General features: G+C 42.3%; 2 protein-coding genes across 2 annotated transcripts; both read left to right on the top strand.

Moving 5' to 3' along the window:
• The first annotated feature begins 33,765 nt into the window (after positions 1-33,765).
• cnga1b (cyclic nucleotide gated channel subunit alpha 1b) lies at positions 33,766-46,151 on the top strand. Its single transcript, XM_072459351.1, has 15 exons — positions 33,766-33,902; positions 34,222-34,302; positions 34,387-34,455; positions 34,565-34,666; positions 34,878-34,979; positions 35,074-35,178; positions 36,403-36,509; positions 37,220-37,394; positions 38,457-38,593; positions 40,289-40,461; positions 41,042-41,167; positions 41,738-41,890; positions 42,634-42,865; positions 44,322-44,497; positions 45,914-46,151. The coding sequence occupies exons 2-15, from the start codon at positions 34,229-34,231 to the stop codon at positions 46,139-46,141; spliced, it is 1,959 nt and encodes a 652-aa protein (XP_072315452.1). The 5' UTR covers positions 33,766-33,902; positions 34,222-34,228; the 3' UTR covers positions 46,142-46,151.
• A 1,147-nt stretch (positions 46,152-47,298) lies between these two features.
• On the top strand, positions 47,299-70,403 carry nfxl1 (nuclear transcription factor, X-box binding-like 1). Its single transcript, XM_072459350.1, has 25 exons — positions 47,299-47,360; positions 48,861-49,023; positions 49,176-49,364; positions 49,837-49,946; positions 50,032-50,162; positions 50,740-50,784; positions 50,938-51,071; positions 51,355-51,440; positions 52,212-52,287; positions 52,669-52,766; positions 53,584-53,698; positions 54,958-55,082; positions 55,860-55,982; positions 56,908-56,998; positions 59,410-59,530; positions 60,115-60,271; positions 60,694-60,785; positions 63,854-63,875; positions 64,239-64,361; positions 65,272-65,426; positions 66,293-66,362; positions 68,592-68,696; positions 69,226-69,306; positions 69,800-69,853; positions 70,202-70,403. The coding sequence occupies exons 2-25, from the start codon at positions 48,879-48,881 to the stop codon at positions 70,385-70,387; spliced, it is 2,634 nt and encodes an 877-aa protein (XP_072315451.1). The 5' UTR covers positions 47,299-47,360; positions 48,861-48,878; the 3' UTR covers positions 70,388-70,403.
• The last annotated feature ends 1,686 nt before the right edge of the window (positions 70,404-72,089 follow it).

Below are 72,089 nucleotides of genomic sequence, written 5' to 3'. Positions count from 1 at the left end.
AGATGTGATTTGATAAAGTGAAAATAACATTTCCCTTAACTCTGTCTTTGTGTAGATTGTTACCGTTAGTGATTAGTGTAATAAACATTTCTTAAATCTAAGGTTGTTCTGAATGCGCCAAAAACAGTCAGTGTGACAGTGTGAGGAGGGCAGGGCTTATCTCAATGAGATGCAAATGTGCACAATTGTCCTACCTTGTGACCCAGGTGAGGAATGTTTGAACCCCGTTTTCTCAGTAAAAGTTTTTCAGAGGTATATACATTCGAATGACCACAATTTATTCAAAATTATTCAATATTGACTCTGAAATCAATTAAAAATACATGGTTCAGCTGGTGACAGGGATTTTTCCCACCTCCGACTTGCACAAACATGTTAACCTTTTTTAAAAACAATTACAGGTCAAATCCAACAATATTCTGTTATTTACCATGTTTGAGATGTTCATTTATTGTTTAAAAAAAAAATTGCCAACAATTTTGCATGAGCAATGTTATGAGTTAATTCGGCTGGAACGTTCTGAAGATTTTCAACAATAATACACGCTATTTCAACCGCCTCATTTCAACCTTTATTTGGCTGATAATTTCATGAAGAATTCTAAATATACAGTGAAAAATAATCATTTGACTTGTCGACGACTAAAATAATCATTCGTGACCGCCCTACAAATTGTACCAACTCAGTCAAGGATTGGGTGTTGCTATGAGACGTCCACAATCGGCGAGTTGAGAAAATTGACTTAAACGAACTGGAATGTATTAAAAAACACCATTCAATCGAACCGTAATACAGGAAGTAGAGCTGAGGGCTGGGAAAGAGTCCTCTCAAACGTAAGTCAAACCTCACCTGTCTCTGTCCGGCTTCTCCTCTGGATCAAGAAGTTTGCAGCCGCTGGAAAAGAATTGCAGGGGTTTAAATGTCTTGAGCAGTCGTTCCCCCCGATCTTTATTGTTGTCTCTAATACCTCCTAAGCTTTGTCTCACACTACGAGTAACTCCTCCTACCCCTAACTCAAGTACTAGGCAAATAAACCGGTTTACTGTTGTTGTATATTGACAATTATGAGCAAACACTGGTCTAAGGCATTAATTTATCATAAAAAACATACAAACAAAAGCATTAGCTGGTCTTACTTAGAAGGATTAGAAGGACCGTGGATGTGGAGACAAATAGCAGACGACTGACCTGAGCTGAAGTCGGTCCTGGTCTGACTGAAGGAACTCGTGCGACTTTGATTGGAACAAAGTTTTGCATGATTCATTTAGAAAAAAAAGCATTAGGCAAATGTGTGTGGAAGTGCCGGGCTCGGTTCAATGGAAAACAGTGCAGTGGAATCATCAGTCAACCTCACCATGGGTTTGGCAGATTTTTCAAAGGTTGTATGAGGACATGGGCTGGAGATTTTATTTTAATTTTTTTTCTATTTAGACTTTTCTTTATTTTTTCTAAATTTATTTTTAAAATTAGATCTTTAAAAAAAAAAAAAAAAAAAAGATAATTTACATTTGTCTTGTAAAAATAGTCACTTATAGTATTGTTACTTCTCTTAAAAATAATACAAGAAGTGGCTCGTGCAAACACAGATTTGTGAGCGATGATCACTGTTTTTGCTATTGAAGTGAATCAGCTCTAATCAACTAACATTTACTGTATGTTGTTTGATGAGTGATGAGCAATGTCCCCCTTCAAATAAATAAATGACATACTTTATCTTTCAGGAGAAAAAAATGCTCTCTGCTTTGCACCGGACACGCCCTCTGCACCAGAATGAAGGGAAAACCAAATATATTCACTTTACTATATTGTATTACCAAATATATTAATTTTATGAGATTGTGTTAAACTATTTTGATACATAATGAAGAACTCCTTACACGCCCACATGAACACATATCTGATTGTTCCTCTAAGACATTCTCTGACAAGGGAGACACATGTGCCGGACAGACTGAAGACCTCAAGGTCTTAGTGGGAAACGAGAGCGAGTGGAAAAATACTGAGGAGAAGATCAACGAGGCGTTACCTAATTATTGCATACCATTTCAAAATGTTATAAATTGTACGAGCGCACAGGGAAACGGCACATCTGGAGCACCCGTGTAAATCGCCGACACATTCGTTAGGGACAGAAAGGTAAGAGCTCTGGTTGTCTGTATTAGAATTGTACTGACAGGGATTAAACATTTGACTGATTCTAACTATTCTGATTCTTGCCCTTTCCTTCATAAACAAGCACGCCAACGACTGGACACGCCCTCTGCACCGGACACGTCCTCGAAGCTTTCAAGAGGGTGGCTGCCCACAAATCCGAAGGTTCACAAGTCCAAAGGTTAGGGGTTAGGGTTGGGTTAGGCTTAGGGGGGTTAGGGTTCGAGCTTGTGAACCTTCAGACTTGTGAACCTTCGGACTGAAGGTAATAAGGTTGATTAGTGATAAAAGGGGCTTCTGTACAAAATTAGATGTGTGATGAATTTGCAGTAGAAATTGACTCAAAGGCACAACTTTCTGAACGATAAAGATTTATTATAGACAACAGAAAATAGTCTCCAAATAAAAACAGAAATATACTTCATCCCCGTTCACATGTCTAGAATACAGACATCAGGTGGGACAGGACGAACAAAGGGAAGGAGGGGCTTAAATACTCAGGGAGGGGAGGAGAAAATTGAACACAGGTGAAATCATCAAAAAAGGTCAGGTGATCGAATAGGCGGGAAACCAGAAAAAGGAAGGGATCTGAAAAAACAAGGTGGTGAGTATCAAAATAAAATAAGAAAACCAGCAACTAAACAGGTTGATTTACATTGCAAGATGGATATACTTTTTATTTACATTCTTAAATTAAAGGCAATCAGACAGGAATCCAACCCAAAACCTTCTAATGCCCTGGCACCATGTACATGGTTTCTGCAGCTTTCCCGCTCTTTGGAGGAACAGAACTGGTAAGACCAAACTGCTGGGGAAAGTGAAGTATCCCGCCGCCGCCGACATCATGCAAGAATCGTGTTCATTTAAAACCCCCAGAAAAGACAAAAAGTACGTCACGATAAGGAAGATAAACCTCAAGACTAACACCGACATTATGGCTATTATGGTTGTGAAAGCTCTGCGTTTTGATTGGTCAATGCGCCTCAATTGCCCGCCACCCCCTTTGCCGGGCACCGGACGAATCAGGACGCAGAGAACCGAGACGCTGCAGAATCCGACGACCGAGACTACGCAGCATGTTGTGATGAACAGGCAAACTATCAAATAACTTGCCGGCATGTGTGGAGAATATGTTAAGCATACGCTTCCAACGCTGGTCAACCAAACCACTGCAATGCTAACGTTTCGAATGACAACCCCGCCCCTTTTCCTCAAACGCAGGTACGCGATTGGGTGGACCACGGCCAGGTAGCGCTCAGCACAGGTGAGCGCGTGAATGAACATTTGTCCGCTTATACCAATACAGTAAAGGGTGGTCCCAGTGTTTTGAAGCAGAAAAGATTTTTGCATTCCCCCGGAAATAAACACAATCGACCCCAGCAGGGTGAGGATCTCCATGGCGACGATGTGAAAGGTGAATACGTCGGAGTGACTGGGTTTCCTCTGCGTGTAGCCCATGTAGAGGATGCTGAGGAAGAGCGGCAGGAGGAGCAAGTAAATCACCATCCAGCCGAAGACCATGGTCACAATTGAAGAGAGACTGCAGGGGACCATCACAGCCTCTGAGGAGTTTGAGGACATGAGCATGGTTTTCTCTGGGAAGAAAAAGACTATTATGTTTAAGCAGGTTTTGTGCTTTTTAGTTGGCCCTGACCAGACTTCTCTTTGTTTTTTATTGAAGTATAATCACGTACCAAATAATGTATTGTGTAATAATAATAATGATCAATTATTATTATTAATAATGTAATGCCAAATACAAAAAAAGAGCCAGGCGTTGTCATCGAGGCTTATCGGTGCAGTGACCCCCAAACTGGAGGAGTGGCTACAGCAGATCCCTGGAAAAACTGTCTTTCTCAAACGTAAGTCAAACCTCACCTGTCTCTGTCCAGCTTCCCCTCTACATCAAGAAGTTTGCCGCCGCTGGAAAAGAATTGCAGGATTTAAATGTCTTGAGCAGTCGTTCCCCCCGATCTTTATTGTTGTCTCTAATACCTCCTAAGCTTTGTCCCACACTACGAGTAACTCACCCTAACTCAAGTACGAGGCAAATAAACCGGTTACTGTTGTTGTATTGACAACTATGAGCAAACACTGGTCTAAGGCATTAATTTATCATAAAAAACATACAAACAAAAGCATTAGCTGGTCTTACTTAGAAGGATTAGAAGGACCGTGGATGTGGAGACAAATAGCAGACGACTGACCTGAGCTGAAGTCGGTCCTGGTCTGACTGAAGGAACTCGTGCGACTTTGATTGGAACAAAGTTTTGCATGATTCATTTAGAATAAAAAGCATTAGGCAAATGCTTGTGGAGGTGCCGGGCTCGGTTCAATGGAAAACAGTGCAGTGGAATCATCAGTCAACCTCACCATGGGTTTGGCAGATTTTTCAAAGGTTGTATGAGGACAAGGGCTGGAGAATTTTATATATATATATATATATATATATATATATATATATATATATATATATATATATATATATATATATATATATATGCATAGACCATTAATAGAGGTACGTAGATTTGGATGTTGTGAGCATGAAAATGAAAAGCCAATGCCGTGCTTCTGGAGAAATGAGAGGGGAAGATAGAAAGTGAAGAGGAGGGGCCCTAGAATGGACCCCTGCGTTACCCCTGGTGAAGATAAACCTCAAGACAAACACCGACATTATGGCTATTATGGTGGTGAAAGCTCTGCGTTTTCATTGGTCGATGCGCCTCAATTGCCCGCCGCCCCCTTCGCCGGGCCCCGGACGAATCAGGACGCAGAGAACCGAGACGCTGCAGAATCCGACAACCGAGACTACGCAGCATGTTGTGACGAGCAGGCAAACTATCAAATAACTTGCCGGCATGTGTGGAGCATATGTTAAGCATACGCTTCCAACGCTGGTCAACCAAACCACTGCAATGCTAACGTTTCGAATGACAACCCCGCCCCTTTTCCTCAAACGCAGGTACGCGATTGGGTGGACCACGGCCAGGTAGCGCTCGGCACAGGTGAGCGCGTGAACGAACATTTGTCCGCTTATACCAATACAGTAAAGGGTGGTCCCAGTGTTTTGAAGCAGAAAAGATTTGTGCATTCCCCCGGAAATAAACACAATCGACCCCAGCAGGGTGAGGATCTCCATGGCGACGATGTGAAAGGTGAATACTTCGGAGTGACTGGGTTTCCTCTGCGTGTAGCCCATGTAGAGGATGCTGAGGAAGAGCGGCAGGAGGAGCAAGTAAATCACCATCCAGCCGAAGGCCATGGTCACAATTGAAGAGAGACTGCAGGGGACCATCACAGCCTCTGAGGAGTTTGAGGACATGAGCATGGTTTTCTCTGGGAAGAAAAAGACTAATATGTTTAAGCAGGTTTTGTGCTTTTTAGTTGGCTTTTCCAGACTTCTTTGTTTTTTATTGAAGTATAATCACGTACCAAATAATGTAATGTGGCCAAATACAAAAAAAGAACCAGGTGTGGTCATCGGGGCTTTCGGAGCAGTGACCCCCAAACTGGAGGAGTGGCTACAGCAGATCCCTGGAAAAACATCAGACATCTGAGTCCAGAAAAGTGCAGTCAGAAACAGCAAAGATACTGAAGAACCCTCAAGCTCCCTGGCCTCTGGTAGACGACCCGATAAAAAGGGACGAGACCACTTGCAGATGAGTTGAGGGTGAGATGGGATTAATAAAATACATATATATATACGAGTTTCAAAAGTGCTGCACAGAGAGTATCAAAAGCTACACAAGCTCATTTTATTTTTTAGTCTTACCTGAAGCTGGGTATCGCAGTGTTTCCAGAAGTGTGCATATCACTGTGTCCGCTGCCATTGCCAACTAAATGTTATTGGACATGTTTTAACTAAAGACTATCAAGGGATAAAGGATGGACACAGATCCAAATCATGGAACGTAATGTTAACACGAGCATCGGACGATCTATGGGACAAACTTGACATGAATGTGACATGAAAAACAGACAGTGGAAGCCAAAAATGGGCAAGAAGCAGCTGCTTTGGTCAACCTTTATTTGATTAAATATCATGACTAAAACAAATGCACGAATAAATATTGATCAAAATATTTGTTTTACGGGTGTAATATTATATTTTAAAATACAAAAAAATACTAAATGCCACACATGTATCACTCTTAGAGAAGAAACTCTCTAATCGCTAATTTGACTAAAAGAGACAATCGTAATATAGAACCATCAACTAACAGTTTCTTTCCCTCTGCCGTTGGACTCATGAACATAAACATAAACACTGTAACTTTAACCATAATTTAATCACTCACTGTTCACTTTCTGCTCTAAATTCAACTGTAAATTTTGTGTACATAGTAAGCCTATTTTAAGCCAATTTTAATATTTTTTTTTCATCCCATAGCAGATGTAAATTGTTTTTCTTTTTGACTTTATATATGCTGTTTTATCATTGTTCATTGTTTTATGTTGCACCTTATCACCATAGCAACTTCCTATGTTTATGAATTTTGATTTTGACTTCTAAAACGTGAAATACCAGAGCAAACGTACTCAAGAGCGTGTTGAAAGGCCAGTACTTCCACAAAACTGGTTCATTTTAAACTCGCAGCCAGGGCACTAATTCTCACGACTGTACCACCCACATTTTGATTTACATATTTATTTCCTCTTGTAGCTCCATGCTGACCTCAGTTTTTCAAGAAACACTTGGGGAGTTTTTTTGCTTTTTGGAGGAACATGAGCGGCAACACGAGGCTGCTGGGAAAGTTTAGAAAAGGTGTAGAGTATGACACCAAACACAAAATTTGTATTTGAACCGGAAACAAGATTAATATGAGAGGAACAATGTAGTAAACAAGTCTGAGCAGCAGAACTCCCATGATGATTGCGATGGTGATGAAAGCTTTGCGTTTTGATCGGTCAACCCTTCCGACGTCCCCTTCGCCTGGTTTTGGACGAATCAAAACAAAGAGGACCGAGGCGCTACAAAACAACACCAACGCGATGGGTAAAAACGACAAGCAGAAGTGCAGTTGTACAACGGTTGCACTTGTTAAAATATGCCGCAAACCTCTAACGCCGATGCCCAAAAGCCACGCCCCGACGATGCTAGCGTTTCTGATCTGGACTCCACCCCTGCGCTTCAAACGCAAGTACGTGACGCAGGTGAGAGAGTGAATGCACATCTGGCCAGCTACGCCGATCTTGTACAAGTCGCCCGCTATCGCCAAAAAAGTATCGTTCTCTTCCTTGGCCACGGACATTAAAAGGCCCACCATCACCAGGGTCTCCATGCCGACGATGTGAAAGGTGAAGACGTCGGAGTGGCTCGGTGGAGACTTCCGCGCCTTCGCCCGTCTGTGGCCTTCGTAGAGGACGCAGAGGAAGACCGGCGTGAAGAGGACGTAGAGGAGGGACGTCGCTATCGCCATGATCTCAATGGCCATGAATTGACACTTGATTCCGTTGGTGCTTGAAGAGAGGTTTGTCGCCATGGTCATCACTCAAATCTAACACAAAACATGTTCAGAAACTTGTACACAATGTCATAGCACACTAAAAAGTCACACCCTAGCCTTGTCGCTTTTGGCCCCCGGAATGCTTTAGCGCAAGAGAAAACAGCTGTAAATCAAACGCCGACCCGAAACCGCCACATTCTCCGTCAGGATAACTTCATTTGTTGCCGACATGCACATTAGTATCAGCGTTTTTCTGATTACTGACACACGGCACTCGCGTTTCCAGTGCAAAGAGCATCTAACTTGATTCAAACCCCACACATTTATAAAATACATAAAATAGTTCCTTTTTTACTCTCGCCATGTCCAACAGCGCCACAAAACTGTAATTATTATTTTTGTTTTTTTGTAAAACACTGAGATCGACATGTAATCTCATTCGTCACGGAGTGTTCTATTGTAGAAAAAGATTCAGTTGTAGTCATCTGGACTCCGTTTTAGAAAAAACTAAATCCATTTTTCTAAAACGGAGTCCAGATGACTACAACTGAATCTTTTTCTACAATGAGATCGACCTTGCGAAGAATATAAACTACCGTATTTTCCGAACTATAAGTCGCACCTTTTTTCACAGTTTGGCCGGGGTGCGACTTATACTCCAGAGCGACTTATATGTGTTTTTTTCTTCTCTATTATGCATTTTTGGCTGGTGCGATTTATACTCCGGTGCGATATATAGTCCGGAAAATACGGTAATTCAGGTACGATTTAGATTTTATTCATTAAGAAAAGGTGTGTTATGCTTGGGACCGCCATTAAGAGAAGAACGCACCAAAGTCAAACAGTCGGGGGCTTTTACTCTTTTAAATAGGTTGAGGAGGGGCTAGAACGACACAATCATTCCTCAGCACTGTTTGCCGTTTGTCAAATGTGTGATATTCAAGCAAAAGCATAATTCTCTGACAGTTTTTTATGAATTCCCGCTCATCGTAACTGTGTACTTTGCCCAGGACGACAGGTCAGCCTTCGTGCGGCGACAGGTCCTGACAAAACTGATCACGGGTGCGGAGGGGTTTCAAAGAGGTACAAAGCCAATACCCTTCAGTTTAGTTTGTGTTCATATTTGTCATTATTTGGTCCTAAATTTAGCCACTTTTTGTCCTGATGTGGGCTTGGTTTGGTTCTGTTCCAGACTTTGTGTAGTCCTGATCTAGTCCAGGTGTTTACAAGGGTAATTTAACCTTTTCTTGTATGTCTTTGGTTCACGCTCTTTGGCTTGACCAGAGAAACTACAAATGTGTACCAAGTGCTACCTGTTTCGATGCTGACACACTCGCATCATTAGACCCCAAAATCTGTTCTACTGCTTGAATTCGGTCAAGACTTCATGACCATAAACAAAAGTATTTCTAATCACGTATTGCCTGTTCTTTTGGGTAAGTGCAGGAGTTTGTCTTGGCTTCAGCTGTGTGAACTGTCCCCATACGTTGCCCCGAGTCGTCTGGTAAAAAAGGTTGTTCTGCCGCTCGTCTTTTATTCGTAAATTTCAGAATGTTACGTTTTATTTCCGAAAGTCTGAGCCCATTTTTACTGTGTCAGAAGTATGGTGTGTGCCGGGTCGTCTCTCTGGGTGAATGGAAACAAATGAGCGATTTCCAGCCCCTAAACCACCAAAGCCGTGTTTGCATGTTTTAAATAAAGGATGGAGTCCTTAGGCAAATACTCTACAGCTGTCACTTCATTCTTACTGTACTATAACAACACAGGTGTTATGGCATCAGTCATATCCTGACGCATTTTCACTGTTTTGCATGAGCTTCAACTTCAGTCCAGCTTTTTAGTTCACTTTCTTAACACGCTCCGAGCATCATAATTATTCACCGTCATGAGTTTATGAGAGCTGTGCACAATTTTCAGAGGCAATGCTAATTACAATTAGCATGCTAACAGCACACTTCCTCCTTCCCATACAATAAAGGGTCAAAACTAACCAAAATAGACTTTAAGCAGCTCTGCTTGTGTACAAGTCTCTCCATGGCCTAGCACCAAAGTACATCTCGGACATGTTAGAGCCATATGAACCATCTCGGACTCTGAGGACCTCAGGGACCGGCCTCCTGCTGGTGCCAGAGTCAGGACTAAACATGGACCGGCCTCCTGCTGGTGCCAGAGTCAGGACTAAACATGGACCGGCCTCCTGCTGGTGCCAGAGTCGGGACTAAACATGGACCGGCCTCCTGCTGGTGCCAGAGTCGGGACTAAACATGGACCGGCCTCCTGCTGGTGCCAGAGTCAGGACTAAACATGGACCGGCCTCCTGCTGGTGCCAGAGTCAGGACTAAACATGGACCGGCCTCCTGCTGGTGCCAGAGTCAGGACTAAACATGGACCGGCCTCCTGCTGGTGCCAGAGTCAGGACTAAACATGGACCGGCCTCCTGCTGGTGCCAGAGTCAGGACTAAACATGGACCGACTTTTGAGGAAATGTATGAAGCTCAAAAATGTCAAACGTTATATTTATTATTCATTATTCATCAAAAAAACACACCATCCTATTACAATATTAAAATTAACATGTCCGTGCCCTCAAAGGGACTGGCGCTCTCAGTGGATACACCGCACATACGCAGTAGATCGGAGTCTGTTCAGCTCTTCCCCTTCACAACTGTCCAATCACGTTTATTTTCATGGCTTTGTAAAAAAAAAATTAAAAGACGCGCCCATCGGTCAACCATCATTTAGATCAACGACGTCTGGACGTTTTATCCCAGAGTGACGCACACCAAAACACACCACGCAGATGAAGATAAATGAGAAGAAGTATATGCTAGTTGTAAGTCCTTTGTCGTATTTGTTTTCTTTTGATTTAATTTTTTTCTTTACTCCATGTTTGTTTTGAAAAAAATGGGCAACATTTTTCTCTAATGTCTAAACCTTCTTCAGTACGACAACACAGGTGCCCACACTACCCTTGGCAAAGCTTGTTGTTATTTACATGTTTTACTTATTTACTTGTAGCTTGCAGTTCACGACCGACCACTTGTGAAGTTTTCCATATTTCTGCAGAAACATGAGCGGTAACACGAGACTGCTGGGGATATTAAAAAAACATATGGCAAATGAAAACAGACACGCTTGATATTCCTCTAACACCTTCCAGACGACTATGATGTAGTTTAAAGAATCATGAGAAATCTTATACATAACATTCCCATAATGACCGCTACAGTGAAGAAAGCTCTCCGTTTCGATTGGTCGCAAGTCCCCGCTCCGTTCTCCGGGCCCCGGATGAATCAGGACCCAGAGCACCGAGATCGTACAAAAGGTGACGACGACCAAACCCAAAATTGCCAAACTTACTTCCAGTGTGAAGCCGTAGTCTTTGTTTGGAATGATGAGCTGCAAGGCTCTAAACCCAACACTAAGCGCCCATGCTCCTGCGATGGCGATGTTTCTGACCACGACCCCGCCCCTTTCCTTCAAACGCAGGTAGATGATTGGGTGGACCACGGCCAGGAAGCGCTCCACGCAGGTGAGACAGTGGAAGCACATCTGTCCAATGAGGCCCATAGAGAACATGTTCATTCCCACGTCACGTCCCAGCCGAGCCTCGGACCCGAGGTAAACCGAACTGCCCAGCATCGCGACCATCTCCGCGGCGACGACGTTGAAGGTGAAGACGTCGGAGTGGCTCGGGGGAGACCGCCGCCTCGTCATTCATCTGTAGCCGATGTAGAGGACGCAAAGGAAGAGCGGTGTGAGGAGGATGTAGAGGATGAGCCATGACGCCGCCATCTTCTCAGTTGCCACGTTTCGACACAGGGCTCCACTGACGTTTGAAGAGAGGTTTGTCGCCATGTTCACGCAACTAAAATTAAATGAGACAAGGTTTAACAAGTAAAACATATTGCAATACAAAATAATTTAAGGGATTTATGGCTCTCTTTCTTGTCAAGCATTGCTATAGATTTATTCGATCAATCGCTTTCAAACTTTTCAACCACAGAAATGATTTGGTTTTCCACGTCCCCCTAGAGGCCCGCTTTGATGGGTCTCCGTGCTTTGGGCCTAGCTGCTACACGAGTCTCCCAAACAAGACAGACGTGGCAAAAGATCCTGAACTTGTAACGCTCCAAGGTATGCACGAAACGAAAAACAACAGTTAGCAAATGGATGCAGAATAATGAGGTGAGAGGGGGCCGTCAAGCTCAGCAATTCGCAAAAAGATCTTTAGTTATCCCAAGTTTGTAACGCTGTGAGACGTGGCTAAAGCTAGCGCAAACGAGAAACTACTTGTGGTTGGTCAGCTTTTTCTGCCTTTAGTTAACATCCCTGTGCCACTGCGCCATGTTTTAACCTCTCTCTGTGTAATGCATTTAGATCGTTGAGATGCAGCGTTTACGATCATCTCGCTCTGGTGCAAGGATCTCTCCAAATCCTTAAACTGGCAGGTGCAGTTGAGACCCTTTTAGACCCTTGCAAACCAGTCTAAACCTGGCTAGACATAACTATTCCGGGTGTAAATTAGGGCTTAATTGCCACAGCAGTTCCATATAAGAAATTACAAAAAATGTGAGCAAAAATGTGGCTAAAGTAAGTTTTGCGAACATGAACTGCGAAAGAAGTCGCTGACGCACTGCGAGCGGTACACGGACCACGGTTTAAGAATCTCTGAAATCTTAATATATAAAATGACAAAAGAGACAAAACCTACCTGTTCAGAGTCGAGGGCTTTCTCTCTGGGCGACACAAATCAAATGAGCGATGTCGGGCCAAACGAAGGCGAGAGGGATTTTTGCATCAAGTATTTTCATATCTTATGATATAAAAACATTAGGCAAATGCAGTACGGCTCGAGTTCTACCATCTGTGTTACAACAACGCAGGTGTTATTTAAGGACGCGTAAACCTGGACTACGCCCGAAAGTAAACCTGGACTACACCCGAAAGTAAACCAGGACTACACCCGAAAGTAAATCTAGACTAGACTCGAAAGTAAACAAGGACTACACCCAAAAGTAAACCAGGACTACACCCGAAAGTAAACCAGGACTACACCCGAAAGTAAATCTAGACTAGACTCGAAAGTAAACTAGGACTACACCCGAAAGTAAACCAGGACTACACCCAAAAGTAAACCAGGACTACACCCGAAAGTAAACCAGGACTACACCCAAAAGTAAACCTGGACTACGCCCGAAAGTAAACCTGGACTACACCCGAAAGTAAATCTAGACTAGACCCGAAAGTAAACCTGGACTACACCCGAAAGTAAACCAGGACTACACCCGAAAGTAAATCTAGACTAGACTCGAAAGTAAACCAGGACTACACCCGAAAGTAAATCTAGACTAGACTCGAAAGTAAACCTGGACTACACCCGAAAAATTAAACCAGGACTACACCCGAAAGTAAATCTAGACTAGACTCGAAAGTAAACCAGGACTACACCCGAAAGTAAATCTAGACTAGACCCGAAATAAACCTGGACTACACCCGAAAGTAAACCAGGACTACACCCGAAAGTAAATCTAGACTAGACTCGAAAGTAAACCAGGACTAGACCCAAAAGTAAACCTGGACTAGACCCAAAAGTAAACCAGGACTACACCCAAAAGTAAACCTGGACTAGACCCAAAAGTAAACCAGGACTACACCCGAAAGTAAACCAGGACTACACCCGAAAGTAAACCAGGACTACACCGGAAAGTAAACCTGGACTAGACCAGAAAGTAAACCAGGACTAGACCAGAAAGTGAACCAGGACTACACCGGAAAGTAAACCTGGACTAGACCCAAAAGTAAACCAGGACTACACCCGAAAGTAAACCAGGACTACACCCGAAAGTAAACCTGGACTACACCCGAAAGTAAACCTGGACTAGACCAGAAAGTAAACCAGGACTACACCCGAAAGTAAACCTGGACTAGACCAGAAAGTAAACCAGTACTACACCCGAAAGTAAACCTGGACTACACCTGAAAGTAAACCAGGACTAGACCCAAAAGTAAACCTGGACTACACCCGAAAGTAAACCAGGACTAGACCCAAAAGTAAACCTGGACTACACCTGAAAGTAAGCCTGGACTACACCCAAAAGTAAACCTGGACTACACCCGAAAGTAAACCAGGACTACACCCGAAAGTAAACCAGTACTACACCCGAAAGTAAACCAGGACTACACCCGAAAGTAAACCAGGACTACACCCGAAAGTAAACCAGGACTACACCCGAAAGTAAACCAGGACTACACCCGAAAGTAAACCAGGACTAGACCAGGATTAACAAAGGACTAGAACAGGGACAAAGCAAGTCCACATTAGGGTTAAAATGGGCTCGATCAAGGACCAAATCGAGCCCAAAGTGTGCGACGAAGCATCACGCTGGGGCTTTGAATGGCTGTAATAAAAGGCTGTCATCCTAGACGGTATAATATTTCTGATTTTATTTGACACACGTGGTTGGAGCACCTGTCGACTATCCAAAGGACGAAGGTGCCATTCTGGTTCCACCAAGTTCTGTCGTTTATCCTTGGTCAAGACACTTGGATGAATGTGGTGAGTATGTGGTCGACGGTGGGTGAAGCTGTGGAGTGACAGAGTAATGACAACAATGTGGTGCTTTGAAACGATAACTACGGGGCTTTTTTCCCACTTTTAATTAAAAGTAACACAACATATCAACACAATTCAATTCATACAGTTTCAACATCTGCCCCGAAACGTTACAGAAAGAGGAGAGATTGCTACATGTATAACACCTTCAGTAACTACAACAATAACTCTCAAAAATAGATATGTATAATGTATATAAAGTATATTCATTCAAAGCTACATTAAAGTATATTCATTCAAAACTACATTAAAGTATATTCATTCAAAGCTACATTAAAGTATATTTATTTAAAAGAACATTAAAGTATATTCATTCAAAGCTACATTAAAGTATATTCATTCAAAACTACATTAAAGTATATTCATTCAAAGCTACATTAAAGTATATTTATTTAAAAGAACATTAAAGTATATTCATTCAAAGCTACATTAAAGTATATTTATTTAAAAGAACATTAAAGTATATTCATTCAAAACTACATAAAGTATATTCATTCAAAACTACATTAAAGTATATTCATTCAAAGCTACATTAAAGTATATTTATTTAAAAGAACATTAAAGTATATTCATTCAAAACTACATAAAGTATATTCATTCAAAGCTACATTAAAGTATATTTATTTAAAAGAACATTAAAGTATATTCATTCAAAACTACATAAAGTATATTCATTCAAAGCTACATTCATTATTTACTTTGTAATCATGGCTTGCGGCTCGTGATTGACCACTTTGGAAGTTTCCCGTACTTCTGCAGAAACATGAGCGGTAACACGAGGCTGCTGGGGAAATTGATGAAAGACGAGATTAATGACAACACACATGAATCATACGCCGCTAACACATGAAGTAGTTTCATGAGGTAATCCGCACCGAACACAACCAATCTTAAGAGTAGCACCCCCAAAATGGCCGTGATCGTGACGAACGCTCTCTGCTTTGACGGGTCGACGCGCCTCGAGTCCCCGCCCCCTTCTCCCGGCCCCGGACGAATCAGAACGCGGAGCACCGAGACGCTACAGAACGCGACCACGACCAAAAATAAAACCCCCAAACTGGTCTGGCATATGCCGCTGATGCCGTGTTGCTCTGGAATAGCGAACTGCAGAATTCCGCAGCCGACACTGAGCCCCCACGCCCCTGCCACGGCGCCGTTTCGGACCGCGACCCCGCCCCGTTCCTTCAAGCGCAGGTACGCGATCGGGTGAACCACGGCCAGGTAGCGGTCCAGGCAGGTCAGGCAGTGGAAACACATCTCTCCGATATTGCCCATGATGAACAAGTAAGTTCCCATCAGGATCTGCGCCCCGAACTTGGCTCCGATCGTGTAAACGACGCTGCCGCCGATGGCCAGGGTCTCCGTGCCGACGATGTTGAAGGTGAAGACGTCGGAGTGGCTGAAGGGTCGCCGCTTCTGCCGCCGCTCGTGGGCCACGTAGGCGACGCAGAGGAAGAGCGGCAGGAGGGCGAGGTAGAGGAACAGCAGGGCGGAATTCATGGACTCAATGGACTTGTACTCGCACAGCTCACTTGAAGAAACATTGGCCGACGTCTCCATTTTAAAGCTACAAAAGGAAACAAAAAAGTTGAATTTTTTTTTCTTTTTCGGGAGTGTCTACAGAGCCGCGGCTATTTTGTGCCGCGGCTCCTGAAACTGCTGGGCTATTTGACCGCGCTGGGTTAGATCGCGCCGGGTTAGGGTCAGGGTTAGGCTTAGGGTTAAGGTTAGGGTTAAGGTTAAGGTTAGGGTCAGGGTCAGGGTCAGGGTCAGGGTCAGGGTCAGGGTCAGGGTTAGGGTTAGGGTTAATGTTACGGTCAGGGTTAGGGTTAGGGTCAGGGTCAGGGTTAGGGTTAAGGTTAATGTTACGGTCAGGGTTAGGGTTAGGGTCAGGGTTAGGGTTAGGGTCAGGGTCAGGGTTAGGGTTAGGGTTAGGGTTAGGGTTAGGGTTAAGGTCAGGGTCAGGGTTACCCATGAGGCTATATGGCCGTGCCGCGGCTCCTGAAACTGCGGGGCTATTTGACCGCACCGCGGCTCTGTAGCCACAGCCTTTTTTTTCATGCCTTTGGAATGTCCTTTTGGCGGCAAGAAAAAAGGTCTTAACAAAAATAAGATCACGGACATCAAACAAATGGAAAAAGCAACATTTGGACTTGATTTGGAAAAGTACAAATTTGAAAGACTTAGGACTAGTATGGAACATAATTTAAATGTATTTGTTTTTTCCTATTATTTTTATCATATTTATATTTATGTGCATTTCATTTTGGCTTTCTAGTAAATTTTAACTATATATATATATATATATATATATATATATATATACACAATTTTTAAAAATAAAAACATAAAAAGTAATAATAATTTTGTATGCACACTTTTGCTGATTTGCTGATGGTAAAGACTGGAAAGCAGGACAAAATTACCGTACATTTCTTTTGGTATCTAAGTACATTTTGCTTTGGATACTTTCTACTTTTACTTCATTACTACGGCTTTGAGCAAAAACAAATATTCGACTCTTAAATACATTTTTGAATTTGTGCAAAATACCTTCTAAAAGTACATTGTCAAACTGAGTATGTCAAAACTTAAATACATTATTGTATGCGATATGTTTTTTTTTACTTTTTTATTGACTCCTGTGTCTGTACTTTTACACAAGTGATAAAATGACTGAATGAATAAAAATATTTATTCCACCACTGATTTCATGGTAGAATTGAATTTTAAACTCTCTAAATGCAGCTCTTACGTCTTTAGCTGTGAGTGAAGTGAACGTGATGAAGTTGGTATCATTATTTACAAATGCCATAAAAGCCTTTAACCGACACGTGTCATTCCTCTTTATCTGATATAGATATAAATAAACACGATTTTTCATAAGAAACGCGGCGTACGCACCTGTCTCCGGCGACTTTGCGTCCCTCCGTCTTCACGCCGGGCGAGATCTAACCAGTCGCTCCGCCGATATTTTTGCATTTATTCAATGAGGGATTTTATGGCGTTCGTATTTATCACCATTAGGCAAATACGCCGCGGCTAAACGCCCACAGTCACGCACTCACCGTCACTTTAGAAACAAGAAGAGTTCAGTCAAGACTTTCAATGGATCAACTGTCTTTTTCTCTCCGTGGTTTTTGTGTGTATTGTATGCACTTTTCTGCGTTTTACCTGTTTGTCTGTGTATGTTTGTTCAGCTGTATAGTGCTACTTCTGTATGATCCCAAAACAAATGTATGTGGCCCTTGGTTCTACAGACCTGAACCTCCTCCTAATAATTCATCACTATAAGTTTTTAAACGCTTTTCACAACTGTCTGAGGCCAAAGTGAGCGTGATAATCCTGCTTTATGGAGAATAAAACATTATAATTGGATGCAAAGAGCACATCATTAACTAAATTTCACCCGAGTAGATACTTTTACAATGTGTCTGTGCTGGGATGAAACAGATTTTACTTTATAAATAAATCACCAATTCTTAAAGTGCCCCCTACAGGTCGGACGACTCATCGAACTAAAATGTAGTTAAGCTAAATAGATTAAGAATTTTGCAAAATTTAAATAATAAAAATGTATCACCGAATTGCATTTTTTTTTGTTTTATAATTTCACTTCCTGTTTGTAATTGATGACATCACACTAGGAAATTACCCAGCAAACAAAAAAACTCATCTAATGTCACATTTTTTCTAAATTGACAAATAAAAATATATGAGAGAGACTTTATTGTGTTGAATTAATGTTTAGAGAGTCCAAAAAGTTCTTTGTGTAAATTCTACATAAACTTTGACTTGAATGAGAATGTCCTTGGTGTGATGTCACTTCCTGTCATTTTTCTACATATTTTTCAACAGGTAAAAACACACCAAATAAAGTAAAAAATAGACAATTTTAAAAACCTGTCATACGTCCCTTTAAAGCTTATAATCTTCCAGTCCGATCGTAGTAACAGACCTGTCACGCTCCGACTCTGAGCTTCGTGACTCGCAAAAAAAACACTGGCAGGTCGTGTAGTCGAAGTTTTGCATAAAATAATAAGTCTATCCAAGCCTGAGAGAGACGCTGTAGGTAAATCCTCTGTGGGTTCGGGTTTTAGCGCCTATTCAAAGCGGCTTTGCATTAAACTAAAAACATACCTGAACACGTATTTGTCAGGACCGTTTCTAGCTTTGTCGGGGCCCCTGTGTGAGTGGCCTCTCAGGGGCCCCTTAGCTTACCAAAGTGAATTCATTGACAATTCCACACACAAGAAATAAAGGAAACAGTATTTTTTTTATTTTTTTTTACAGCAATCTTTAAACATTATCACAGCAACAACACACGCAAGAAAAAAGTACAGATTTCGAAACAATCATTGCCAAGTGTCGGGCACAGAAAACTTTATTAATTCAGAGCGGATAAAAGAAATCAAAGAATTAGGAAGGTTAAAAAACAACCGTGGAAGGAATAAAAGACAGTGATTAGTGCCGATCATTGGTGTCCGATATCGCCGACCTTAAGGCAAGAAGTCAAAACCCAAACATGAGCTGAAATAGTCATTTTTACAATATATTTTACTAGATACAGTGATAAAAAAAACTTTACTATATTACGGTCTCAAAAATGTAACTGCTCAAACATTTCTAAAACTTTTTTCATGATATTGTCACCTAATCTTCCTTGAATTTGTCGGTCACTGACTATATTTGAAAACTGTCCCTGTTTGATCTGTTTAAGACAAGTCAGGCTTCATATTAACCTTAAACCTTAAAATCCAACAGTTGCATCGCGTTGTTGGAGAGGAAACGAATGGAGGAAAACTGCGCTACTGAAAATGTTAATATGTTACACATTATTCATCTAAATAAAAGTACGTGAGCAAAGCAAATCCAAACCACATTATTTATACTGCACATTTTATAAACACACTTCTTTTACAAAACAAGCTAACATTTAATGTTCTCTAAAAGTCATCAAGTAATAAAATATATGTATGTTGTTTTTTAATTATGGGGAAGAAAATACAATTACATTACAATTAAAATATAATACAAATTTTCCTTTTATTACACCTACAAATTAATGAATCCGTGACGCTATCGCGTCTTGTCCTCTTTGCTTTACATATAAATCGAAAAGTTTGCGGCTCCGCCGCACAAAGTACGTGACACTAGAATAATAATTTGGCCACTCCAGAAGATGAGTCTCACCAAATCTCAGGTTAATCGGGCAAACGCCCTCGGAGGAGTTCATAAAAGTATAAAGTGTCAGCAAACCTCCCATGGTAACCCATGGAGAAAATCTCCAAATCTGTGAGATTTGGTGATTTTCCCATTGGATTACCATGGGAGGTTTCTGTCATCGCTACGGCTACGCCATAACAAATATGACTTGAGTCTCATTTACTTTTTGATCGGGATGCCAAAATGAAATTTTGTTACAAATTTCCTATTTTGGAAGAACTAAATTTTGTGGTCCCCATTCAAAATATGCAGCTTCGTCGCACAGAGACCGTGACTCTAAGAATAAAAATTGCATGAATAAAAATTGCATTGTATGCATGAGTTGGAGAACGTATTTGTGAGCTAATTAGTGCAAACAAGCGCTTTAAATGGGGATGACGAGGTCCCCAGGCGCTCGTTTAGTGCTCCGTGCGCATTTTTGCACAGGCTTCGCCCGTTTACAACAGTAATGTTCCATTTTCCTACCACTAATCAGAGAGTGGAGGAGTGCATTAATGAGTGTTTGGAAGTGGGCGAGTGCTTTGTGCTCAATTTCGTGTGCACTTTTGCAGCCGTGCTTCGCACAGCCTTGCAGAACTCATAAGCCTCTCGCCAGCTTGTGGCGCTCGGGCCTAATGATAACAATAATAAATACAAATGTATTAATTAATTCAGAAGGCTAATGTAGGCCTACTATCACAATTTTTTATAGCAATCCCGCAGTTATAGCGCGCCTTATCCCTGGTATTATAGTAGGAGGCAACTGTTAGAATACAAAATGGCTCCGTATGGCATCTTTTGTACCTCCTGTTATCAAGGCTCTGGGTTCATAGTAAGATGTAGTCTCTCAGTGTCATCCATCCATCCATTTTCTACCGCTTGCTCCCTTTCGGGGTCGCGGGTGACTGGAGCCAATCCCAGTGACTTCGGTCATTTATGATTTAATTTAATTTCCTCAAAAAGACAGATCTCTGAATTGCAGCAGTGATTTTGAGTGGGGAAAAATGTCCACTGTCGATGTTACCAGTGTTCACTTGCACTCGGGCAGTTTCCCTGCTCTGCGCAGGAAGAGCAGCGGTAATATGAGGCTGCTGGGGAGGGAAAACCAGTACGCAGCAATCGACATTAAGCACGATGTTTCCATTTCGAAATTTGGAAGAAGGAACATGATGCAAGTTGAAAGCATTAATATGAACCGCGACGACAGAGCGACCAGCGCGGCCATTATTGTGTAAAAAGCCGTGCGTTTCGATTGGTCTAACGCTCTCCTGTCCCCGCCTGCTTCACCTGGTCTCGGGCGAATGAGAACGTAGAGGACCGAGGCGGTACATAAACACACAATAGGAATGGATACAACTGTCAGCACCAGCAGGAAAATTAATACGTTCAAGCCTTCTGTAACAACAAATGTAACCGTCACAAGGAGAACGCTAAGTACCCATGTGCAGCCGATGCTAATGCTTCTGATTTTCACTCCAGCGCTATTCTTTAAGTGCAGATATTGGATTGGGTGAACCACAGCCAGGTAGCGGTCCACGCAGGTGAGGTCGTGGAAAGCTGTCTGCCCCGTTACAGCCACCCAGAAAACACCGTGGCCGATGGTGAGAAGCAGGTGGTTGTCAGCGTAGTAGCCACAGCAGTAAAAACACGCGCCCACAACGTTCAAAATCTCCATTGCAATGATGTTCAGGGTGAAGACGTCCGAGTGGCTTTTGGATGCGCACTGTCGATAGCCCACGAACAAAACGTAAACGAAAAGCGGGACAAGCAGAGTGTAAACGCCGACCCAAGCCGCGAGCAGCTTTATCGCCCGTGCGCTGCATTCTTCTGATTTATTGGACATTTCTACGGGCAAAAAAAACAAACATCTTAGTTTTAATGTAATGTATTGTATAACGATGTCAATGTTTTGCCTGGACTCCGCAGTATAGAGCTCCCCCTGCAGCTCCCTTAAGAAAATACACTGTCAGAAAAACAGACGCGTTTGTTTTTTTCTTTCTATCATTATCGTAATAAGACAGTGTACCGTATTTTCCAGAGTCATATTTTTGGCCGGGGTGCGACTTTTACTCCAGAGCAACTTATATGTGATATTATTCGTTATTTTCATACTGGCAACTGCAAAAGGGCGCTCTAAGCGACGCAGAAGAAGAATCTGCACTTCCTCTACCTCCGGAGTTTGGGTCAGTATTAGATCAAACCCCCGCTGCCTCACGGAAGTCAGCAGAATTGGCTCCAATATGGCGGCCCAAAAAAAAAAGATTATATGGCGGCCCTGGATACGCTTCAGACACTGGGTTAGGGTTAGAGTTAGGGACAAGAAAGCGGATTTGGACCCAAATGGACCAAATCCGGTCTCGGTCGCCACCATGTTGGGGCCAGTAGCTTCCGTTTCGGTCGCCGCCATATTGGAATTCTGACTTTTGTGAGGCAGCGGGGCTTTGATCTAGACCCAACCCCGGAGTTTGTGGAGTTGTTTAGAAGTGACACAGAGGAAGAAGAATTCAGTGGATTTAGTGATTTGGGGTAAAACTGATGCTTTGGTAAACTTGTTAGCATGTTCTTTATGCTATAGTTATCTGAATAACGTATATCATATGTTACGTTAACATACCAGACACTTGCCACAGTTCTGTCTGTGCCTCATGTAGCTGAAGGTGTTAGCGTTAGCATACGTACACCTATTCACCATGTTCTCTCATCTGTTATTATTTTAAACTGCACTGTCTGTTCTTGGTCTTGGATTTTATCAAATCATTTCCCCCAAAAAATGCGACTTATACTCCAGTGAGACTTTTATATCATTGTTTTTCTTCTCTATTTTGCATTTTTTGGCTGGTACAACATATAGTCTGGAAAATAAGGAGAGTTGGCTTCGAGTCGAGGCTAGGTTTTCCGCCCAGATACAGCAGGGGGCGACGACAGACACTTCAAACGCCCCAAAAATACATATTTAACCATCACAGGGACTTACACAGATGTTCAATAAGGTTCATTGTTACTTTGTTCTTCTTCTGCGATTCAAGGTATTTATAATGGTATTTTTCAATGCAAGTAAATTTAGCTAAAGCCGTAACATGGCTCATGCAAACAAGGTGACAGAGCTAATGGTGCGTTCCAAGCAACTGGATTTTTCCCACCTCTGACCGGACAAAATGTTCTTGAACGTGGCTCAAACTTGTAAATCTTACTTGTGAACTCATGAGATAAACTGTTATGTATTACAACAAAATAATCAGCACAAAAGGTTTATCTGAGTGGTTAACCAGCATTTAAACAACGTAAACAGGTTAAATCAAACTATATAATTATTTTACATGTAAGAGACAGGCATGTAACGGTTAGCTATAAGAGTTAATTCAGCTGGAACGCTAAGCTAATGCTCCTGGATGAATTTACTAATTACTATTTTTTTATTATTTTTACAAACACGTAGAGAGATAAAAATGGTGACTAACCTGGATGGAGAGCAGGGTGTTCAGCGGCTTAACTGGAGTGCCATTACGACACAATGGGACCTGCTTTGTGAGAGTTTTGCATAAAAAACCTATTCATACATCAGTGGGTTTCATGTGCACTTTAGTGTGAAGGGTCGTTTGCAGACATGCAAACGGTGGATATAAAGCCTCACAATGTGCAAATGAAATGTCTTGCACAATGGCTAAACTCTTACAAAGTTGTTTTATTTAAGACATTCACTTCTGTTTATTTTTGGTCATGTTTTTGATAGATTTTTATTATGACTATAGCGCCCTACACAAGACATTTTAGACCGTTTCAGAGATGGCTGCGTGCACATTTTCCTTTAAAAATACAAATTCTACAGGATATAGCACTAAAGTCCCCTCTCCCAAAAGCATGTTCATCATAAAGCTTATAATTTCCAGGTAACAAAAACACGTCAGGGTTAGGAGACTATAATGTTTTCTTATGCAAATATCATAGTTCAATTGTTTTTTTAATCAGTCAATTGCTTTTGATTCGTCAAATTGAGGTTGCGTAGCAGTCTGTTTATGTAAAGTTAATTCAAGTCTGACACTGAAAAAAGTGTTGCCCTTTCTTTGGCCCGAGGATAATTATTCGAGCAGTCCCATGTGCAAATCTGTTTAGTGAGTGGCAGCTGGACGAGGCGGTCCCACAAACATTAGAATCCTCTGATTTATGATGCACAGGTCCCATTATATCACACTCTCAACCTAGTATAGTGATGGACTTCTGCATACCCAAAAAAAGGGTAACAACAACTACTTATAGCTCTATGATGCAAGTGATTTGTGATAACGATATAGACAGTATGAAAAGAGCCTTGTACTTGGCAGTTCATGCATCTAACAACAGGTTGTTCAACAGACTGCAGGACAAACTGAACCAAAACGTGGTCATCGAAAAAAACACATGGATCCAGGCTGACCAAGATAAACCAACTATTGTCAGCAACTGCCCCATTCTCACCATGAGCAAACGTGTGATCATTTTGTCAGGGGTAAAAGCAATAACCGCCAAATGAGTGAAGCTCAACATCCACGTGACCCCAATGCTGATGTTCCTGACGGTGACTCCGCCCTTCTTCTCCAAACACAGGTTGGGTGAACCACAGCCAGGTAGCCACCTCCCCACAGGTGAGGCAGTGGAAATACGTCTGATTATGCCCATGAAACGTCCGATGTTAGCAACCTGATCCTTTCAAGTGCGCACTCACCACAGCAAAAAACATCAGGCTCTCCAGTGCCATCATGTGGAAGGTAAAGACATCAGAGTGGTCAGAGAATTATGCTGCTTCTGCCATTTTGTGACGCAGATAAAAATATAATAATATATAACAAACCAGGCTGTGAACGGGGCGTTGCCCGTGGCAGATCTTGTCGTACACAAGCAGACTAAGTTGAAGAGTTTTCAGAATGGTCCATCCTGACAGAAGAACACAAGAAAAACACAAGAAAACTACAAGAAATCTTTGTCATACCGTAGTGATTCATTGCCCTTTCGTCTGCATCTTTTACCAACCATCTACCAACCATCTCTGTCTGGACAAATCTGACTTTTTCTACAAAACTGACTCTTTACCTGTCCAGCCACGGTCATAAAAAGCTCACAGGTGTAAATTGTATCAACTTACCTCTTGGTGGTAGTGCTGTACAGATATGGCTTGTGGTGGCAGCGTTTCTAACGCTGACACGACTAGTCAAATTCTGTTCACGTCTCATTACTTTCTTATTTGCCTAATCTGCAGGTTGTGTGTCATCATTACTGAATCGTAATGAAAGAGAGTTTTATAAAGTCATGCAAATTATGTTCTCATCCAAGGCCTGACTTGACACATCAGTGCTACGCATGGCAAATTAACCAAAACCAAGAAAGTCCATGATCCGATTCTTGTTTCCCCCCAGCGCGATCACGCCACTGCTATCCACGGGTTTGAGAATCATGATAATCAAGGGCTGTTGCCACATACAGTAGATTAACAAAAACATTTATGAAACAAATGATTACGACCGTCCCATTTCTTGAGAGAAAGGAACAGCTTGGTACCAAAAGACACTGTAAGACATCAGACAAGACCTAGATCAGGGATGTGGGTTTATTTATCACAGACAATGCAGAGAAAAAACATTGACCTAAATACAATATCTTTGCTATAGAAACAGTACAACCCACAGGCGGGCTTTGTTGTCAGTCAACACAATCGCTTCATTCACGTCAACCGCCCTCTGACCAATCGACACTCTTCCGGTCCACAGTGTTGTTATCCATCGACGCTCTTTGTAGTGTTGCACCTTTGCTGTGGCTCTAATTGGGGTTTGTAATCATTGAAGGTGCTATTATGAGCCCACTTGGTCGTAAACTCTGGGACGTCCAGGCTGCTTTGTGCTCCACGTCCTGCCTTGCCCTTTTTTGTCATCATCATGCAACTAAGATAAGATAAACTGTCCTCAATAAATAAACGATTAACTATTTCCACCCAACGTATTTGATGTAAATTCTATCTTGTGATAACTTATAAACCTACACAACAGCAAACTTGTCTTGAGAGAAAAGCAGAACGTCGCTGGGACAATGTGGCAGCGGAGGAACACTCATGGGACATAACAGTATTGTCTTTAAACAACTCATCATGTATTGAATGTTTCCCCAATTTATCCAATTGATGGACTTTAAGCCCTGTGCTAAGCATGCTGATCGACATTGACACAGGTAATGTTGGGTTTAATAGGGTTCAATACGAATTTTCAGACTCATTGGTGCATTTTGGTTTTACAAAAAAGCAAGAATATAGTCACAAAAACACACTAATAAAAGTCATGAAGCCATTTCTCTAACGACAGGTTGGCAGTTTGCCTGCTCGGTGCAGAAACAGCAGTGGTAGCACCAGACTGCTGGGCAAACTCATCCAAAAACAGGTCATCGACAAAACACATAGATCCCGGCCACCTGAGATAAACCAACAATTAAAAATAAAGAATGGTACCATTCTCACCAAAACAGCTCCTAATATGGCCGTTATGGTGATGAAAGCCCCCCGTTTTGATTGATCGATCCTCTTCCTGTTCCCGCCCCCTTCCCCTGGCCCCGGACGAATCAGAACACAGAGAGCTGAGATGCTACAGAAAATCATTAGAACTACGGCGATAGTAATCAGCAGCAAACTTATGATCAATTGGGCCAAAGTGCCTGGAACAACAGCTACAGTTGTTAACATTTGCATAAATGTGTAAATAAAGCTCAAGAACCAAGCAATCCCAATGCTGATGTTTCTGATGGTGACTCCGCCCCTCTTCTTCAAACGCAGGTATGTGATTGGGTGAACCACAGCCAGGTAGTGCTCCCCGCAGGTGAGAGAGTGGAAATACGTCTGTCCGCTCGAGCTGAGGGTGAGTATGGTGATTCCGATATTAGCCACATTATGCGTTCTGGTGTATAATCCGCACATGAACAGCACTGTAGCCAAAGTCAGGAGCATCTCTAGGGCCATCATGTGGAAGCTAAAGACATCGGAGTGACTGGCGTTAACAGAAGTAGAATTACCATTGCGCTGTTTCAGCCATCTTGTGATTCCGATAAAGAGGACAAAAAGGAACAGAGGGAAAAGGAGCAGGTATGAAACAAACCAGGCTATGAACGTGGCACCGCCCGTGGCAGAGATGGCACACAGGTAGACAATGTTCATGGTGGAGGAAGAGTTTGCAGAGGTGCCCATGCTGACGGGGAAACACAAGAAAAATACATACTTTTATGAGCTTTTAACCATGGCACGGGGCTCTCTAGTAGCAGATGTGGTGATATATACAGTAGAGGCATGGTTACATAACTGTTACTTAGCAACCTGACTGTAAACCAGGACCATAGCTCATCTGATTTACACATTATTTATTAATAGACATATAATAATTCAAAATGTTGTCAAATTAATATTTAACTGCCAGGAAAATGTGCCTCTTGTGTGTACATCTCATCAGACTCATTGAGACTGTTTTGATTGATTCGCTCTACATTTGTCATCAATATTTTCAGAACTCTATGTTCAGAAACATATATGTCAACTTCTCAACTTTGGCAGGTATAAAACTCTGACAATGATTCGATTATTACAAGATATCATTTTAAATATCTGACTCCAGGCTATATTTTAATCAAAGTATTACGTGGGGCAATTTGACTTTGCATTGGGTGTCCCAGGTCAGTGTCATGTCGTCAGCATCCTGGCCTGAAACATTTGGAGAAGACACGCCTGAAGCAGAGTCTTCTGGCAGCTCTAACCTCAATACGTGTACAAACCCTCTCAATCTGGACATATCTCACTTCATCCAAAACAGATCTAAAATGAGCTGTCTAAATTCCACTCATTCCTTATTATATCCACCCTCGTTATGAACTTAGACATCAGAAACATGAATAGACATGATCTTGTCTGTTCGTCCGACTTTACTTCTGTCTGAGCACATTCACACGAAAAGTCAAACGAGTGGCGCTCGGTGGTTGAGTGGAACGCACACCCACAGCGTTGTGAGTTAGAATACGGCTTTTCACAGTTTGCTGCAATGTCTTTCTCAAGTCTCATCCCCATTTCACATTATACTGCCCCGTCTAATGAAGCCTACAGGCCTATAAATCAAAAGAGGTTCTTAGATGTTGTAGACTCACCTGTTCGTTGCAGTGTTGTGTTGTGAGTGCAGAGATATGATGAGGCTTGGGTTTTAAATATGCTGAAAGAGACTAGTCAAATTCTGTTCATGTCTCATTACGTTCTCATTTACCTGTGGAGCTACACATTGCGTGCCATCGATGACTTTAAACGTTTTGTTTGTTGCATACAGAATACATTATCATAAAACTCACGCAAATATGTCCCACCGACGCCTTGGTTCACTGTGAAATGGTGTGTGCAGTTCACATTACATTACATCCAGCCTCTTAATGATGGGTTAGAACAGACAGTCGGTTTGATTCCCGCATCATGGACGTATTACATGCTGAAGTGAGGTTCCTCTTGCTTGACCCGTGAACCCACACATGACAGTTCTCCAGGTGGTTCTTCAGACCAGGACCTGAGCCGACATCTGGAGAAGGGTTTGGTACTGAAACACATCCAACAGTGTTCGGCGTAAGAAAAGATCAAGAGTTTCTAACCGCCAGCTTCATTTCCACCAATGGAAACGTAACCGGAACACTTTTGGACTGGTGTCATAAAGTGGGGGAACTGACCAAAGAAGGCACACATTATACGCTCATATTATTATTGTTTCTCAAATTCTCCAAAATATTACCCGAAACCTTTACCTCCAAAAACGTAGCAAGAGGGGAATTGGTTCCTTCAAATCGGAGATCATATTAAGCCAAAGTCTGAATTACAACCGTTTATTTGCTGAAAAAATACATTCAAAAACATCTAACTCTTGGCAGAGACAAGTCACTTTTTTAAGTAGCTTCGTAGCTAGAAGCCGGGTACAATGGCTGCCTTACTAAATGGCGTAAACCGCTCAGTGCATTCCAAGCGTAGTGATCGTCGCTGCATTTTTTACTTCCGACCGACGTCAGCTCTGTATTGTGTTCAATAACCACCATGGGGGCGTTCACGGTCAGTTAGATGATTCACCAAAATGGATAACACAACAGCGACAACAAACTGGAGGCGTCCGCGGCAGTTTTACCACTCAAGAACGTCGTGTCCCCAGCGGTCAGCGAGACGGACCGAATGAACCGACGGCGGCCTCCATCGATCGGGGCCATACGTTTGGATCGTAGAGCATAACGGTGAGTTACAATCGTCCCAGGAGCTCGGAGCTTCCCAGTTCCGACGTGTACATTTCCACTGGAACGCCCTTCCAACTGCGAATTCCTACTCGGAAACGCAGTCGATTTCAGAGTTAGAAAATAATAACGATGTCCAGGTCAAGACATTACCTTTTGTTGACTTGACGACTGGAACACAAAAACTCAGAGAAACCCAGAGGACGATTGGAACGCAGCATGAATGAGCCTTTCGAGTTACAGACCCTTGCCCTTCATCCAACGTAATTGCGACATATTGAACAAATCCTCTATAATGGGAAGTGCCAAGGGAAGACGGCAAACGCACACACGAAAACAAGACAAATTTTAAAAAAAGGACATACAAGATAGTTCAGAGAGGTTCTTCGGCCCTCACGTCCCTTATACCTGGATGTACCGTCTCTGGGGAAAGCCGCGGCGTCACCAGAGACACAGAGTTCCCCGACCCTTGAGCGTACACGATCCACACCCCAAAACCCGGGAACAGTGGCTGGGTGAAGGTCTTCCTGAAGGTGTGAAGATGCAACGCTTCCCCGCCGTCAAGGATCTCGTAAAAGGACAGAATTCCTGCTTCATGGTCCAGGTAGACGCCAACTATACCTGACATGAAGCCCGCCGAGACCTGGTCAACTTGTCCGGCGGAAAAGCTGACAAGACCCGCGGAGATGCGTCCGATTGGCTCCTGAACGTTGTCATCGCAGACAAAGAACTGGCCGTCGTAGATCCGGAGACTCCAGGAATGAGAATTGTCTCCGAACACGCTCGTTTGAAACTCTATATCCCGATAACTAGGATACCAATGCGACCGTATATTCCTTTCGACGGGGGCGCGCTTGTAAGTCATAGCGATGTCCACCCAGTTGTGCCACCGCACCTCGAAGTAGCAGCGGCCGCTCAGACCCAGCGAGCCCAGGATTTGGTGGTTTTTGTCGTGGCGATCGGGGTGCTCCGGGTAGGGCTGCGGCTCTCGGACCAGCGTGGCCGTGCGGTTGTCCTCGGAGACGAGCAGGCGCCTGTGAGCTGTGTTCCGGTCCAAAGTGACATGAACATAGTCTGAGGGACACAAACGCAATGAACTCTACAATTACATATAAAGCCAGTAAAAAGCAGCAGTTTGGGGATGTCTCGGTTCGAATGTCCAAACTCCAAACGGGACATTCTGCATTTATGGGATTAAGAGTTAATTTAGACATGAAATTCTGTACGATTTCCGTTTTTGCCGCTGATGTGACTGTGGCAGTAGAGCTTGCAGTGTGTTCATATTGATATTGATATTAATTTACCGTGGTAGAATTTTGCAAACGTAAGTAGTAAAAGTACAGAAAGTCTACATGCGTGAAACAAATGACAAAAGCGAAAGTTGTGCATTGAAGTACTTGTTTAAAAATGTACTATAACTGTAAAATTTGATATTTTGAGAACAACTGAATCTTTTTCTGCAATCTTGAGGGTTAGATCAAATAATTTTACAACGATTTGTGCTTATCTTGGGTCAACAGGAGCATTTCCAATAAATTTGATCCTTTTGTAGTGAAATGTATGAATATATTTTCGTTTGCTCAAAGCTGGGACTTGAACTCAAAACCTTTACACAAAAAGTCACCATAAATGTGCTTAAAATAACCCCTCAAATCATATGAAAAGAACTTACATAGAAAGTACATATTCCGGCCATAAAATGTACTTCTGTACTTTGTCACTTTCCACCACTGTGCGTATCCTAATATATCCAAATATCGATACATTAATACTGACTGACGTATCGAATAGTATCAATTCTCATAGATATCGATACTTAAAATTTCTAGCAAAATTGCATTTTGTTAAAAATTCTAGTCAAGTTTTGAATCATATTGTTAATTCTTTGTTTATCTGCTCATATATTTAATTCTTTGTGCACCTTTGAAATATAGTATCAAAACAAGAGGCATCGAGGGAATTTGTGGACATTCAGAACCAATTGACTCATATTTATTAAAGTTCTTTACCCTGTCTCCTTGGGACGAACTCTGGAGGTCGATTTGAAGGCCTGAAACACAAAACGGTTCCATCATTTAAACACAAAAGTCCTAAACCGGGACAAAACCATGGACCAACATCCGAGGTTGAACTAAATACACAGACCTGCTGCATTTAGATACATACATATAGATTTCTCCTTAGAATTTTAATCAAGTTTGTACATTTATGTATTGTGATGACAAAAAAAATAACACTGCTTACTGGTCGAAACACCAGAGGGCGCACTTACTGTGGAAGAACTGCAGTCAGAGCAGAGAGCAGGAGCATCAGTTTCTGCTGTGCCATCCAGATCTGCCTTGTTGGTCTTTTTTCAAATGAAGAGCCGAAAATACAATAAGAAATACGGCTGGTTTTACAACTGGTTTTATGGTTTAGTTCTGATTTTCAAGTTTTTTGTCCTGAGTCTATTTTTATTCCTGCTTTTGTTCAGGTTAAGACCAGATACAGTGGTTCTTTCATATTATCCTGACATATAACTGTGCTATTTAGGCATAGCATTTAGCACCTAGCACAATTAAAAGCAAAAGTACATAAAATACTTGCAACTTACTTCAGATCCGGTTGCTCTCCACCAGAGAATGTTCTGTGAATAAAAAACTTTTACAGCTTGATGAGGGCTTAAAGTCCAAAACATTTGCATGGTAATAAAACTTGTTCCTGTTTCGATCAAATATCCTGCCAGCTCAGGATCGAACGTCAAAAACGTTTCTTGCCCGAAGCAAAAATAATGTAAAAAAGTAAACAAAAGAGTCGTGGAACAACGCAATAAACGGTGTCACTACTGGAAATCACATTTATCCCACTCTAGTGTCAGAATTAGGATGGTAAATTTTTTTGAAAATCTGATACTAATTGATACCAAAACTTGTATCAAAACTAGATACTGCTTTGAACAAGTATAGATACTACAAAAAAAAATCCCAAATTCTTTAGAAAATTAGACCTTCCCTGAAAAGTTGAGCTTTATCAGAACTAGTGTAAGAGAAAATACAATAAAGAGTATAAGAAGAGTAGCATAGTAGAAAGTACAATTATTTTGTGTTAAAACAGTATTGAGAAACTTTGGTATCGTGAAAACGCAGAATACTTTTGAATTAACGTTAAGTTTTGTATTTAAGACCATGAGGTTACTGGGACAAACTTGTGGAGACTTTCTGATTCTGTGGACATTTCTTGCAAAAACAGCACAATTCCTAATCATCAGAAATCACACCATCATCCAATTATTATTCTGGCTTTTTGAGGAAGAAAAATTCAATATTTTATGGGGAAAAAAGTAAGTATTTCTGTGATTATTTACAGTCATTAGTCTCCAAAAGGTGAGGAGTCTTGCCCGGGGACGCGACTTGTGTTGGAATCGAACCGGCAACACTCCAAACCACCACTGCCGGTTCCATGTGACAAGAAGCCAACCAAGTATTCTGAGTCATTATAATTCATCCCTCCTTCCTTCCCTCCTTCCCTCCTTCCTTCCCTCCTTCCCTCCGTCTTTAATCCTCTCAGGTTGAGCCGCTGCTGAGCTCGACACTTCTCTAATCTGTCTAACTGTCCTCCCTGTGTGACTGTGGCAGAGTGGTTAGCCCGCCACCTCCTCTGTCAGTAATGGGGTTGAGGGTCCAACTCCTGATCTCTCTGGGCATTCCCTGTTTTACTTTGGCAGAGTGGTGATCCTGTTTTCTGACTCTCGGTTTGAAGTTTTTCTTTAGGATTGTGCAATAGGAATCTACAAGAAAAGATGCTCGCAAAACTATTGTACAGTCTCAGAAAAAACATCAAACCAGTTCTTGTTTCTGAAAAAATGCTGAAAATATTCCGAATGAATTATTTTTCAACATAAACATGGCATCCAAAAACTGAAGTATATGTTTAGTTGCCCGCTGCTGCTGCTACATGCACTAGATACAGTGTGAATAGAAGAGGGTAGAAAACACACCCTTGCGGCATCCCATTGCTAACAACTTGAATTTCTGACAGTGTTGCGTTGTCTTTAGCTTGCATTCTGGTGAGTGAGGCCTGATACAACTAAATAATAGTTGTTGACATCCAATTCCAGCCATTTCTAAATAATATCATAATACTAATATCACATTGAACGCCAAACTAAGGTCCACGAACATTACAATGTAAAAAACACGACTAGAAGACGAAAACTAAATAAGTGCAGCAGTTACAAGTTACACGTCCAATTTATAAGGCAATTTAACGAAGCTGTGAAAAGGAGTTGATTTACGCCAGATATTGACAAAAATATCAAATAATCAAGGACAATAATGGCGTTTAAGAAATACATGGACGCTCTCAAGAAAATTAGGATGTTGCGGTTAAAAAGCCAGATATCTGTTTGCATTAATGTTCATATGTTTTTGAATACATTTTAAAATAATATGTGTTAAGTTGAAAAAGGGGGCAGATAACATACATTTGCATTTCTTTCTGCCTTTTTTCATTCATTGTTTGTATGTATGCCACTGATGATGTCTTTTTTAATGATCTGAAATAAACAAATACTTAAATAAATACATTAAAATACCAGTCATTAGTTATTAAAATGTTCAAAATTTTCACGTTCAGACTTAATTTGAAAATTGACAAATTCAAAAGACTTTGTTGTAATTGTGACAGATATTAAACAAACATAGAGGACTATTTGGATGTGTTTATCTAAATTATATGTTCCCTGTTTGTGTCATGTTCTTTGCATTAATAATTTAATAATAATAATATGATAATTTATGAGTTTGTTCGTTCGTTCGTTGCTGCAGCCAAAAGAACCTTCCACAGACACAGTGTCCATCTAGTGTTTCCATTGCAGGAGTTTTATGTCCCAGATACATCACATTAAAGTCAAGCGACATGTTAATTTTCTGCTTCATTAATCTCACTGCAATATTCACGTTGGGCGATCACAAAACGCGTTAAAACGAGCGTTCAAGTGATTTTACAGACAAAACAAACTGGTTCCTTGTCAAACTTTCCCCCGCGAGTCCAAAGCCGTGCGTTTGTGCGCTTGTGTGTGTGTGGAGCTCATCGAAACCTTATCCCCCTTAATCTTTTCATCCGTTCATGTCGAGAAGACAGCGCTGCTCCAGTTCTCCAGCGCTGGAATACTGTTTTTGGATTCGATTTACTCCGGTTTTCGTCTCCATGGGAGCTTTTGTGTTTCGGTGGATCTGAGGAAACTCTGAGGAGCGGTGAGTGCTTCCGAGAGACAAAGTTTAGCCAAGTTCAAATAATGGGATCGGATGTTTAATATGCTTAAGTTTGAGCATTCAAGGATAAAAAAAGGGTCGAATTTCAAACTGACCCAGCCTTGGCGTTGGTTTTCATGTTGCTTAGCTTATAATAATGAAATTTAAACGTTAAAATATTGTCTTTTGTCGACAAGATTATGTTTTTTGTCATTGCCCGTGTAAATATTCACCGTTTACCCAATTATATACACTTCAAAATAATATAACACGGGAAGAAACGGCTCCAGGTCAACAGCTTAAATCTGTGCTTAACTTTTAGACCAATCATGGCCAAAGTTTCCCCGCTAGCTCTGCCCACCATCGTCCTCCCCGACACGGAGAGGCCGCCGCGGAGTGAAAGGTGAGTCCCAAAACGAAGCGGTGTCGCGCGCAATCCGTCAAGTTTGACCTTCACGCTACACTTTTCTCCTCTTTCCTGTCGCAGATCATTTCGTAAAGCTGCCATTTTGTTCAACGCCAACAACAGCAACAACAAAGACGACGACGACCAAAAGTATGTTCGTGTCACAAGGGCTTAACATAGGAATAACGTGTTTAGAATGGTCAGAGTTTGTTTGATTTATTTTTTTTTCCGTCATTGCGTTTCTGACGTTTGGTTTCAGAGGAAATAAGAAAGACGACAAAGAGGAAAGCAACGAACCGGCGGAGGATGAGGAGAAGCAGAGGAAGAGGAGAGAGAAGAAGGAGAAACGGGAACAGAAGGAGTGAGTGTGCACTTCCGCCGGGGTCCAACAGGGAGCACACCATAGTGTTACCTGGACTCATCCGGAGTGTGCAGAGCGAGGATGTCACAATAAAACATTTTAGCGACGCAATTTAGCCCCAATAGTCCCAATAATTCATTTTTTTGTTTTTACGATTAAATTGTGACCTGATTAACCGAATAATCTTGAGACCTTAAATCTTGTGTTTCAGAAAAGACCGGCAGGAGAAGAAGGAGCGAAAAGAGAAAAAGCTGAAGGAGAAGGAGGAGAAGCAAAAAGAAAAGGAGAAAGCGAAAGAAAAGAAAGTCGAGCCGTGAGACTTTTAAACGTATCATTGAGCGTTTTCGGTCACGTTTGCGTCCGGCTTTGGTGTGATGTTGGGTTCTTGTTTTCGGTTTGGGCTCCAGTCCGAAGGAGATCATGGTGGTCGACCCGGCCTCCAACACCTACTACTACTGGCTCATGGTGGTCACCGTGCCCGTCATGTACAACTGGACCTTCATCATCGCCAGGTACGAAACCGGAGACGGGACACCTTAAATCCGTCCCGGTCCACCTTAAAACCATCCCGGTCCACCTTAAAACCATCCCGGTCCACCTTAAAACCATCCCGGTCCACCTTTAAACCATCCCGGTCCACCTTAAAATCATCCCAGTCCACCTTAAAACCATCCCGGTCCATCTTAAAACCATCCCGGTCCATCTTAAAACCCAGCGCTGTTTGTAGGGAATGTGTTGCCAGGTTTCAGTGAAAAATTAACAGTGAGAAAAAAAACAAAAAAAAAAAAACATTGCATTTTGTCGTGCCAAAAGTTTACACAAACAGATTTTTTTTGGTGGGATTTGTAAAATGCTTTGGGGCGTTGTCTTGTGTATACCGGTAACTTAAAGGCACACTGTGGAACTTTTCTGGGGGTACCTCACCTGCTAGTGTATTTTATCTCACAATTACAGGTAAAAACTGCTGAAAAGATTTTGAATTCAAGTCACTAGATTTTTAAAGACAAACATAGCGTATAGCTGGTTGCTGCGGCTACATGCACTAGATACAGTGTGAATAGAAGTGGCGAGCAAACACAACCTTGCGGCATCCCATTGCTAACAACTTGAGTTTGTGTTGAATTGACTTTATGCTACTTAATAATATAGTTGTTATATATGTTTAACATCATATTGTGCAAAAAAAACAACAACAGCAGGGTCGCCTCTCCACAGATCTGACCTGTAAGTCGGCCAGGCGGTGTGTCCAGTTTGTGTTTCCATGGAGAAAGTTTAATGCTGAACTTTGGAACATTCCAGGCAAAAAATAACATCCACGTTACAGACTGCAACTAACGATGATGATGATTGAATAGATTTTTAACTAAATTAAGGTTGAAATGCGAGAATTTTTACAAACCAAATGTATTATTGATGAAAATAATTGTTTATTCTTATTTTTTTTGACATTTTCACTTAATAATGTTTCTATTTGTTATGAAAAGTCTTTGACATGTGATTTAGAGTCTGTATATAATAGTCCAGATAATGATTATGACCATCCAGGCACTATATACGTTTAATTTAAGTTCTGTCAATTCTGGTGAATAATTGCAGCCTGAATTCATTAGATAACATAACATTGTGCACCTTTAAATAGAAAACGTAGTCTTGATTTCAGCGTAAAAAAAAAGACAAGATATAAAGCACTGATTGATAAGATTTACTTACTGAAATGAGTCGTGTCCCGTCTCCAGGGCCTGTTTCGAGGAGCTGCAGACGGACTACCTGTACCTGTGGTTTTTCATGGACTTTGCCGCTGACATGACCTACATCGCGGACATGGTCTTCAGAACCAGAACTGGTATAATAATAATAATAACTTTTATTTATATAGTGCTTTTCAGTGACCCAAAGACGCTGAACATATATAAAAAACGGGGGGCGGGGGTAGTTACAGACAGGGGGGGACAGCACGTACAATACACATTAATATACAGATAAAATGAACAAGACAGAAGAAGTAGAAAGAAAAAGAAAAAGATGGGGATGTAACTGGGGGTAGAAGAGTAGGCAATGGGGTAGAGGAGGCTAGGGGTAGGGGAGGTCATAGGCTTGGGTATATTATTATTCAAATTGTTGAGCTTTTAACTCCTTCTCTTAGCCTCACGGTTACACATTTCCCTGATTTGTGATGTTAAAGGTAGAGATCCATAAAGTCCATAAATCGTCACCAGACTCGTCCTGAGCATTTTGGACGTTTATTGTATTTTTTGAATGGCACTTCCTTCTGCTGCCAGTCGTCACGTGTGCGTTCACTAGATGCATTTCAAGCGCTAAAACATGACAAGTTACTCAAGGGCATGTTTTAAGGCCATAAACAAAATAAATAAAGTAGAATATGTGCCATTTAAATTCTAATTTTGCCCTTTTTTGATAAGAACTTGAACTGTTTGTTAGAAATTGGTTAAAATGTGGTTTTGGCACTGATTAGACCCTGGTTTAGACTTGGTTGAGCCCTTGCAGAGGCACTGGTTTAGTCTGGATTGGACCCGGTTCTGTGCTGGTTTTCAGGGTACCTGGAGCAGGGTCTGTTGGTGAAGGATGAGCTCAAACTTCGGGACCGCTACACGCAGAGTTTTCAGTTCAAACTCGACGTAGCTTCGATGGTTCCCACCGACGTCTTCTTCCTCATCCTCGGAGTGAAGTTTCCTGAGATCCGGCTCAACAAACTGCTGCGATTCAACAGGTAAAACCACAACCAAAGACTTTGTAGGAATAAATGTGAATCTATTTCTGAGGGTAATGATGAATAGGGATGAGAAAGTAATAAATAACATCATTTATCAAGATGAAAAGCTCGCCAATAATATAATTAAATCATGTTTTTGGTACGTTTTGTGTAATTAACAACAAACTGTGCAGACAAAAGACACATAATGATGTTTTCCTCAAGATCAACAAAATACAATCTATAATAGTTTGTAAAAGGTGGATTTTTTTTCATTAAATCAAAATTATTACCGGTAATATCCCTGACATTTTGAAGCAGCGTCTGCAATTTTTTGGCCTCGGTAATTGTGACACAAAATGTCGATATGCCTAATAATGAATGGAGTTTGCAGTTTAAGTTGAGGTTTAGTTGAAACATCCCTCTTGTCCATGTCTCAAACCTGGTTATTAAAAGCCAAATGTGTTTTAATGAGAAAATATTAAATCATAATCCAAAAAAGGTTGCGTTCACAAAAGTCTAGCATCTCCCTAGTTTTGAGATGGAACACAGAATTACACGTCATGTCAAAAGTAAACCAGGTTTATGTTCCATATCTCTGCGAGTACTGGGTCTATCTACGTGTAACTGTAACTCTACTGTAACTGTCATAAAGTTCAATGTCTTCTTTGTCTGTACAAATAAAGAAAGGTTGCATTATTCATTCTGAAAGTAGTGCTCTTATTCAACCTTGTAAAATGTGATTGTTGTCAGTTGAAATGGTTCTAAGCCAAAAGATTAACATAACAAGTTTGTGGAGCCAATATCTAACAAATAATGACAAAGTTCAAAGTGTGTGGCTGCCAAGTTTGACTATTTCTTTAAAAAAACAGTAAATCTCTCATAAATTAGTCATATCTGGTCCACTCCTCCGACAGATTTGACCCATTGACCTTGAAGGACGGGTCGAATCGCAAGAAAGTCACGTTCAACGACTAAACCTTTACTTCTACTGCAGTGATGCGTGTGTTCCGTGGCAGTACTTTTACTTCTACCGCCGCAGTGACCCGTGTACTTGTGACCCGTGTACTTGTGGTTCAGGATGACTGAGTTCTTCCAGAGGACAGAGACCAGGACCAACTTCCCCAACGCCCTGAGGATCTCCAACCTGGTCATGTACATCGTCATCATAATACACTGGAACGCCTGTCTCTACTACTCCTTCTCTAAAGCTATCGGTCAGTGTACTACTACTTTTACAACAACTACTACTACTACTACTACCTCTTCTACTATCACTACTATTACTTTTACTGCTGCCTCTACTGCCAGTACTGCTCACGGGTTTCAAAAGGACCTGAAAATGTTGACTATAACAGGACGCAATGGATATTTTAAAGGTGCATTATCTCCATGGCGACAAGACATCGCCAGTTATGACTTAGTTTAGTGGTGTAGAACCTGTGGGAAACATTATTCCGTGAAGTTGCGGTTTGTGAAGAAATTTTGGGGGAAAAGATGAGCTTAAAATGACAGGAAATAGAGCTGAATCCCTCTGTGATGTCATCAACGCTCGACATGCCGTTGAAAACAGAGGCAGTTTACACTTAACATTCAACAAAACAAAATATAGTATTATTGTGTGTCAAATCATAATTGTTGTTTCATTTATGTGGATTTTGGCTCTTGTTTACAGTCTGGTTGCTAGGTTGCGGAATTACCTCAACCTATGTCATATCTGTGCTCATGTCCAACCAGGAAGTACAGTTATAAACTTTGCATAAGATGGTCAAACCGGGAACAAATGGGCAAAATGTTTAGTCAAATCTGAAACATAACCCTTAATCATCACTACATTTTCAAAACATTATATTTTAATAAACATTTAACACCGGTTTGCACAGCACACGTATCGTATCAAGCTCACAGTACCAGGATATGTATCTCATCTTGAGGTACTAGGCCTAATCTCCATGGAGACAAGCAGGTCACACTTACCAGAAAATGTACCAAATGCACCTTTAAATTAAGATGTTAAATTAAAGGTTGTTCATTGTATTTGTGTACATTGTACATACAAGGAGGAAAAATGTATTGGTCAGTAGTGACTCGGTTGGTTACTTTTTAAAATTATACCGTTTGTGTATTCATCTCTGCCAGTAATATCAAGTTTTTGACGTTCGATCCTGAGTTCTACCGCTACGGCTACAACTATCGCTACGGCTACAACTATCGCTACGGCTACAACTATCGCTAAAACTACAACTACCGCGACGACTACAACTATCGCTAAAACTACAACTATCGCTACGGCTACAACGACAAGTACCGCTACGACTATAGCTATTGCTAAAACTACAAATACCGCTACAACTACAACAACAACTATCGCTAAAACTACAACTATTGCTACGGCTACAACTATCGCTACGACTACTACTACAACTATCGCTAAAACTACAACTATCGCTACGGCTACAACTATCGCTACGACTACAACTACAACTATCGCTAAAACTACAACTATCGCTACGGCTACAACTATCGCTACGACTACTACTACAACTATCGCTAAAACTACAACTATCGCTACGGCTACAACTATCGCTACGACTACAACTACAACTATCGCTAAAACTACAACTATCGCTACGGCTACAACTATCGCTACGACTACAACTACAACTATCGCTAAAACTACAACTATCGCTACGGCTAAAACTACTAATACCGCAACGACTACAACTACAACTACCGCGACGACTACAACTATCGCTAAAACTACAACTATCGCTAAAACTACAACTATCGCTAAAACTACAACTATCGCTACGACTACAACTACTGCTACGACTACAGCAGGTCTAAACCAGGTCTAAGCCAGGTCTAAACCAGGTCCAAACCACATCTTCCCCTCCCCCCGGTCTCTCCAGGTTTCGGCTCGGACCGGTTCGTGTACCCGGACCCGTCAGACCCTGAGTTCGGGCGCCTGATCCGTAAATACGCCTACAGCATGTACTGGTCCACCCTGACCCTCACCACCATCGGGGAGACGCCGCCCCCTGTGGAGAACTCTGAGTACTTCTTTGTGGTCACTGACTTTCTGGTGAGGACGGAGACACCTTTTATTTCATTTACAGGTGCTGAATCTGGTTTGGACCATCTCTCTTCTTGAAGTCCAACAACTACAGAAAAATGGCATTAATTGGACCAAAACTAAACTCAACAATCAGGAAGTGTGAACACATTATCAGCGTCTTAATTGTTTGTCAAAGTTTTCACCAGCGTTATAATTTTGCTGCTGAAAACTAAAAAAAAACAAGCAAAACACTGCAAACAGGAAATAGGAAAAGTCTTAAATAAATCACATGTTTTACAAGTTTTTCATCATGTTATTTTTCCATTAAAACGGAGGCGAACATTGACCATATTTGGTACCCGGACGTACAAATCAGAAAAATGGATGAAGCCAGGTAGATGGAATACCTAGATATATTCTGTGATCAATAAACGTGAAACACAATGATGAAGCGACAGGGTTTACACGACATTATAACAGATGACACACCCGGACGCTTTCAGGCTCCGTCTACACATTACAACACCTCCGACTGGCCGAGCAATACCCCGGTCTCGCCCGGGTCCCGGGTTTCAGTCCAGGTCTTGACCCGGTCTTTGCTCTCCAGGTGGGAGTGCTGATCTTCGCCACCATCGTCGGAAACGTGGGCTCGATGATCACGAACATGAACGCAGCCAGAGCCGACTTCCAGGCCCGAATCGACGCCATCAAGCAGTACATGAGCTTCAGGAAGGTAAGAGCGGGACCGGGGACTGAACCGAGGCCGGACCAGGACTAAAGTGAGACTGAACTGGGACCGGACCAGGACTAAAGTGAGACTGAACTGGGACCGGACCAGGACTAAATCAAGATTGAACCTAGATTCAACCAGGAACAAATCAGGACTAATCCACAACTAAACTAGGATAAACTGAGTCAGAACCTGGAATAAACTGGAACTAGACCAGGTTTTTTCAGTTCTTGTTTGGCCTGGTTTAGTCCACACAATTCAAATTATATGAATAAATGCAAATACATACTTTATATGTTTTAATGTATAGTCATTTATTATTTTTAGGGCTGGGCAAAATCACACACTAAAAAAACATATTGATCAATGAAATTTTTTGATTAAATCTCTATATTGTCCTATTGAAACAAATAAAATGGGTTTCAATGACACTGAACAATAAAGAAAACAAAAGACTTAAAAAAAAGTCAAAAAAATTAGTCAAATTTATTCCTGCAAAGTCTGAACTCTGCTCTAAACTTCTCAGTCCTATGTATTATTTATTTACTTTTATTCTGTTTTTTTTTTTTTCAGGTGACGAAGGACCTGGAGAAACGTGTGATAAAGTGGTTTGATTTTCTCTGGACAAATAAGAAGGCGGTGGACGAGAGAGAAGTCCTGAAATATCTGCCGGACAAACTGAGAGCCGAGATCGCCATCAACGTTCACCTGGACACGCTCAAGAAGGTACCAGGACTGGAACTGGACCAGGACAGGACCGGGACTGGACCAGGACTGGACCGGGACTGGACCGGGACTGGACCAGGACTGGACCAAGACTGGACCAAGACTGGACCAAGACTGGACCAAGACTGGACTGAAACCGGACTGACACTGAGACTGAGACTGAGACTGAGACTGAGACTGAGACTGAGACTGAGACTGAGACTGAGACTGGACCAGGACTGGACCAGGACTAAGCCAAGACTGGACTGGGACTGGACTGGGACTGGACCAAGACTGAACCAGGACTAAACCCGAACTGGACCAGGACTAAACCAGGACTAAACCAGGACTAAACCAGGACTAAACCATAACTAAACCAGGACTAAACCAGGATTGGACCAGGACTGGACCAAGACTAAACCAGGACTGAACCAGGGCTAAACCCAAACTGGACCAGGACTAAACCAGGACTGGACCAGGACTGGACCAAGACTAAACCAGGACTGAACCAGGGCTAAACCCAAACTAAACCAGGACTAAACCAGGACTGGACCAGAGCCAAAGCAGCATCAATCCAAGACAGACCCCGTCCTAACCCCGTCCTAACCCTGTCCTAACCCCGTCCTAACCCCGTCCTAACCCGTCCTAACCCCGTCCTAACCCCGTCCTAACCCCGTCCTAACCCCGTCCTAACCCGTCCTAACCCCGTCCTAACCCCGTCCTAACCCCGTCCTAACCCCGTCCTAACCCCGTGGCGGCTCTAGGTGCGGATCTTTGCGGACTGCGAGGCCGGTCTGCTGGTGGAGCTGGTGCTGAAGCTGCAGCCTCAGGTGTTCAGCCCCGGGGACTACATCTGCAAAAAGGGCGACATCGGGAGAGAGATGTACATCATAAAGGAGGGGAAACTGGCCGTGGTCGCCGACGACGGGGTCACGCAGTTTGTGGTCTTGTCCGAGGGCAGCTACTTCGGAGAGATCAGCATCCTCGCCATCAAAGGTGAGACGCGTTTGTAACTGATGGAGTGTTCCTGGTTTAGTCAGATGGAAATCAAGAGGATGGAAATCTCATTATTAAGCTCAAGCATGACAGGGATTAAACCTGGAGTCATCTGGGTTTGTCTTTTAATGATACCAGAATATAAAATATCATGAGAATAATTATGCTTCTGTCAAGGTTTGGACCTAGTTTGTGTTGTCATTGTTTTCTTCAACCTTTGGGACTAGACTCGGACTAAACCCTGGATTAGGTCAGACACATCATGACTAAAATTGGCTCAATTTAGGACCAAAATGTTGAATTAAAGATTAAATCGAGACTGAATCAAAATCTAACTAGGATATGGCCTGGTCCGAACAAGGACTGAACTGTGACAGAGCCGGGACTGAACCCTGGACCGAGACAGGACCGGGTCTAAAAGCACGGCAAAACCAGGAGGAAACCAGGTCTAAACCAGGGTTAAAACAATATTAAACTAGGTCTTAACCAGGACTAAACCAAGACTAAACCAGTATTACAACAGCGTTAAAACAATATTAAGCCAATGTCTAAACCAGAAGAAAAACCACGTCTAAACCAGGACTTAACCAGATCTAAACCAGGACTAAACCAGGTCTAAACCAGGACTAAACCAGGACTAAACCAGGACATAACCAGGTCTAAACCAGGACTAAACCAGGACATAACCAGGTCTTAACCAGGACTAAACCAGATCTAAACCAGGACTTAACCAGATCTAAACCAGGACTAAACCAGGACATAACCAGGTCTAAACCAGGACTAAACCAGGACATAACCAGGTCTTAACCAGGACTAAACCAGATCTAAACCAGGACTAAACCAGATCTAAACCAGGACATAACCAGGTCTAAACCAGGACTAAACCAGGTCTAAACCAGGACTAAACCAGGACTAAACCAGGACATAACCAGGTCTAAACCAGGACATAACCAGGTCTAAACCAGGACATAACCAGGTCTAAACCAGGACTAAACCAGGTCTAAACCAGGACATAACCGGGTCTAAACCAGGACATAACCAGGTCTAAACCAGGACATAACCAGGTCTAAACCAGGTCTAAACCAGGACATAACAAAGTCTAAACCAGGACTAAACCAGATCTAAACCAGGACTTAACCAGATCTAAACCAGGACTAAACCAGGTCTAAACCAGGACATAACCGGGTCTAAACCAGGACATAACCAGGTCTAAACCAGGACATAACCAGGTCTAAACCAGGACATAACCACGTCTAAACCAGGACTAAACCACGTCCAAACCAGGACTAAACCAGGTCTGAACCAGGTCCAAACAGGTCTCTGTGGTTTCATGCGTATCGCTTGGAGACAGTGTCATGTTTTCTTCTGCTTCAGCCCAGGTTAAAGCTCACATGCTCATCCTCATATTGTATTGAAGTAGTTTTATTTTTATAGATCCATTTGTTTGTATTTCCAGGAAGTAAAGCGGGAAACAGGAGGACAGCGAACATCCGCAGTATCGGCTACTCCGACCTCTTCTGCCTGTCCAAAGACGACCTCATGGAGGCGCTCACAGAGTACCCCGACGCCAAAGCCCTGCTCGAGGAGAAGGGACGACAAATCCTGATGAAAGACGGACTGCTGGACCTGGAGGTACTACTACTACTACTACTACTACTACTATTACTACTACTACTACTACTACTACTACTACTACTACTCCTCAGGTCTACAGCGATGAACAGCGATGTGAAAGGCTGCATTGCTCCCTCACTTCTGGCTTTTTGCTTCTTTTGTGACGTGAATGCGCCACAAAGACCAAACTAAAGACTTACATGAGAAATAGCATAAAAGCACAAACACACATGTAGCTAACAAGAGCATGTGGTAAACTGGACAGACGAGCGCACGATTTAGAGGAATGTCAACCAAATGACCTGCAAACCTGACCTCAAAGTCCACATGACGGGTTCTCTTGGTTCTCTTGGTTCTCTTGTTTGTCCAATTATGACTTGCTTTGGTGGTATAGCATCTGTGGTGGATATTTCTCATAGTTTTACTTCCGTTAAATTGCAGTTTGTGAAGAAATGTGTAGAAATAACGGAATCCCTCTGTGATGTCATCAGTGTGTGACACAAAGACACACTTTTCTGACAGTTTAAACAGTTGTTCGACAAATTAAAGGTGTTTTATGGTATTATTGTGTGTCATTTATGTGGATTGTGGCTTGTTTACAGTCTGGTTGCTAGGTGACAGTTGTGGAATTGCCTCTACCTGTGTCATATCTGTGCTCCTGTCCAACCAGGAAGTACAATTATAAACTTTACATACAAAACTGGTCAAACTGGCAACATTTTTAGATCTGAAAATATAATTGTGTTAAAACTACATTTTAGCAAAATGTGTAGTCTAACGTGCCATATGGATTTTAATACATTTCCAGCGTCATTCAATGTTTTCACTCAAAGTCGTTGCTCCATACTTTAGATTTAGTTAAATATTTATTCAAAGCTGCAAGATTTTCTTCTAATTTCTATTTAACACTGTAATACAATGTTCTCTATTGCTGTAAATGCTACTTACAAATACTTCTATGGGTTATACTACTCCTACTACTCTTACTACTCCTACTACTACTCCTACTACTACTACTCCTACTCCCACTACTACTGCTACCACTACTACTACTACTACTACGCCTACTACTACTACTACTGCTACCACTACTACTACTACTACTACTCCTACTACTCCTACTACTACTAGTACTACTACTACTACTACTACTACTAAATGTGTCGAAAAGAAAGCAGTAAAGACATATCAGCGTTTTTCCAACACGTTTTTCAAAATAATCCTTTTGATGAACCAAGAAAACGGCTGTAATTTTTCAGATTTCGTTTTTGAGATTTCGTTTTAGATTTGGTTGGAATTCTGCACATTTCTGTCACTTGAAACTATTAGTTGGTCAGTGCCATGTAGTTGGCTCGGGAAGGACGGAAGTGATGACTCCAAGTTCTGACTCACTATCTCGCACCATAACACTGTAATCCTGTGTGCGTCCTGCAGGTGGCGGCGCAGGGCCCGGACCCAAAGGAGATGGAGGAGAAGGTGGACAGGATGGGGGACACGCTGGACACGCTGCAGACGCGCTTCGCCCGACTCTTCGCCCAGTCGGACGCCACGCACAGCAAACTCAAGTACCGCATCAACAAGCTGGAGAAGAAGCTGGCCCCGCCTCCTCCGCCCAGCCCCGCGAGCCAGCAGCCAATCAGGGACGGGGAGGAGGGCAAGTGATGGGGCCCGCGGATAAAACAGAAGAAGACCTTTAAACCAGGAGCAAAGTGGGACTAAACCTGGTCAAAACCTGAGACCAACCGAAGAATAAACTAAGCCTAACTGCAAACGAACCCTAGACTAAACCAGGAATAAATCTGTAGTCGGGGTAAACCAGCCGATGTGACGGTTAAACCACATCTAAACCAGGACTACGGTGTTATGGCAAGGGGAAGGTGGGTTCCACGACTAAACCTGGACTAGATCTAGACTAAAACCAGCCCAGAACTAAAAACTGGTTAGATTAGCACTCAAACTATCTGTGAAGGCTGACTACAACAGCAAAATGAATTGATATCACTGTTTGTTCCAATCAGATTTAGGCTGATATTTTTTCTACAGTACTATAAAATTGTAAATGTGCACTGTATATAGTTTTTAGATCAAATAGACCAAATAAAATTTTACTTTTGTACAAAAAAAAGTAGAGTTGACCTTTTAACCAGACCTTGATGACAAAGAGGCTACTGGAACAAGACGGACGAGATATGAGAAAAAGGCTGTTGGAATGCTACAACCATGAATATATATGGTTGAATTTAAATAAAAATGAATAGATATATGTATATATATAAGATAATATAAGATATTCCTTTATTGTCCCACATGGGGAAATTTCATTGGTGCAACGCAGGTAGATACAGAGGTAGATATATATATATATATATCTATATATATATATATGTATATATATATATATATATATATATATATATATATATATGTATATATATATATATATATATATGTATGTGTATATATATATATATATATATATATATATATATATATATTCATTTTTATTTAAATTCAATGTCAAATTATTATTATTAGTATTTTTGCTGTTGTTTATTTTATTTTATTTATTTTATTTGTTTTATTTATTTTATTTATTTTATTTTATTTTATTTTATTTTATTTTATTTTATTTATTTTATTTATTTTATTTATTTTATTTATTTTATTTATTTTATTCACATTTCTCCACATTTTCTGCTTCATGACACGTCCGCTTTACAGCTGTTTTTTACTCCGCGTCTGGGACTTGTAGTTTTCTTCCAGCCTCTCGCGTTTGTAGATCCATGTTCAGGCGTCTGTTTGAACTACAACGACCATCATTCCCCCGCCGTGCTCACTGCGCATGTCCTGACCGGAGCGAGCCGTGCAGAACGCCGTTGAGGTGGGTTTTATGAATTAAAACTTGCATTTTTAAACGCATCTGAGCATTTTACGACCTCGACTTTGCCTGTGCGGATAAAAACACTCAAAACGAACTCATCCGCAGTTCAACTTTTTAATTCGACCGCTCATTCTGGCCTAGTTTAGTGACATTTAGCAACCTTGAGCTAACTGGCTAACTTGGCTAACTTGGCCGAATTAATGTTGAACTTGTACATTGTTATGAGACGTTTGTTACGTTTTACTGATGCGTTGAGTCATAAGCAGCTGGGTAAGTGCTAATAAATCTATAAGTTATTAATCTATAAATAACTTAGTTTGGTTCACTATTTTTTTTAAGTGTCATTTTATCCCAGTGATTTTAATTTCATTCATAAATCACACATACACATGACACGCTACAAAACAGTTAAAGCTGTGTTATGCTAATGCTTTTATATTTATGATCTTGTAAAATGGTTACTAATGACAATTGTGTTAAATATTACTTTGAACATGTGTTTTATTTATAACGGTGATTTATTATAACAAAAAAATCACAGTGATATTGACACTACTTTATAGCACACAATAATCCATAAGCCTGATCATCTCTTTACACACTTTTAAATAAATATATGTGCAAAAACATGAATTGGATTAAATAAATAGCCAAATGAACACTTTAGTAGTTAGTTCATTTATGAATCGTAGCAGAAATGTTAATTATTCAACCCTCTACATCTCAAATGTTGATGGAAAAAGTGGCCCATTGAGTCGATGATGTGGTAACTATCGTGGCAGGCCTTTGTCCAGATTGAAACTATTCACGTACAGGAAAGTAAAGGATTTACGAAAATATGATATGGTTAGAACTTAGAAGAACAGCAGGAGACGAGAGGCCCAGAGGAAGACCCAAACAGAGATTTGTTGCCATAGCGAAACTAGAAATGGGTCCATTAAGTTGGAAAAAGCAGCACTCCTCACATTATAAATACATCCATAATGGCACAAATTATGTAAATAACCAAATAATAGTCAAAATTTACAAAAATATATTTCAGTCTATGTTTTCCTATAACCAAGAAGCATATTAACATTTTGTGAGTTTGAATATATTATGAAATGTGCAAGTTCAGACGAAGCAGAGGATTGATTTACATTTTGATTGAAGGAGGATAAACTCTTATATAGAGGTGGGAGGTGTATGTCAGAACATGTATAATATCACAATTGTTGTTTTGGAGAATTTTTGCTAAAAATCATGCACATCATTTATAATTAAAAGTATAAAAAGTAATTGCAGTAAGAGCCAGAAATGTCTTGTGTCATCTCCATTCTCGTTTTGTGGTATAATTAAACCTAATCCAAGACATTTACAGGGACACATCAACGCATTCTTGATCCATTGTGAAATATCTGATTCAGTTTTAAATAATATAATGCAAAAAAAATCAAAAGAAGCTAATATTGTTGCATTTCATTCAGTTCGCGTCCAAAACTCCCTTGATATCTTTTCCAGATTCACCCGGCCGTTGCCATGGAGCCAGCCTGGCGACACCACGGCAGGGGTCGCGGCCGAGGCGACGGAGGTCAAAGGTCGCGACCCCAGCCGAAAGAGAGGGAGCGACCTGGAGCGGAGCGGGCGAGCGACAAGAAGAGCCCAGCGCAAACCCCGGCGACAGGTCCGAAAACAAGTGGGATCAGTATTATTGTCGTTATGATTTTAGTCAAATACATAATAAAATAACTTATCATTAGACACATATTTGTATCACTGCTAATACTTTCCGACTTGAGATGTTATTACATGTTTTGATTTGTCTTTTCCTTCCAGCTGTGTCAGTGGAGTCGCGCTTCGAGGAGATCAGGAAGTCTGATCTTGCTGCCGCTCAGCGATTGGTCGAGCGCGGCTTTAGCTCCTCCTCCTCGGACGAAGAAGACGATGATGACGATGTGGAGCGTAGAGACGGAAAGAAAGGACAGATCCTGGCGTCAACGTTCACCTCCTACAACCAACAGACGGGTATGGAATCGAGGACTTAACTGGAGATGGAACCGGGGACGGAATTGGGGACGGAATCGGGGACGGAACCGGGGACGGAACCAGGGAGGGAACCAGGGACGGTACCATGGACGGTACCAGGGACGGTACCAGGGACGGAACCAGGGACGGAACCAGGGACTGAACCAGGGACTAAACCAGGGACTGAACCAGGGACTAAACCAGGGACTAAACCAGGGACTAAACCAGGGACTAAACCAGGGACTAAACCAGGGACTAAACCAGGGACTAAACCAGGGACGGAACCAGGGACGGAACCAGGGACTGAACCAGGGACTGAACCAGGGACTGAACCAGGGACTAAACCAGGGACTAAACCAGGGACTAAACCAGGGACTAAACCAGGGACTAAACCAGGGACTAAACCAGGGACTGAACCAGGGACTGAACCAGGGACTGAACCATGGACCCTGTGACGCTTCTGTGTGTCCAGGAGGAGACAGCGCTGGTCTGCAGAGGACTGGGCAGTATCTGAACGACATGTTTCAGTCCGGAGCCCTCACGTGCCTCATCTGCATCGGCTCCGTCAAGAGAACACAACCGGTAAAAACCCAAAACAATCTAATGTATTTGTGATTTTAGAACTGTCCGGAAGCTGGACACAAACCTTCTCTCTTCCTGTCGGCAGGTGTGGAGCTGCTCGGGCTGCTTCTCGCTCTTCCATCTCCCGTGTGTGCAGAAATGGGCTCGGGACTCTGTGTTCCTGGTGTCTTCCGTCACCGATGAGGACTTTGGACAGAGACAGTTGCCGTGGCCCTGGTACACGCCGCCGCCACAGCTTTCCCTTACCCACAATGCAACATTTCGACAAAGAACTTATAGTCACCGGATCATTCTTAGCGCCGCGAAAATATGTCTTTCATCCCCAACTAAGATTTATTTGAATATTTTGGGACAGGTTGCGTGGTCTGAGTGCGCTGTAATGCCACTTTTATACTGTAGTGGTTTATATTAGAAGTTTTTATCTTACGCCACTTTACCGTATATTCCGGAGTATAAGTCGCACTGGAGTATAAGTCGCACCAGCCAAAAAATGCATTATAGAGAAGAAGAAAAAACATATGTAAGTCGCACTGGAGTATGAAATGCGGTTGCAAGTGTGAATGATACAACAAACAAATGATATCACATATAAGTCGCTCCGGAGTACAAGTATAAGTGTATTCAATAAAAGTATAAGTCACACCCCGGCCAAATCTAGGAAAAAAGGTGCAACTTTTAGTCCGGAAATTTTTTAAAAATACATAAAACTTTAAAAAGCGACGTGAGCAAATGAGTGAATGACTTGAATTGAACGGCACAGTTTAATAATTCTGTTTAAACGTTTGTGTTTCAGTCCCAAATGCAGAGCGGAGTATCCTCCCAGTGCCACTCCAAACAGGTGAGGCCACCGACCACTAGGGGGAGCTTCAGACTAACCCTCAGACTATACGTAGAACCAACACTAAGAACTAAAGCAGGGACTAAACCCGACTAAATCAATCTCGTTTCCACACTCATTTTAAACCCGTCGTTCTCCATGCGTCGTGTTCAGGTACCTGTGCTACTGTGGGAAAGTGCAGGACCCTCCCTCGGACCCGTGGCTCGTCCCCCACTCGTGCGGCGCCGTCTGCGAGAAGAGTCTGAAGCCGGACTGTGGCCACACGTGTCTGCTGCTCTGCCACCCTGGTACTGCCCACGCTCAGACGCCCCGAGTGCCACCGGGGCCAGTCTACGTCCAGACATGAGGCTAAAACGGGGCTAAAATAGGCAGAAACTGTTGCTAAATCATGTCTAAACGGGGTGAAAACGAAGCTAAACATGCAAAACAGTCTGAAAACATTACTTAAACAAACAAATAAAGTCCAAACTCCTTTTTGTTGATGGAGCAAATTTATTATAATCCTCAGCTTTACACGATAAAACATAACTCGGATGTAGCATGAAGTCAGTTTTGTTTGTTTGTTTGCAGGTCCGTGTCCTCCTTGTCCAAAGATGGTTTCAGTCACGTGTTTGTGTGGAAAAGGCAAACCTCTGCCCCGACGCTGCAGCAACAAGGTCTGCACCGCCCCCTAGAGGACATCAGCCACATCACATCCTCTTACTACATACATCTGCTCCTCTGGTTCTGCTCCTCTGGTTCTTCTCCTCTGGTTCTGCTTCACTGGTTCTGCTCCTCTGGTTCTTCTCCTCTGGTTCTGCTTCACTGGTTCTGCTCCTCTAGTTCTGCTCCTCTGGCTCTGCTCTCTGGTTCTTCTCCTCTGGTTCTTCTCCTCTGGTTCTGCTCCTCTGGTTCTGCTCCTCTGGCTCTGCTCCTCTTGTTCTGCTCCTCTTGTTCTGCTCCTCTGGCTCTGCTCCTCTGGCTCTGCTCTCTGGTTCTTCTCCTCTGGTTCTTCTCCTCTGGTTCTGCTCCTCTGGCTCTGCTCCTCTTGTTCTGCTCCTCTGGTTCTGCTCCTCTGGCTCTGCTCCTCTTGTTCTGCTCCTCTGGCTCTGCTCCTCTGGCTCTGCTCTCTGGTTCTTCTCCTCTGGTTCTGCTCCTCTGGTTCTGCTCCTCTGGCTCTGCTCCTCTTGTTCTGCTCCTCTTGTTCTGCTCCTCTGGCTCTGCTCCTCTGGCTCTGCTCTCTTGTTCTGCTCCTCTGGTTCTTCTCCTCTGGTTCTTCTCCTCTGGTTCTGCTCCTCTGGTTCTGCTCCTCTTGTTCTGCTCCTCTTGTTCTTCTCCTCTGGTTCTGCTCCTCTTGTTCTGCTCCTCTTGTTCTTCTCCTCTGGTTCTGCTCCTCTGGTTCTGGTCCTCTGGCTCTTGTTGTAAGATGTTTTTCTTCTCCCTTTCAGTCCTGGTCGTGTCAGAAGGTCTGTGCTAAAGTTCTTCCTTGTAAACAACACACCTGCTCCCAGCTCTGCCACTCAGGTAAGCATCCCCCGTCAATCCCCCGTCAATCCCCGTCAATCCCCCGTCAATCCCCCGTCAATCCCCCGTCAATCCCCCGTCAATCCCCCGTCAATCCCCCGTCAATCCCCCGTCAATCCCCCGTCAATTCCCCGTCAATCCCCCGTCAATCCCCGTCAATCCCCCGTCAATCCCCCGTCAATCCCCCGTCAATCCCCCGTCAATCCCCCGTCAATCCCCCGTCAATCCCCCGTCAATCCCCCGTCAATCCCCCGTCAATCCCCCGTCAATCCCCCGTCAATCCCCCGTCAATCCCCCGTCAATCCCCCGTCAATCACCTGTAATCGTTATCCTTAAATCCTGCCCGTCCCATGTTCATGTTTTTGGCGTGCTTGTGTGCAGAGTGCCAGCCGTGTCCCAGAGTGAGCGTGCAGAGCTGCGAGTGCGGGCGAGAGCGTCGAGAGAGGCCCTGCGCCGAGCCGCTGTGGAACTGCACACAGGCAAGTGCTGCCCCCTACTGCCCGCTCTGTAACGGGCGCCGTCCTGTCACTTCCCAGTCGCTTTTAAAGTTACAAGTTATCGTTGTTGTCTGCCAGCTGCATTCAGAATAAACCTTTTTACACCTTAATTAAGAACATACTTTGCTTTGTTGTTTAGAATAATGACTTTTCCAGCCTCAATATTTATCGTGATGACCTTTTCTTTGCAGTTTTGGAGAACATTTCTTTGCAATTCATTGAGCTATGAGTGTGAGCTCTATTTGATAAATGGAAATACTAACAGACTAAAGTGCTAAACTGTTTTTTTCTTCTTTTTTTAGCTGTTAATGTTTTTTTTAACCAATATTTACTAAGCTTCATCATGCTTAAACGGACAATAAACAAGCCGTATTACGTACTGAATGTGTATAATTTGTTTTGCTGCAGTTAGGCTTTTATGCTTGCTTTTTTAGTTCAAAATGAGACCGCTGTGTGCCGTCTCATCCAAGCGTTTTTATTGTCCGCAAACCAGGAAGTGTGCTGCTTGTTATCTTTACCGTGACGGCTCTGACCGCTGAAAGTTGAGAAAACGGGAGCCTCTGAATGCAACTAAAATGAACTACTTCCGTTTCCCACATTTTTAAGACAAAAATAAAAAAATCAGTTCGATCGCCTTTAAGGGTCGTTGCGTCCGTGGCATAAAGTAGTTTTAATATGATCCTGTAGCGTGAGATTTTGCGCAGCGACACGTCAGGCCTACACCTCTTTCAAACCATCCAGAGCCAGTATAACAAACTGCTTTCCAAACTGTGTGTGACGTCCTCTGTGTGATTGGCAGGTGTGCGGCCGCCCTCTGTCCTGCGGGAACCACACCTGTGAGGAGGTGTGCCACGGCGCCCCCTGTCCTCCGTGTCCCCGCGCCGTCAACAGAACCTGCCCCTGCGGCAAAACAAGTAAGAACCGCTCCGCCGTGCTGCGCTTTCAGAATATATACAGTGCCAGCGGTTCTCAAACTGTAAATGTGAAAAGTCAATCCTCAAATCGCAACTGAAATTGTTCATTTTGTAATAGAAAAATTGTTTACTATACGTACAGTACTCGATCTCGGCCGCAATTTCATGAAAATAAATGGAAAATGTGTACATTCTGTGACAAAAACACTCTTTGGTCCACAAATGTGCTCTACTCAGATCCTCAAACGCTTCACTTCAGCTTCATCTGTGTCAAATTTAGCAAAAAATACTTTCATCAAGTTCTAAACGACGGATCGGTTCATCAGAAGAGTAAAACCGCGAGACTAATCGATGAGTAAAATGACCCGTACATTTTCCCCGTAGACTTTCCCATAATAAGTTTGCTTGAGGCACTTGACACCAAAATACCTACAAATATATCATAGTCATTATAAAATATCGGAAAAAAAATTATTTATCCATTTATTTACCTTTTTATTTATTAACCAGGTATGAAGCATTTAATACATTTAAGAACAAATAAAGACAGACTTTACGTTTGTTTTCTTTGTAAAGTTCAACATTTCACGTGTTTCATGTGTTTTTTGGACTGTTATGGACATTAGTACTCACGTAACTGAACCGCCACCATGCTTTTTCAAAACTCTTTCAACTATTTTTTTTTAGAACAGTCTATGAGGTAAATGAATAGGATATTTTGACGTGGGCAAAGTGGACTGTTGAACTTCTCCATTTTGGGTCCAAACTATGGCTAAACCAGGTCTAAAAGAGGACTAAACTATCATATTTTCCGGACTATAAGTCGCTCTGGAGTATAAGTCGCACCGGCCAAAAAATGCATAATAGAGAAGAAAAACACATATATAAGTTGCACTGGAGTATGAAATGCAGTTGCAAGTGTGAAAATAACAAATAATATCACATATAAGTTGCTCCAGAGTATAAGTATAAATATAAGTATAAGTCGCACCCCGGCCAAAACTATGAAAAAAGGTGCAACTTGTAGTCCGGAAAATACGGTATTTTAAATCATGATGAACCCAAACAAGGGCAAAAATATGTGTTAAAGTGACTCATTCATCAAAGCACAGGTTGAGAAAGACTATCTGAGCCCTAAAATAAATCTAATATAAATCTGTGCATTAGAGTTCTTTGCGGGTCAAACAAACATGAATTATAGATGTTAAAAACCATGAATACAAACACAGTGGGAGGTACATGAATGCTCCGTCTTCCAGGGAGTTCGGCGGGTTGTGCGGAGGAGGTGCTTCCCTGCGGCGACACCTGCGATCGACCTCTGACCTGCGGCAAGCACACCTGCTCCAGGAGGTGTCACCGCGGCAACTGCGACACCTGCCGGCAGGTAACGTGTCCCCCGGCCCGGTGCCGCGCGGTTTTTACCATAGTTTTCTTCAAAGAGAACGTCAGAGGTTGGAACGCTTAAGAACCAATAGAAGAAGTGGGCGGAGCTGTCGTTATTATTTTACCATTTACATTTTTGTTGTTGTGGTATGTTTTTTTTTATATTAATTTAAAGCTTTTTGGGCTAAATGGTTCAGTGAATTGGCGTTTGGACTGAGGTTTGGCAGGTTTCCAACTTAACGCTGTTTTGTTTTGAAAGTGACGTATGACAGGTTTTTACGATTTTCAAATTTAGACTTTACTTGGTGTATTTGTACCTTTTTGTAAATATAAATTATAGTTTTACACTAATCGAGTTGGTATTTGTGGAGAAAAAAAATGTCACAAAATCTGCAGAAAAATGACAGGAAGTGACATCACACTAAGGAAACTCATCCCAGTCAAAGTTTAAGCAGAATTTACTCAAGGAAACAACTTTTTTGACTCTTTAAACATCAATTCAACAAAATAAAATCGCTCTCATATATTTGTATTTGTCAAATTCATAAATGCTGACATTAGATGAGTTTTTGCTGGTTAATTTCCTACTGTGATGCCTTCAATTACAAACAGGAAGTGAAATTATAAACCAAAATAATGCACTCCTCTGTGATATTTTTAAATATTTTTTTAGCAAAATTAAAACTACATTTATCTTAACTGCATTTTATTTCAATGAGTTGTCCGGCCTGTAGGGGGCGCGCTAACCGTTGCTCACCTCCCCCCGTCGTCTCTGCAGGAGGTGGAGAAGGAGTGCCGCTGCGGGAAACACAGGAAGCTGACGCCGTGCCACAAAGAATACCTGTGCGACTCCAAATGCCCGCGGACGCGCAGCTGCCAGAGACACCAGTGCAGGCGCAAGGTTCGGCCCCAAAAACACTCATCTGTCTACCGTATTTTCTGGAGTATAAGTCGCACCAGCCAAAAAATGCACAATAGAGACGAAAAAACATGTATAAGTTGCACTGGAGTATGAAATGCAGTTGCAAGTGTGAAAATAACAAATACTATCACATATAAGTCACTCTGGAGTATAAGTATAAGTAATAGTCGCACCCCGGCCAAAACTATGAAAAAAGGTGCCACTTATAGTCCGGAAAATACGGTATATCTTCTTCTGTTTCAGTTGATTGTCTAACCGGATGTTGAGCACCCTCTAGTGTACACAGACCAGACTTCTTTCTGTTTCTCTCTCTCCTCTCTTTTAACTCTCTGTTTCTGTCTGTTTCTTTCCTCTCTCCTCTTTCCTTTACCCCTTTACCTCTCCTCTCTTCCCTCTCCACTCTCTCCTCCCTCTTTTACCTCTCTTCTCTCCCTCTCCTCATTCTTTTACCTCTCTTCTCTCCCTCTTTCCTCCTTCTTTTACCTCTCCCCTCCCTCTCTTCTCCTTCTTTTACCTCTCTTCTCTCCCTCTCTCCTCCCTCTTTTACCTCTCTTCTCTCCCTCTCTCCTCCCTCTGTACCTCTCCCGTCCTCCCTCTCTCCTTGCGGTGCGTTTGAGGTTGACCTTAAAAGCTTGTGATTCTCAGAACACTTTGCCCTTTGATGATTCCATTATCGCCGCCTCCGTGACATTTCCATCGACGGCGTCACATTTGATTCTCTCTGGACCGAGTTCAGACCCACTTTGGACCTAGTTTGTCCTCAGACTGGATGAGGTCCTGGTTCAGACCCACTTTAGACCTAGTTTGTCCCCAGTGAGACTGTTTGTCCGTTCTCCTGCCCTGTCGGTCAGTGACTTCTGACCTTCTCTTTTTGACCTTCTCTTGTGTCCTGTGCCCCCCTCAGTGCTGCCCCGGAGAGTGTCCCCCCTGTGACCAGAACTGTGGCCGTTCTCTGGGATGCAGGAACCACAAGTGCCCCTCCGTCTGCCATCAAGGTACCCCCTCTTTCCCCCTCTTTCCCCCTCTTTCCCCCTCGTTCCCCCTCGTTCCCCCTCGTTCCCCCTCGTTCCCCCTCTGTCCCCCTCGTTCCCCCTCTTTCCTCCTCTTTCCCCCACGTAGTGGAGCTCTCCAGAACAACAAAAGTTTAGTTGCGTTTTGTTTATTTGCCATTCGCAGTTAAAAACCACATTGGAAATACATGCGCAAAAATGCTCTGAGCGCACAACAAACCATCAAAACAACCACGTAAACACACAATGAACACAAGTCACGAAACACAGAATATTCAAGAATTTTAATATTAGGATTCAGTTCAAAGTTAACATAAGACAGGATAGACCTTCTGGTGTCGCTCCTGTCCCGGCGGCGACGTGGCCGCTTCCCGTCCCATGATTGGTCGATTACTTTCGCTGCTTTGGGTGTGATTCGGCTCAGAATTTGTCGCGTCGCATCAGTGTTTGGAAGATGCGATCTGATTGGACAGGAGTCGCAGCTGTGAAGAGGTCAAAGGTTAAACGGACGGCGAGAACCGAACATTGGCTGAAACAGAAGTGGAAAAGTCATATTGGACTGAATGGGAGGAGTAGGAGTGGTAGTAGTATTAGGAATAGGAGTAGTATTAGGAGTAGTTGTAGTAGTAGGAGTAGTATTAGGAGTATTAGGAGTAGTAGTAGTAGTAGTAGAAGTCGTAGTGGGAGTAGGAGTAGTAGTAGCAGGAGTAGGAATAGTAGTAGGAGTAGTAGGAGTAGTTGTAGTAGTAGGAGCAGTAGTTGGAGTAGGAGGAGTAATTGGAGTAGTTGTAGGAGTAGTAGGAGTAGTTGTAGTAGTTGTAGGAGTAGTTGTAGTAGTAGGAGTAGTTGTAGTAGCAGTAGGAGTAGTTGTTGGAGTAGGAGTTGGAGTGTTAGTAGTAGTAGTTGTAGTAGGAGTAGGAATAGTTGTAGTAGGAGGAGGAGTAGTAGTAGTGGTAGTGGTGGTGGTGGTAGTAGTAGGAGTAGGAATAGTCTTAAACACTTAATATTCCCATGTGTTTGAAACTAATCCAACTAAAATAACTTGGACAGATTCACATTTATTTCACTATCATTTAATAATAATATTTACTACATATTTTGTAATATTTGGTTGTGAAAATTGCAAAAAATTCCACCAAATATTGTGAAACAAACATGAAGCTTTTATACTTATTTCTGCTGCTGGTTATTTTGATTTAAATTATGATATACTTATTATATGAATCAAATGAAATCAATTAGTTGAACATAATTAAGACTACAAAAGTTAGATGAAGTATGAAAACACCTTAATTAACATAAAAATACAGTTTATTCCTGCTAAATTCTACTCCGATTCCAAATGCTTAAAACAGTCGGATCTCAATCTGATAAATATATATTGATTGCCTTAATTAAGTTATTCAAGATAAAAACTCCAGCTAAAATGTGCAAAAGTAGTTTTTAAAGTGACTAATGATGAATCCAGGACCTTTTTAACGACACAAATCTCTCGTGACATTTACCTGGAGCTGGCAAAAGAAACCAAACAAAAACCCCGTTGTCACAGTTTTTTTTTTGTTTTGTTTCCGTTATCTGTCGTTGACCTTTTGTTTGCGCGAGTCGCTCTCAAAGGTCAGCGCAGCCAATCACGTCGCCGCATCTCGCCTTATCGACCAATCGCAGCGCGCCAGTAATTAGCCCTTTTCCCCGGGACAAAGGGAGGCACAAAATGGCTCCAAATGTCAACACAGAAAGCAGTTTTGTTTGTTAGCGATTCACTTTTGTCCTGGTTCGAGCTTCAGAACCTTCTTTTAGTTCTGGTTTTGAAGTGGTTTGTTACTCGTTAGAGCTGTTTTGATTTAGTTCAGTTCAGTTTTTGCCATAAAAGTAGCTCTTCAGTCAAACAGGAGACGAGCAGAAGTTAGACACGTGCCATAATGAGCTGTATTTAGCTTCATTATTTAATTATTACTTTATTATTATTACTATTATTTAATCACTTATTTAATCCTGTTTTTGAGCAAGATTTTGACCGTATTAAACATTTTTGTAAGTCATTGTGATGGTTAATTGTATTTTTGGGGTGTTCGAAGTGTCCGTCGTCGCCCCCTGCAGTCTCGGGGTAGAAAGCCAGCCTTGTAACATTTGCCGACATCGACGAACTCTCCTGAGAAACCCTGGCTCTTTTTTAACATTCGGCAATATGTATTTGTTTGTCATTGTACCATCTTATTATGATAAAGAAAGGAAAAAAAGAAAACTGAATATCTATATCTATCTTTATCGATCTAGTTTTAGTGGATTATGATTACGGTGATGTGTTTGTAAAGTTCCCACACCAATACTAAATCGTAGCAAGTCTCATGTTCTCTCTAGCGTGACATGTGACCCTGTTGTCGTGTTGTGGTCGGCAGGGGCGTGTTACCCCTGTCCCGAGACGGTGGAGGTGAGCTGCGCCTGTGGGAAGACCGTCCTGGTGGTGCCGTGTGGCAGAGAGCGCACCACCAAACCCCCGAGGTGTAAAGAGCTCTGCAGGTAACGCCAGGACTCTGGACCAGGGCTGAGCGAGGGCTAAACCGGGACTAAACCGGGACTAAACCAGGACTGAACCAGGACTAAACCAGGGCTGAACCGGGACTAAACCGTGACTAAACCGGGGCTAAACCAGGACTAAACCGAGACTAAACTAGGTCTAAACCAGGACTAAACCCGGGCTAACTCTGGCTTAACCGGGGCTGAACCAGGGCTAAACCAGGGCTAAACCGGGACTAAACCGAGACTAAACTAGGACTAAACTGGGGCTAAACCAAGATTAAACCAGGGCTAGACCAGGGCTAAACCAGGGCTAAACCAGGGCTAAACCAGGGCTAAACCAGGGCTAGACCAGGGCTATACCAGGGCTATACCAGGGCTAGACCAGGGCTAGACCAGGGCTAGACCAGGGCTAGACCAGGGCTAGACCAGGGCTAGACCAGGGCTAGACCAGGACTAAACCAGGAATCGACTTCTTCACACACAGTATAAGCCTTGTTGGATTTGGACACTTTAGTGGGTCAGTTTTGGACTAAAGCAGGTCATCTTCCACATTCAGCTCATGAGAAACTTGTCTCCTGCTCCAGGTGTCCTCCCGAATGCCACCACCCGTCCCGCCAGCCTCACCGCTGTCACCCGGGCCCCTGTCTCCCTTGCGCTCTGCCCTGTGAGCGGCCCCTGAAGGGCTGCGAGCACCGCTGCCCCCGGCCCTGCCACGACCGCGTCCTGGTGCAGTCGCAGCAGGTAAAGTCCCGTCAATCGCAGCTTTAAAGGAGATGTCTCAGCCAAATCCTGCTAGAACCGGTTTATTGTCTTACTCTTGATTTGTATTGTGAGTGATTCATGCACATTTGAGTTGATCAAGCTCAGAAATGTACTTATTTTTTGTTTAGTTATTTATTTATTGTTTATTTATTTAGTTTATATTTGTTGGTTTATTTATTTATTTTTGGTTTATTTATTTATTTTATATTTTTGGGTTTATGTATTTATTTTTGATTTATTTCATTATTTCGTGTAGCAGCAGCAGCAGCAGCAGCAGCAGCAGCAGCAGCAGTAGCAGCAGCAGCGTTTTCTAAATATCAGAAAAAGCATGCGTCTACTTCAATAAAATCTGTTTATTTGTGCTCAAGTGAAAGTGTCTTTAATGTGGCTTTATGTAACAGGTGCAGCTGGCAGGGCCCTGGGAGCAGCCGTCAAAACCTGCGTTTGAGAAGAAAGCCCTGCCCTGTGCCCCCTGTCAAGTCCCCCTCCCAACGTGAGTACTGCACACCTGGTCTAGTCCTGTTTTAGACCTGTTTTAAACCTGTTTTAGTCCTGTTCTAGTCCTGTTTTAGTTCTGGTCTAGACCTGTTTTAGTCCTGGTTTGGGCCTGGTTTACTCATGGTTTGGACCAAGTTTAGACCTGGTTTAGACCTGGTTTAGACCTGGTTTAGACCTGGTTTAGTCCTGGTTTAGTCCTGTTTTAGTCCTGTTTTAAACCTGTTTTAAACCTGTTTTGTACCCGGTTTGGACCTGTTTTTTGTTGTTTGCAGAGGATAATATAGTACTAAACAACGTAAGACTAAAGCTTGATTCCGTCCCGTTCAGACGTCTCTGTTTCATGTTTATGCCTGGTTTATGCCTGGTTTAGACCTATTTTCGTTGTTTGCAGAGGATAATATAGTACTAAACGACACAAGACTAAATCTTGACTCCGTCCCGTTCAGACGTGTGTGTTTCCTGTCCCTCTCTCAGCTGCAGTTGTGATCTTCTTTGTTCCTCAGCGCTGGGTTTACTCCAGAAAGTCTTGTTTTTGTGACATTGTGTTTTGGATCTGTGGGTCTTTAATCTAACTCGGAGTGACACCGCTGCACCTCTGGAATCCGTCTAATCCTCGGCTCCCACACCACCTTCTTCCCGTGTTATTGCGGCAGAGTGGTTATCCCGTCCCTTCCCCTCGGTAACAAGGTTGCGGGTTAGACTCCCAACCTCTCTCAAAGGACGCTCGTCACTGTATACATCAGCTCATTGGAAACACACTTGGAGTCGTGTTTAGCTTCAGTCGCGCTCGTTTTTTCTCATCCTGTTCACGAGCTGGTCTTTTCCCGATGAAGTCGTTTTTAAGTCCATTAAATGATCGTCGCACTGAGCGTTTCTCCCTCAAACTAGAATTTTAGTAACTTCTTTTTGTCGTACGATAAGATTTGAGCTGTAGAAAGTCAAATACGTAACTTCTAAGACTGATTATGGCACTAAACGGATGCTAAAGTGTTTCATTGTGCAACTTATTTACTTCAGTGCATGTTTTTTTTTGAGGATACTATACATTTAGAGAAGGATTTACAAGGATCAACCTGCTTTAGTGTTCAGTTGACCTGCCAAAGTGTAGCTAGAACATGTTTAAAAGCCAATAAGGCCGCGGCTCTGTCCTTGCGCGGGCCCGGCGAGAGCGTGCGCGCCCGTTTTCCTGTCTGCTGCGCGCCTTTATATCACAAATACACATACCCGTTTACCACATTTTCTCCAGCGCATTTTGCTGTGAATAAGGGTGCACACTTAGGCCTTAGTTATGTTATTACTTGGTTTACGGATCCGCCGCACTTAGATTATTGATTTCTACAATATAAATAAAATAAATTATTATAAAAATCTTTTACAAAGTACCGCCGAAAACGCAAAATAGCGTTACATTAAATGTAAAAAGCGGTATTAAGTCAAAAGATAAGAGCGCGTGAAGCAATTTCTTGCCAAACTCCTGCGGGAGTCATTTCTTTTGGAACGCATTGTTGTGACGGAGCGACGCCGTCCCTGCCGGTGCCGGTTTCCCTGCTGCTGCGTGTCTTCATATCGCAAATACACATTTTAAACCCGTTTACCACATTTTCTTCAGCGCGTTTTGCCGTGACTGGGTGGGTGGGGGAGGGTGCACACTTAACCGTCAGTTCTACCAATGCAAAACACGCTAAATCTACTGTTACACGCTCCTGCGCACCGCGTTTCCCCCTCCTCCCGTGGTGCGTTTTGGGTAAACCCGGAAGAAAAAATATTTTGAAACTGAAATTACATTTATATTTCGTCCGTCTGTTCAATATATTTCATTTAAAAAGCCGTAAACCAAGTAATAAAATAACTGCGGCCTAACAACTCAAATAATGCATAATATTTGTCCTTTAAGTGGCCGTGTGCGTGACCTTTTCTCACCAACGACTTCAGGTTTCAGACTTTCTTCTCATTTCAAGTGCAAGACAAACAATTCCTCTCGAACGTCACATAATCATGGTCTCCAGATAAATAAACTCAGAACGTCCCTTTGAGCAGTTGTGGTGAGTTTCGATTGAACTCCCGTCGATGTTTGTTACCGTTCCGCGGCTTTTCCATTCCCGCCGTTAAGCGGCCGTTACGCCGGAGCGGCCCGAGCGCGTTTGACGGGCGAGAGAGCGCGAGGGACGTGACCGGGGCCCGGGTTTGTGTCCACAGCTGGGTCCTGCGTCACACGGAGCGACGGGAGGTTCAAACGCTTCGGCGAAACCCAACAACAGACACACGCAGGAACAAAGACACACGAGAGCCACGTTATGCAATCGTTATGTCACGAGCCAAGCCTGGGTCGTGTGGACGGGACAGAATGTGGACTAATGCTGAAGAAAAAATGATTACCAAGTGCCAAACTTTGACTCAATCTGAAATAAACCCAGGATTAAACGGACTAAAAAGAGTGGGCAATAATACTCAAACCAATTGGATTGTCTTGGCAATATTATGGCGTTCTATGAGAGTTAAACGCACCTGTGAATATCGTTCTCTAGGTTGAAGTCACGAACAGCAAGATAAAAAGCACTTTACATTTAGTTTTACTGTTTAAACGTTTATTGAGACAAAAAAACAGTGAAATCTTTAATTTTCCTTCATTCTCGTGGTTCCTCAAGTTTGTGACCAGCTTTAAAAAATTCAACTTTCTGAAAGAATAAAGTTAACTGTGACAAAATAAGAATGTGCCAAATAAAATACAGTTCTTTACATTTTACTCTTATTTTTGGGCTGTATATTGAACAAAAAATACTTCTAAAATTGTCATAATAGTTATTTTTGTTTCGTACGATTATATTGTGACTGGAATTAACGTGATTATCGATAAACCAAATAATCTCGACATCCCTACTTGTAATATTATTCTCCAGTTCTACTAAACGCAGACTAAAAGCTCCTGAAACGTCCCTCACCGTTAAGAACCTCCTTCTGTTTCTTTTTTTTTTCTCTTCACGTGTACATTTTTGTTGACTTTGCTGCTTCGGGAGATTACGGAGAATGCGCTGACTCGTGACGCCATTTTGTTCTGTTTTTCAGGTCGTGTTTTGGACAACATGAGGTCAGTTAACTTCAAGCTTTCTGTTTTTCTTCATTAAGTCTCTATGAGCAATAAACCCAGAAAAAACAATTTAACCTTGCTTTAATTGTTTTTTTTTCTTTGGGGGGATTTCAACAACTAGGAATAATATAATCAGTTAAGAAGTGATATAACCATTTACTGACTGTTATTATTACAATTATGCTATATATATATATATATATATATATATATATATATATATATATATATATTACATACATATATACATATATACATATATATATATATATATATATATATATATATATATATATATATATATATATATATATATATATATATACACATACACACAACCGGATCGGACGTTTGAATCCGCAGGTGAGCCCGGTGCCGTGTCACCGCCGCGGGCCCTTCTCCTGCGGGCGACAGTGCGGGCGACCTCTGACCTGCACCAACCACCTCTGCAGCCGCGAGTGTCACCTGGTCGCCGCCGGCAACAAGGTACAGCACTCACACACACAGTTACTCACACGCGCACTTCAGAGCTACTTATTGACTGTTGTTACTCGTTGGCAAGTGCAGGGAACATTATGATCAAGAAGAAATGTATTCGCAACTGGGGATGTCACAAGTTCAAATTGTATTATTGACATCACGACCAAAAGGACTGTAAAATCCTACATTTTCTCTCCTCCTTGGTTTCTTAACACGTCACCGCTCCTCAACATGTGACCTGCTTTATCAAATCAAACTTTCTGATTGATTAATTTGACATAAACAAGACTTTTTGCATGGAAAGGCTGAGCAGAAAGGACTTAATTTTGCTTCTAAAATCGTCGCACTTCTTTTAATTCAACAGAAAAAAATACAGTTTAAAATTGTCACTTCTATACATTTAATTATTTTTTAATTTTTTTTTAAATATCACTTATTATTGGGGACAAACGGGCAAAATGTTTAGTAAAATCTGAAATATACCGTATTTTCCGGACTATAAGTCGCACCGGAGTATAAGTCGCACCAGCCGAAAAAAACATATATAAGTTGCACTGGAGTATGAAATGCAGTTGAAAGTGTGAAAATAACAAATAATATCACATAAGTCGCTTCGAAGTTTAAGTATATAGGTATAAATAGAAGTATAAGTCGCACCCCGGCTAAAACTGCGACTTATAGTCCAGAAAATACGGTAATTGTGTTCACTGCGTTTAACCTGCTATAGACTTTGCAGTTCAGGTGTATTAAAAGAGAATTTACTGGAATTATCCTGCTAAATAAAGTAGTTTATTGAGATATTTTCCGTCACACTTCAAAACGTGTTATCGTGACAGCTTTACGTGCAGTTTATAGCAGTTTGTAAATGCTAATGTCTTTTGCGTAGCTGTGATATTCTCTCTCTCTCTCGTCCCAGTGTGAGCAGTGCGAGTGCGGCTGCCTGAAGCCCCGCCCCCCCGGCTGTCCTCACCCCTGCCCCAGGCCCTGCCACGGCGGCCCCTGCCCCGCCTGCCCCCAGACCGTCCGCCAGCGCTGCCACTGCAAGATCAGCAGCCTCTACGTCCCGTGCACGTCAGTATCCGCTCAACAACCGCTCAAATTCAAGATCAAACTTCCGATTTACGCCCGATTCTCAAAATATTTCTACTCTGATGCTAAAAAATAAAACGTTCACAATCCCAATAAATCATTTGTTTGACTAATAAAACGTTTGATCAAATGTCTATCCACGGATCAATCGACTAAAGCGTTTGCCACGTTGTTTTCCTCGGACGGATCAATCAGGAGTTTCATTTTATTTTTCTGTCTCGGTAAAAATGATAAAAATGGGTTTCAAAGTTTTTTTTTTCTGAACACAAACAAAGCTTAATCATTGCCGTTGGACACAGAAATACCGTATTTTCTGGACTATAAGTCGCACCGGAGTATAGTCGCACCAGCCAAAAAGTGCATAATAGAGAAAAAAAAAACATAAGTCGCACTGGAGTATGAAATACGGTTGCAAGTGTGAAAATAACAAATAATATCACATATAAGTCGCTCCGGAGTATAAGTATATGTATAAGTCGCACCCTGGCCAAAACTATGAAAAAAGGTGCGACTTATAGTCCGGAAAATCTGTGATTTTTCCAAAGATTTTTTTTCCCCCAGAGTAAAATTTGTGCAAACCCTTTTTATAATTTTCTTTTTTGCTGATATTTGATGTTTATTTAGCTCTATATTTTCACAGTAAAACACAGGGACACGACAATAGACAATAAAACAAAAATAAAGTACTTTTTAACATATAACTTTAGCCGCTGGGGCCCAGGAGCAGCTGGTCCGGACCACGTGATTTTACAGATCGAAATGACAAATGTCGCTGTATAGCACCCACAATCTGTGCTTTATTTCCTGCCGTTTGTCACCGACTTCTTCTTCTCCGTCGCTCCTTTCAGAGAGTGGACTTCAGCGGACAACGGGACGAAGACCAAACTCGGCTCCTGCAACAACCAGTGTCCAAAGGAGGCAAGATTACGCCCGCAACGCTCGAGAAAATACACACGACACGGTTTTGTTTAGTTTGAAATCAGTTCCCGGTTCAATTCGGCGACTTTAGTGACACATTTCTTTCTTTGCGGCGCATTAAACTAGTTCACGTCGAGGATTAATCTTATTTAAGGCGTTGTTGAAATGAGTGTCTCGTTTCGACAGCCCCGGTTAATTAAAATAGTGCTAAAGGTCACGTATGAGGTGCTCGGAGTGGGCCACAGATAGTGTATCAGGTGGCGTCTCCTTGTTTGGACGTGTCCCGCGGCCCCGGTGCATGATGGGAGGCGATAACGAGGGCGACGGAGATGGATCGCGGGCCCCCGAGACGCGTGCAGAGAGTCACGGCTATCGGGTTACTATTTAGGTCCCAATACAAAGACGTGAAAATGAGAATCGGGACATTTTTTTGGGGAAAAAATAAAGTTTTTTTTTTTTTAATTTAATTTGTTGAAAAGTGAAAATTTTTGAACTAAATTTTGTTGTTTTCAGTTCAAATAAAAGACCAGGTTATTATTTAGGTCACAATATAAAGACTAAAAATTAGAATCGAGGCATTTTTAGAAGAAAAATTACGTTGATTATTATTATTTTTATTCTATTAAATTTAATAGAAACGTGACGGTTTTAGAAGCAAAAACAAGTCCTCTCTGCTCATGCTTTCCTCAAAAAATGATTAAGTAGTTACAAAAATAATGATAATAATTACTATTTCCAGTTGAATGTGTTGTTTGTGTTAATGTTATTATTTATTATTAATATGATTTCTATTATTTTGTGTATTACATGCACATGCTGTTATTATTTATACAAAATTAAGGAGAAAAAAAAAATATATATATATATGTATATATATATATATGTATATATATATATATATGGAAAAAAAACTGAGTTTGTTTACGTGTCATTTCTGATAAAGTGCGATGTATTTCTGTAACAGTTTAAACCTTTCCACACTCCGTTTGTTTACGTCTCTATTACGGTCTATTTCTGTGAGACGCGTCGCCTGCTTTCATTTCATCCGTTTGTCATCGACATCTCTGAGCAAATAGTTTGAACGATTTTTGTCTGTACACGAGCGCTGCTAATTTCTGTGTATATTGATTTATGTATATATATTTAAGTAAAACTAGAAAAAGAAAAAAAAACAAGTGTTGCAGGTGTAAAGTTGTCATGAGCCCTGTTTTCTGATGGTAAATGAGAAATGAAGCTTAACCAAAGCCAGATTCATACATTTTATTATCATTTTTATCAAACGTGAAATGTTAATAATTGGTGAACTTTACTACATGGTTACTACACGGTTACTACATCATTACTTCCGTTTGTCACACATTAGATACCGGTTTTGGCACAGATAAATCCATTTCGAGCCCTCCCTGGATCTTTTGAGTCCCGGGACTTGAAGATAAGATTTGCCACCGTGAACTTGAGCACTTTGAGTTCTAAGAGCCACAGCTAAAACAACAAACACACTGGAATGTACCAGACTGAGCGCGCTCTGTTACACCGACCAGGAAGCATCTGAGACCAGGACCCGGACCAGGACTAGACCAGGACTAGACCAGGACTAGACCAGGGCAAGCACCTGGGACCAGGGCCAGACCAGGGCCAGACCAGGGCCAGACCAGGGCCAGACCAGGGCCAGACCGGGGCCAGACCGGGGCCAGACCGGGGCCAGACCAGGGCCAGACCAGGGCCAGACCGGGGCGAGACCGGGGCGAGACCAAGGCAAGCATTTGAGACCAGGACTGGGAATGGACCATAACTAGACCAGGGCCAGATTGGAGCAAGAATCTGAGACCAGGACCCAACCGGGGTGAGACCGGGGTGAGACCGGGGTGAGACCGGGGTGAGACCGGGGTGAGACCGGGGTGAGACCGGGGTGAGACCGGGGCCAGACCGGGGCCAGACCGGGGCCAGACCGGGGCCAGACCGGGGCAAAACCAGGACCAGCAAGGGCCGAGACCAGGGTTAGAACAGAGACTGTCTATGTCTTAAACAGGATCTAGATCAGTGACTTAAACCAGGTCTAAATAAGATCTCAAATGTTGTTCAAAAGAACCTTTATTTTCGTCAGTGCTTTTATCTTTAGTTTGTCGGTTTGATGTTGTTGATTTGTTTGTCTCTTGTTGCCTCGTCCTTGAGTGTCCGGAAACCTGCCTCTAAGATAAAGTGTGTGTTTTGTGTGTGTGTTTTGTGCAGCTGAGTTGTGGCCATCGCTGCAGACTGCTGTGTCATCCTGGACACTGTGAAGCCCAGTGTGTGCACAAGGTCAAACTGCGCTGCCCCTGCAGGCGGCTCAAGAAGGTACAACAACAAACGCCGCTCTGCATCTGTCGCCTCAAGATTTCAATGGACTGGATTTCTTTATTTATCTTTTGAAGAGAAAAAAAGTGGTTTAGAAGTAGTAGTTATTTTTAGCCTTTTTTAGTTTTGTGGTAATCATTCGATGTGATGGAGTTTAGGGAAATGAGTAAGGTTAGGATCAAGGGTTTGCTTAGGGTTTAGGTTTGGATCAAAGGTTAGTTAAGATGTTTTAGGTTAGGAAAACGGTCAGGATTATATAACATGTTGACTGCAGAGACTTTAAAAAACTGATGTAACCTTGTAGCCATAACGCATCTTAAACCATAAAATAAAACACAAACTAGTCAAAAATGTAACGGTTTAGGCCGGTTCGTAGCAACAGACGTCAACACAAACTAAGCTAAGTCGTCGTTTCCGTCCCTCCAGATTCGGATATCCAACGCTAGCCATGTTAAAATGCCACTTCTCGACAAAATAACAAATGTGTCGTTGCGTTAGACCCGATCTAATCCTAGATTTTTGTTTCCAGGAGGTGCAGTGTCACCTGTCGGCCCAGAGCCAGCTCCAGTGCGACGACACCTGTAAAGAGCAACAGAGGAAGGCCGCGCAGGTAAACTAGACTGGAAATGTGACCGCGTGCACATTTTTCTGCGCAGTATTTGTGGCGACGCTACAACAGAACAGCAGAAATGATACTTTTTCCTTTTAAAATGCTCCAGAAACGCTCATTACTTCAACATTCCAGAGACGTAGAATATAAAAGTGATGAATAGCGGTTGTTTCGTCATGTTTTCTGCACTGAAACGGAGCAAAGCATCATGGTCTATATAGTTCAAAGCGGATTTGTTGTGACACTTTTGACAGTACAATATTGCCACGCTTTGGTTCCCGTTGCGTCCCCTACTGTTCACTGCAGGACAACGTGTCTTGGACCACCATTTTCAACGGACAAACGCCAGTTCTGTTTCACCGGATTCATAGAACCGTGGTTACATTCGTAACTGTGTTTGGCCGCGTAATCGTGACATTTTTAACAGTGTAACCAGCAACCTTTCTTTTTAGTTTGCATTATATTTTCTGACACCTTTTATTCCTTTGCGCAGGTGAAGGAGGCGGAGCTTAAAGCGGCTCAGGAGGAGGAGCTACGAAAGCAACAGGTTTGTCTATTTTACATTGCCTTGGATCCTTTATTTGTTCTTGTTTTATAAGCAACGTTTTTTGTTATTTTCACAGCTATTTATAATGTTACAATTCCATTTATTTATTTTTTAACTGATCTCTAGCTTTTTTTTTTCACTTTGCACAGAATCACACAAAATCAGTTTTTAATCAAAACAAAGCAATCAAAACTGTCGGCTATTACATATCTAAAAAAAAGTAAAAATGAAATAAAACGGATAATTAACGAGAAATAAATTCAAATGCGTTTTACAGATGTTTTTTTTTACATTTGTCATACTTTATTTTTACATACTTCTTAAACGTGTGGTGTATTTGTTTCGTAGGAGGAGCTGGAAGCGTTCGAGCGCCGCCTTAAAGGGGCCGGACGCCGAAACAAGCGCAAAAGAAAGGGGGAGGAGTCCGAAGACGAGGGGCGTGGCGTGTGGGCCAGACGAGGCCTCTCGCTGGCCGTGCTGTCGGCGGGCGTGGCTCTGCTGGCCGCCGCCTACTTTTACCTCGCCGAGGCGTGAACGCAGCAGCCAATCGGCACGCAGAGGGCGAGGAAGCGGCCAATCAGAAGCCGCCTTTGCGTTTACGAGCGTCTTGATGTGGCGGCCAACGTAAACACTAAACCTCCAGTTCTCCTGATCATAAAAGCGACATCTGGAGAGGAAATACTCACTTTATTTGACTAATTTTACCACAAAAAAATGCAGAAGACAAATTTCTCTATTAAATCAGTTCAAATTTGCCTCCGTCTTGTACATTAAATATGAAAATAAGGTTGAATTAAATGAAATGGACACGCGTTTTTAGGAGTGAATGTGTTTCTTCACTTATCCAAGTTTAAATATCTGTCTGAAGGGGGAGGAGCTACAGCGTGAGCACGTCTTGTACTGCGTTTACTGTCCACTCCACGACAAGGGTAATCAGAGTACGCCAGTAGGTGCTAGAGGACTCATTAGGGTAATCAGAGTACGCCGGTAGATGCTAGAGGACTCATTAGGGTAATCAGAGTACGCCGGTAGATGCTAGAGGACTCATTAGGGTAATCAGAGTACGCCGGTAGATGCTAGAGGACTCATTAGGGTAATCAGAGTACGCCGGTAGATGCTAGAGGACTCATTAGGGTAATCAGAGTACGCCGGTAGATGCTAGAGGACTCATTAGGGTAATCAGAGTACGCCGGTAGATGCTAGAGGACTCATTAGGGTAATCAGAGTACGCCAGTAGATGCTAGAGGACTCATTAGGGTAATCAGAGTACGCCAGTAGGTGCTAGAGGACTCATTAGGGTAATCAGAGTACGCCAGTAGATGCTAGAGGACTCATTAGGGTAATCAGAGTACGCCAGTAGATGCTAGAGGACTCATTAGGGTAATCAGAGTACGCCAGTAGATGCTAGAGGACTCATTAGGGTAATCAGAGTACGCCAGTAGATGCTAGGTGACGACACGCATTATGGAAATTTGTCTTTTTTTGCGAGTTTTTAACCACACAACATTGTTCCCTCATCCAAAACACATCTTAAATTTAGGGCTGCAATTAACGATTTGTCTTTTTTTTGTTAATTGATTACCGGTTTAGATCATCTTTTCAACCAAGCTTGATCCAGATGAAGCTGACGTAACACCGTTTGAGGACTAGTTGAGTGCACGCACCGACAAACGATGGTTTTTCATCAGAAACGCGACGTAAATGCTTATTCAATGACTAAATCAGTTGACATGTAGCCGCAGCTAATGGATAAACGTGTTTCAACCGCCCTGGAGTTGTATTCAGCTTCACTTACGCCGCTTCCGTTAGTCCTGTTTACGAGGAAAAACACTCTGGCGGTCGAATCAGCTGAATCCAAAACCCTAAATAGTCAAATGGCTTTCATTAGAACCGCCTCCGTTGCTGCTGTAGTTAGCTGTAGTTTTTTCCTATTGTAATGCCAGCTGTTGCCAGTAGATGTCGTGCAAACTCAGAGGACACGAGAGGACACGGAACGATGCGACCTCGTGTGTTGTTTCTATGCAAAATTAGGCTTTATTTTAAAGTTAAAAGGACAAAAACGATACAAACGAAGCATAATGTGTCATTTAACTGTAAAGCAGATCATCTTTGCCGTAAACGATGGGGGCGTGTTCGTGTCAGCGCAGTTGGCTCCTCCCCTCAGACGGATATTGAAGTCGGAGCGGAAGAAGCCGCGACACATTATTCACTTATACCTTAAATGTTTACTCTATAT

The sequence above is a fragment of the Eucyclogobius newberryi genome, unplaced genomic scaffold (genome assembly GCF_026437365.1).
Source record: "Eucyclogobius newberryi isolate DKJ021-1_F unplaced genomic scaffold, fEucNew1.0.hap1 SCAF_22, whole genome shotgun sequence".
NCBI lineage: Eukaryota > Metazoa > Chordata > Actinopteri > Gobiiformes > Gobiidae > Eucyclogobius > Eucyclogobius newberryi.
The sequence above is the reverse complement of the archived record's forward strand: the minus strand, read 5'-3'. Positions and strand labels throughout refer to the sequence as shown.

Excerpts from the sequence above, each read along its gene's own strand:
- cnga1b (XM_072459351.1), top strand. The coding sequence starts at position 34,229 with ATGGCCAAAGTTTCCCCGCTAGCTCTGCCCACCATCGTCCTCCCCGAC. Across the intron at positions 34,456-34,564 it reads AAAGACGACGACGACCAAAA|AGGAAATAAGAAAGACGACA; the intron begins GTATGTTCGTGT and ends GTTTGGTTTCAG. Across the intron at positions 38,594-40,288 it reads CTCCTTCTCTAAAGCTATCG|GTTTCGGCTCGGACCGGTTC; the intron begins GTCAGTGTACTA and ends CGGTCTCTCCAG.
- nfxl1 (XM_072459350.1), top strand. The coding sequence starts at position 48,879 with ATGGAGCCAGCCTGGCGACACCACGGCAGGGGTCGCGGCCGAGGCGAC. Across the intron at positions 50,163-50,739 it reads AGACAGTTGCCGTGGCCCTG|TCCCAAATGCAGAGCGGAGT; the intron begins GTACACGCCGCC and ends TTTGTGTTTCAG. Across the intron at positions 66,363-68,591 it reads ACAACCAGTGTCCAAAGGAG|CTGAGTTGTGGCCATCGCTG; the intron begins GCAAGATTACGC and ends TGTTTTGTGCAG.